This window comes from Rhipicephalus sanguineus, chromosome 11, assembly GCF_013339695.2.
Source record: "Rhipicephalus sanguineus isolate Rsan-2018 chromosome 11, BIME_Rsan_1.4, whole genome shotgun sequence".
Taxonomy (NCBI): Eukaryota; Metazoa; Arthropoda; class Arachnida; order Ixodida; family Ixodidae; genus Rhipicephalus; species Rhipicephalus sanguineus.
Genome location: NC_051186.1, coordinates 69,815,672 through 69,880,865, shown reverse-complemented (window position 1 = coordinate 69,880,865; position 65,194 = coordinate 69,815,672). Strand labels below are relative to the sequence as shown.

General features: G+C 45.2%; 2 protein-coding genes across 2 annotated transcripts; both read left to right on the top strand.

Annotated features, from left to right (window-relative positions):
* The first annotated feature begins 6,300 nt into the window (after positions 1-6,300).
* LOC119375117 (uncharacterized) lies at positions 6,301-8,343 on the top strand. The gene is made up of 4 exons (XM_049411168.1): positions 6,301-6,323; positions 7,213-7,432; positions 8,042-8,151; positions 8,222-8,343. Exons 1-4 carry the CDS (start codon positions 6,301-6,303, stop codon positions 8,277-8,279), a joined length of 411 nt encoding a protein of 136 aa, XP_049267125.1. The 3' UTR covers positions 8,280-8,343.
* Positions 8,344-25,181: 16,838 nt separating this feature from the next.
* Positions 25,182-61,401, top strand: LOC119374083 (glycogen phosphorylase). Its single transcript, XM_037644143.2, has 16 exons — positions 25,182-25,499; positions 28,241-28,342; positions 32,818-33,000; positions 35,077-35,208; positions 36,942-37,053; positions 38,187-38,269; positions 39,833-40,069; positions 42,000-42,146; positions 45,016-45,179; positions 47,062-47,176; positions 48,524-48,625; positions 50,334-50,540; positions 54,847-55,068; positions 57,492-57,619; positions 60,097-60,231; positions 61,046-61,401. Exons 1-16 carry the CDS (start codon positions 25,257-25,259, stop codon positions 61,281-61,283), a joined length of 2,550 nt encoding a protein of 849 aa, XP_037500071.2. The 5' UTR covers positions 25,182-25,256; the 3' UTR covers positions 61,284-61,401.
* The last annotated feature ends 3,793 nt before the right edge of the window (positions 61,402-65,194 follow it).

The following is a 65,194-nucleotide window of genomic DNA, read 5'->3' as shown; positions in this document are numbered from 1 at the left end:
ACACAGGCGGGTGATCTGATTGGATCTACAGGTGTCACAGGAAATATTTTTCGACATAACTGCGAACAAATGTTATTCGTGATCTTTGAAACTTTTTATAAAACCCAGTTGCTAATAAAGCGAACACAATCGCAATCCGCCTTTTTTATTTTTCTGTGCTGCCCTCTGCCGTTCTGGTAGGAAGGCGGAGCTTCGTGAGACAACCGGGCTCTCCCGAACCAAAAGCCTCCGAGATCTAAACGCGCATGGAGTTAGCACGGAGGCCCTACCACAGCGTTTGGCGACTTTCCCGCCAGGGAAAGGGTGCATGCGCTGTGGCAATCTCTGAAAAAGGCGGATTTACAACTGTATACTTCAGGACTTCTGGCGCACAGCGAACTCCTCGTCTGCATGTGATACCCAGTGCCTCCTCTATTTTTTGGCAACGCTCCGTGTTGATATAGTGACCTAGATCGTACACTCTAGTGTTGACGTGAGCTGCGCAACCAGTGTGTATCGCGAGTTTTTTGTATGACACCATGAGTCGCCCTTGCTGCGTTGTGGACTGCAAGTCCAGCGATTGGCGACAAGTGAAAGTACGACACCGTGTGCCTTTGGACGGCAGCAGGCGCGCCGAGTGGCTGCAGCGCATAGGACTCCCTGCATCGGATCGACGGCAGGACATACGCGTTTGCGGTCGCCACTTTAAGCCGGAGGACTACGAGCTCAGTTGCGTGTTTATGCAGCGATTCGGCCTCGGTCTGAAGAGGTATCCCCTCAAAGCCGACGCACTGCCGTCTTTGTTCCTTCCCGGTGGAAAAGTAAGTGCACAATCGATCCAGATGGTGCGCTGTGTGCGCGGTTCGCACGTGGGCACTCACAAAATTCCACGTAATCTCGTTAATTGTAACTGTAACGACTCCGTCTCTTCAATGTAATGTGGCCAGTTTCGCAATAATTATATATACACAGAATGCCCCTCGCCGCCTTGCGATTTCCAGCACTTATTAAAAATAATAATAATAATAATAATTTTTATTTGCACAACAATGTGAGCCCTCCGGTGGCGTGCGAAGCTAGACAGAAAGGAAAGACCCTTACGCGCGTGCGTCTGCTAGCCCGTCACCGGAAGGCAAGATAGAGAGAGAGAGAAAAAAAAGGAAAGAAAGAAGGAAGAAAAAAAAGGGGGGGGGGGAGGGTGAGGTCATCACGAATCGCGAAAAATGACAGGGTGAATTGAAAACATGCTGGACGTAACTTCAGCAACTGCAGGCGGCACAATATCTGAGAACAGTAAATTGCCAGCATTCTCGTCTGATTGGCTGTAGCGACTGCCGACACAATATACTCGGCCGGCCGCGAAAGCAAACTGCCGGTCAAACCACAACCGGACAACTGCTGGCGCCACAGCGTGCATTTTCAGACGTGGCGACGGCGTGGGTAAGTCAAACTACCGGCATATAATTGTTCCCGCACTAAATGCCGGCACTCTTCGCTTAACGGTCGCTCGCGAAATGAAACTCGGCAAATACCCGTGCCGGCAAAGTGCTTTTTGCCACAGGATGCCGGCATTAACCACGTCACTACAGCCGGCCAATGAGGAGACACTGCCGGCCAAGTTCCGCTCCCGAAATTCAGCCGGATGCCGGGCGAATATCCACTCCCTTCAAGGGAGTGTCTACGTCATAGGGCCAGCTGGAAATCCCCGTTTCAAGTGTGCGCTTGCGGTGTCGTATATAATGAGCTCAAATAAACCCCTGCAATAGTGGCAGTTCGTGTGCGGCGACGTTGATATAATACGGCCCAATTGCTTGTCTTACAATCTAGAAAATCGGCTCGCAGTGCTGGCCGTCTAAAGTGTGGTCATGCTTATGTTTCTGCGGTAGCGCACAGGCTTCTACATTTATTTATTTGGCGATGGGGGATACACTCATCATTTTACTAGTTTGGCCAAAATAAACCATATAGGTGCAAATGTATGTAGTGTGTGTGTGTGTGTAAAGACAGCGTGTCGAGTGCAGTTTTTAGTGTTATCAACAAAACAACATTAGCTGCAATACTAAGTTGTTTGATGGTTAGTTAGATTCAATGACGGTGCTGGGGGAAAATGCATTTAAGAGGATTATCGCACCTTAAGGGGGCGATTGTCAGCATGTTGCTTTTAGCATATCCTGTGGGAAATTGAACAAGCTGAGAGATGCTTACGCTGCATTGGCTCTTAGTTAATTAACAGATTGTTTAACTGCAAAACTCCATTCGTTCGTGTCATAGTTGCACGAGCAGCCCAAGCTGGCTTTGAACATTTCGCATTTCATCAGTACCATTGCCCGTATAATGACAACAAATCACAGCAGTGTAATGAGATGTTAGCTTTACATTTAACAAGGTGAACTTAGTAGTTAATCGAAGAAAAAAAAAAATGTTGATTAGCAGAACTCCACACAGAGTTAACTCGCTTGTTCCATCTGGGATATGAACAAATTGAAAACGCCAAAATAATTTGATACAATATTTCTTTGCAACATGCTTCTATTACGTAAAACAATTCACGCTAGGAATATGGAAATTATTCTGCATACAATGTGCCAATGGGAATGCAAAAGACAACACTCGAAACCATTGTCATCCATTATATTTGTGGTAAAATAAATCGCTGCTTTTTTTTTTCAGCATCACACACTGCCCCAGAAAAGTGTCACAGAGCATGGCACTGTCTTGGAACCTTCTGCCAGCCAGGTTAGTCCTGCTCTGTTTGTGTACATTGGCACTGCAAAAAAGTTAACATGAGAGTGTAAAAATATTGTATAGCATTGATACATATTATGGAAAATAATTCAGTAATATCTTTCTTACGCAGCCACACACTGTCCAACAAGCTGATCCAGGAGAAGGCACTTCAACTTCTACGGCTTTCACCTCAGATGTGAGAAAATATTTTGTGTTCTTTGAAACATAACGTGGCACCAGGAAAGTTATCATAAACACCAGAAGCTCTTTAATATCCCTAAGCAGGTAGTTGTTTAAAACAACCACGAGTTACTTTGCATGAAGTGATTTTAATACCACATGGCCAGGAAGATACAGTGTGATGTATAAAATATACAGTTCGGAGAAAATGCTGGTGTAACATGGTACTATGTTTATTCTTATCGCCTCATATCCAGAAAAGCACACAGAAAACCGTGCGCAAGGCAGGCACAAGAACAGTGGCAACTCGGACAACAGTGAAATGCCAGTCCGTTGGTAAGTTGACCAAACAATTCAAAAAGAATGTACTTATGAAGCTCAAAATGTACAGTAGTTCAATGCCAGGATTCACATGTAAGCAGTAAAAAAAAAAAAAAGGCTAGCAGGAAATAATGCATGTTATTGATGAACAATTGGGCATGACGCCAATCCAGGAAGTTTTGCTTATTTGTGTATATCATTACCATCCCAGCTACGCAGGTGGGCCTGAAGATACTGGTTTCTGCCAAGACCCAGACGGAGTGAAGTGCTGCATCGCATGAAGCACCGGTAGCAGCTGCAGATGTTGCCGCAGTGCCACGGCTCCCTGCAGATTTCAGGCCTCTTCGTGGTTCGACACCTGTCCCAACGGATGACTCCTTCACTGCTGATAAAGAGAAACCAGCTGCTGAAGTTGACGTCACCTACTAACCATCATTCAGCGAGAGTTTCTGCAGGTATTACATGCATTAGTCTATGGTGGACAAACAACAAAATTTGACTCTTTTACAATTTCAGATGCCTAGTGGTGAGTGATCTTTAACATGTAACGAGCGTGTAGATTGACAGACTACTCAGACATACTGAAACCGTCACTTGAGGTTGTTATTCTCTGGCATTTTGTCCGCACTTTTCATGTTTGTTACAAAGAAAATTGAGGCCCTTAGTTCCCTTAAACAATTTACCTCAGAGTAGTTTATGACAGCTTATGTATCTTTGCCAGAACACATAATGCTCCATTCTTCAGCGCATGCTCATTTTTTCCTACCTGTCTGTTTCCAAACAATACAATTGTGTTCCTCTGGGAAGCCTGCTGAGACACTTTCATGCATTAGAGGCAGAGCTGCAGCTTTTATAATGAAGCACATGAGAGCTTGTATAAGCAGCATTTACAGAGCCTTTTTATTGAAATTAGCTAGAGGAGAGGAGTTTCATGACAGCAGCATTGATCACTGTTAGTGCCCATTTGCAATCGTGATGCACTATGACACAGCAATGCTCTGACGTGTTGCCACAATCTCTAGCAAGATAACGAAGAGCATAGGAAGCCGCATTCCCCTACAGTGAGTACGCTTAGGCCCAGCTGCAAGACTAGCACAGCAATTATGCTAAAAGCTATGCCTGGCTGGAATTGAGCCCTAGGGAGGCTTGGCAGAAAGCAGTATGACATTGCACAAGATTTCACAGGGAGGTTCATGATGAATGCTTTCCTCTATTACAAACACATATTGCACAGGTTTTCAGATGTGGACCAAATAACAAGGGATACACTGACACATTTGTGTTCTGTGCAGCATCCACAATGCATTCTGCGCAGTGACCACAATGGGCTGCCAGCTACCAAAGCAGTTGCATAGTGGACACAAAACAAAGAGTAAAATGATTTCATGTGACACTATTTACACATTATTACTGTGCTAATATATAAAGTTATTCCATATAAGACATTGCCAATCAATTCTATACTAAGCTCATGGAGTGAGAGTTGCGATAGCATACCTCTGCAGCATTTCCTGCCAATATTAGAATGGAGTACACTGATTACTTTTTCTAAGCTGGTTGTGGAGAGATGCACTTAAAGGGTCCCTGCAATGGTTTATTAAAACTGCATTAGCATTTGTGCTATAGCATAATGTAATCATTAGCACCATGAATTAAAGTACGCACCTTGTATCAAGGCTGCTAAGGGCTACGGGCTTTCTAGCACTGCTTTTTCTCCTAAACTCATAGAGTACACAACTGTCGCTAGCGCATGGTTGGGCTGTAGCATATTGTAAACATTATAGTTGAGCCCTAGCTATGCTGCAAAGATACTACACTCAAACCTCAATATAACGAATTATAGGTTATAACGAAGTAAATGAAGAATAGTGTTGTCATAGATACAGTGTTACAAATAAACATTTATAACGAATTTTTGGATATAACGAAGTTATTTTCATGGCAGATGTGACTTTGTTATAATGAGGTTTGAGTGTACCTATATCGGCCACTCGAATTTTCTCCAGTGCACTGATAATCAGCAAACACCAAGAGGTATTCGGACAAATTTAAGGTATTCAAGACCCATAAGCAATAAAAATAGACATGGGAATTGTAGCGGTATCTCTGGAGGTCAAGTTGTGGCTGCAGATGTGTGGATCCTGGCACTTATTTGATATCCTAGTGCTCACTCTACTGATGCACTGCAGCAACTCCTCTCGCAGGTTGCCTTGCAGTAGCACTAATCACTAGATTTGTTGCAAGGTGAAATGCAGCAGGGGTGATCCATGGCGTTAAAGGACACTAAAAGAAAAACAATTTTTATCGTGTCAGTAAAAAAAGAAGCATGGCTGATCCCTCCGTCATAGGAATCGGTATAACACGAAAGTGAAATGTGTCTTCACAGAAGTAGTGCTTATTGTGTAGTGATATATGAGAGCTTGTACAATGTCTATTCGTGTTTGGCAGCTATAGCCCCGTTTGATGTGGATGCATCCATGTTGACGCCTAGTGGCACAGCTTCATCGCGACGACTAACGCCCATAATCACAATTTAGCCGTTGTGGTAGCTGAAGCTATTAACATACACCTGGACACAGCGTGTTGTGAATCCCGCACAATGATGACGTCAACAAGCACATAATAAGCACTGATACTCGATATGCACTTCTGCGAAGCATCGTCAATCAAGGAGAGAAACGGCACAATGCGCGCTCCTGAGAAATAGGAACCTACACCTGTGCTCATGCATACACTACCACACAGCTCTTCAGCAACACTGGAGGCAGAGGTTCATCGCTTGAGCCACGAACGTGCGCAGGCGGTCCATGTCTCGCTGGCTTCTGTCTCACTCCACCGAGGCAGGACATTCGCCCGTTGGCATCGCTACCTTTCTGCAGCGCTTATTGCTGCAGTTTTATCAGTCGGTGCTATCACACTGGAAGCAGTCGGCGGCGGAGAAACACCGTTGGTGCATGTGGAAGCTGCACTACTCCGACAAAGATGCGTTTTTGCTAGCCATGAAGCGAAAGGCAAAGTTTGTAACTGCGTGTAGGGCTACTCCCCGATGCTAACGCAGTCGGTGTTTTTCGCTGGTATCGAGGCGCTTTAACTATGGCCTCCGAGCGTGTGCACCGGTACGTTTCTCGGAGGCCACGCTTTAACAGCGTCGTTGCCGAATCGTTCTCTATTGGCACTAGTAAGTGTCATGCCGCAATATACTTCTCTTCACTGCTCACAGATGGCGGCACCACCGCGTCCCCGCTAACAGAGAGCACTGTGTGAGAGATATAAGGCGCGTTTGTAAAGTGTCGCGCATCTGCCTCAGTGGCTAAGTCGGTATTGCGCCGGGCGCTTATCTTTGCGGACTGAGAGGTCAGTTCAATTCCTGGTGGCAGAACTTTTTCTTATAGTAGTTTTTTCTTTCTCATTCGTGAGCGTTCATTTCATCAACGTCATATCCGTGACGGAAATACGTCACTGAACTCTTAGTGGACCCCGGCATAAAACACTTTCATGTAGAAAAAAATTAGGAGGCTTTCCCCTATTAGGGAAATAGGGGTTAAAGGAAGCTTGGCGTGTGCGTGCCTGGTCCGCTGCTTTTTGTATGTTCTTCCTTTCTGTCGCATTGTGCAATGCTCCCTCCTTAACTTTTCCTTCACCCACGTGCTTAGCAGCACAACGCTTGCAACAGACAACAAAAGCGTAATCGTTCATCAGTAAAAACCTAACCTAGCCTAACCTTACCAACCAAGCCGTGTGACGTGCGCAATCATGCATTATCCAATACTGAGTAGCCAGATGAACACACAAGCACTAACACGTTTTGTGGGGCCATTCATACGCAGTACCCATCAAGCCGAGAGCGTTGGAGTTCCAACGAGGGTGGAAGGGCCTCTTCATGCCGAACTGAAAGTTCATTGTGTTCGAGAGCTCCCTCCGAGAACTGCTTCGCCAACTGCTCAGTCTGTGGCCAAGCAGTAGGCAACTTGAACTTCAGCGTAGTGGGAACTCTGGTCGCCGTAGAGGGAGCGTGCTGAGCAACAGCACAAGCTTCAGTGGAGAAGCCAGCCACTTGTCCAAGGTAGCGGAGCTGGCAACCTTCTCCTGGCTGCTAGCATGCTCTGCTCGGGCTGTGTGGCGGCTGCAACGATCCGGTGCCTCAATTCCATTGGTGTACAGACCATCACGGAGCGCACCTTTTGACAACTACCAGAGGGCCTACTTGCTCCCTGCAGTAAAACAGGTTAACTACTTCATCAACATCTGAATATAACCGGAGCAAGATTTATGCGCATAATTGGCAGTGTAAACAGAAATGCTATACTGGTCTTGCATTAATAGCGAATGTGATCATCCAAAACAATTTTGTGGTAAATTTACTCATTGCAGAGCAAAGCGATTGGTTCCTTCTGTATATCTAATTCAGTGTTATCTAAATTCAAAGAACAAAATTATTTTGTATATAACTTGTACAAATGAGCCCGTCTGACTTTATGGTTGCAATGCGAAAGAGAAGCTTCATATTTGTGCACGGTAAAATTTAAATTTAGAAACAAGTCATCTGGGAAACCATTCTCGTTTTAAAAACAGTTTTAGCGTACTGCCTTCTTTATCTTACTGTGTAATGCAAATACTCATGACTGAATCGAGCTTGAGTTGATGAATTGCTACGATGGCAAAAAATGTAGCACTGGTGGAATACTCAGGAACATGTCGGCATGAAACATACTTGCTATTACACTGTGAAATACAAAAAGAAGCTGTGCATTACGCAACCTGTCTTTCCAGCTCTTCCTCAAGAAACAAGCTGTCAGGGTGAATGCACTTGCTGACTTGCAAGTTGACCTGGCAGGTGATGGGCGATGTGACTCTCCAGGCTACGGCGCCAAGTATCTCACGTGCAGTGTGCTTGCCATGCAGAATGGCTGCATTTTACACATTGAGCAGGTGCAAGTCGGAGAGGTAAACTTACAGCACTATTAGTATATCGTTCAAATGCTAATGAAACCACTTGCTACACTTTTGTTCACAGTCACCTGAAGTCCCCAACAGTGTCTCTATGGAGAAGCAAGGACTTTCAAAGTGCCTGACTGCTATGGAGGAACTAGGCATCAACGTATGCTCGCTAACAACAGGTACCATATGTTTATGCAAAATTTGCTGAGTAAATCTAAGAAACATGAAGTTAAAATATATATGTCTTTATGAGAAATCATTCTTAAAGATGCATGTTTGAAGAAGGAATGTTGGATGCAAGGGGAGGAGGCTGCAACATAGTTTTATCCGTCTTGTAGAAAGCACTGTGTTTGCCTATGATAGGAGGTCCAAGGGACTTACTAAACATCAATGTTTTCCCAGATCAACATCCTGGTGTCATCCAATACTTCCGCAAGCACAAGCCAAACATGCCGCATTGGTATGATGCTTGGCACGTTGGTAAAAATAAGCATGCATACTGTTTAAAGAGATCGCATGGAGCATGTACCCTAATTTGGCCTATTCTGATAAATTACCTAAGGAAGTTGATAGTAATTGTTCCCTCTAGCACGCACGATCTAATAATGAAATTGAAGACTACCAGCAATACCATACTCGCTAATAAGAAATCCTAGGGCTAGTGTCACTCTTGAGAGACTTGTACCGAACATTTGCTCAGACATGTTTTGACATTACAGGCAAGCTCATCCCCGACTGCTTTAATTACACGGTAGAAATATTGCTCCCAGAAGAACCCTTCTATGAGTCGATATCTGGAAAGCTTGTTAATTACATACATGCCAAATGCAGTCCATTGTAGAAGTAATGTGTTGCTTCTCTAACAAATGCATCCCAGCAGGTGTACTAACAAAGCTTGTGCCAGACGATCTTTACTAGAGCTGTGCGAATAGCAAAATTTTGGGTGCGAAGCGAATTCGAATATTGAAGTGTGAGTGCGAATCGAATCGAATATTTTTCGAATACTTCGAAGCGAAATTGCAGAAAAAAAGTTAGAGAGGATTCCTAAGCATATTCTTATGAGATAGCAACATGAAAGTGTTTCTTTTTGCTAGGTTGAAGAAGCACTGGTGGGGTGATGTTGCATAGTTGCCTTATCAAGAATTAGGCAATGTAGAGGCCAAATTCTATTTATGTACATGATTCGGTGCCACCAAAGTGCCACCAAATCGGCCTCGTAGACGTCGATATATAAGAACATCTGAAATTTTGGATGCTAAAAAGCTTCGGCTTCCGATTTTTCGGACTTCCTGCCCAAATTTCAGGTCCAAAACAGCATTAATTGAGCCCCCACCTCTGCCACATCTTTCATCTCCATGTTGGTACCAGCGTTTTCTTGAGTTAGTACATTTGCGACCGTAGCAGAGCTTGAAAGGCAGCTTTGCCGCAATACCGGGGTGTGATGAGGTGAAGCATATTGAAAATCTAGGGACCACTTCCAATCGGACGTTGACTGTCTCTTGGCAAAGTTCGACCGTAACGGAGCATGAAAGGCAGCTTTGCCGCAATATCGGGGTGTGATGAGGTAAAGCATATTAAAAATCTAGGGACCACTTCCCACTGGACGTGCTCCTAAGGTAATTGGGCAGCTAGGTGCAGCACCAATGAGAAAAAATAATGTCTGTCTTATGACAGATTTGAACAGCTTGCTGCAGCATGCAGTTATTCCCAATTCCTCTGTCTGGTCAGATGCGTCTTGGCAAAGTTCGACCGTAACGGAGCTTGAAAGGCAGCTTTGCCGCAATACCGGGGTGTGATGAGGTGAAGCATATTGAAAATCTAGGGACCACTTCCGACTGGACGTTGACTGCGTCTTGGCAATGTTCGACCGTAACGGAGCTTGAAAGGCAGCTTTGCCGCAATATGAGGGTGTAATGAGGTGAAGCATATTGAAAATCTGAAGGGGTCACTTTCAATCGGACGTTGACTGTATTTGTTTTTGGGAAGTTCGAATAGTTCGAATAGTAAAATTCCAGTGCGAATCGAATCGAATAGCAAACACTATTCGAAAAATATTCGAAATTTCGAATATTCGCACACCCCTAATCTTTACCAATCCGCTTGTAATATATACATGGACGGCATGTGATGTCGTATTGTTTTCTCAAAATGTAGAAAAAGAATTTTGGGGGTTCTCACAGCCGCATTGCTTGCAATGAAAATTTGTAAAAAGATTGCATATTATGGTATAGATCATGTACAATGCTTAGCACTGCTACTTGTGTGATGTTGAAGAGGAAGATCTATTGTGTTCTTCTTTGGGAAAGCTAGCCTTTGCCAAAGCCACACTAACACATATTTGTGGAGCCAGCTGTCTACATCTCTATAAAGCAACCGTTCAAGGATAATTGTAGATGATGAGGCAAGGGCAAACTTAGGTCAACGACTTTTCCTGCTTGCGAGATAACCGCTTGGTGCAAGTGTGAACAGGATACAAGACAAATTCGTGACACTGCTGCCTTGGCAGCAGCACCCATTCCCATAGAAGAAGGCAACCTGGCACGCTTCCTTAAAAACTAGAAAAGTAATTGTGGAAGAGTTGTTTTGAATATTCCAGAATAAAATATGATCTTTGTGTAAAATTTGAGAAGCACTAAATGCAAAACATGACATTGAAAGGGGTGAATGCATGGAAATCATGGCACTTAGAAAATAAACGGACGTCTCACACAATCGACCCCTTGTATTTGACACTTCTACAGAACATTTGGGATGAGATGCCCTCCACATGTACTGCAAATTAAACTTTCAATGTTGCAACTTTCTGATTGATGGTTAATTTATTAACAAATGTTATAACATTGAGAGATGTGAAATGCGATAACCCACCGACATCACGAAGAGGTTCATCACAAAAGGAAAGTTGCAAATGCAACTCATGTTTAGTATCCTAAATTTATTTTCTCTGTGGTCACTTGGATTTTCCATCATGGATCATAAGTAGATATGTTATCATAAATAAAAAAAAATTCAAACCTCCAGTTCCTCGAGGTACTCTTTTCATATGTGTATGGGGAAAGAAATCTCAAACATTCATTGAAATTGGATGAGTGACTCTTCTAAAAAAGTACACAGCAGATATTGGTCAGCTAATAGTAAGACTAGCACCTCCAGGAAGCCCTAATTTGAGTGAAAAACACAGAAGTGAGAATTGCACACAAACCTGAAATGAACTAGCCAAAGGGAGAGAACAAAATGACTTCATTTTCTGCATGTTCAGTCACAACACCAGTTTTAAAAAGCACTGCGGTTTAACAACAGCTATATCCCTAAAACTGACCAGAAAAAGGGAGAAAGAAGGAGAAACTTGGCACATGGGTTGGTAGACATTCTAAATTAAAATGCGTGCGTAATCCCTAAGTTCTTTTTCACTAACATGATATATGTGTCACCCATAACAGAAAAATTTGGTGGACTCTCGAGCTTTGCCTTCAAGAGTAGACCGCGATAGCGTAATCCGGCCCCGTTCGCATAGCCTTCTCAATAATAGCTAGCCAGGCTTCGCTTCTCGGTGGACAGCTCGGCCATGCCGCAAGAAAGGAACGTCTGTGCACGTGACGTAGGGCCTTTCAAGCTACACTCAAACCATCGTTATAACGGAGTCACACCCGCCACGAAAATAAGTTTGTTATATCCGAAAATTCGTTATAAACATTTATTTTTAACACTGTATCTGACAATACTATTTCTCATTTACTTCGTTACAACCAATAATTCGTTATATCGAGGTTAGAGCGTATCCTAGAATGCCCACTACGCGTCTGTAAGGCAATATGCGCGCCTGCGCATCTGGCCACTTTGTTGATGCTGTTACTGATGATGATGGTTAATTATGCCTGAGCGCTTTGTAATAGGTAGAACTTTAAACCATGCTCACTCATTGAGGAACTCAAGTTTTGACGCGTGGTGAAATTCTACACTTCTGTCACACAATATTACAATATGTGTTAATGATTATCCTCGCACTACTTAACATTCATATACAGTCGAACCCACTTATAACGATCCCAGATATAACGATCTATCGGTTATAACGACCATATTTCGGTGCACTTACGATTTTCCTATGCTACCCATTGAAGTTGCGTCCACATATAGCGAACATTTTTCAAAGCCTCCTACTTTTACAACGAACACTTCAGACACGGTCGCGGTAAAAATATGGCGTATACGAAGCAAAAAAAGAGTTAAAGTAGGCCTTCTAAAGCATGAGAGGCGCGCGCTCGCGCGTGCCCGGTCCAGTTTACTCGGGACGAAGATACCCGAGATCGGCGAGCACCGCACGCGCTGCTTTCGGACGCTACGAGCGAGGTTGCTCGTTTTCCAGTCGTTTCTTCAGTGGCAGAATGGCAGTGGGGAATAAAAAAAAAAAAGAAAGAAATAGTAGGCAGCATGAAGCCTTGCAGTCAGCTTTCGCATGGCAACCTTTCCTGGCGCCGTTCTCTGCAGCTATGACTGCCTACGATGAACCTATGCCTTGGAACGCAAGAAGCCATAAAATGCAATAAGCTATGACCGCGATAACTTTTCAGCGCTTAAATGTTCACTGCGTCTATGTCACAATGTACCGCAAAACGTCTTTAATCTTTTTGGTAACGGCAGGGACCGGCCGATCAATGATTACGACTTCCACGCGATTGTGGCGATTCCTTCACGGATAAGCGTCAGAAGAGAGCGAAGGCGATGTGGCGGCCGGCGATGAATGTGCCATTGTGGCTTATCGCCGACAACCTTATCACAGTCATCTGCAGCTATCGGCTCGGCTGCACGTGTGGCGTAAACTGTTCGGGGTGACGGCGGTACAAGCAGTACAAGCGCGCGATGCCATTGCCGTTCGAAAGTTTGCCGCCGCCGCGCCGTGCGAGATAAAGTGTGCGTCGCTTCGAGTAAACGAAACTAGCACGCTGGTGTTGAGTGACACGAGCACCGAGAAACGTTGATGCACTTACAGCGAGTGTATACAGCATGTTTTATTAGGCGGCAACCCAAGTGCGCCGCGCCTGTCGTGCGCGTACAAATGCAAGCGGCCCGGCAGTGATGACGTGAGCCGAGTAGGCGACGCGCTGCACGCAACTAGCCAGGGATGATCGGCTCCAAGTATAGCGGTACCGCGGTTCACTGCAAAGGCAGTTTAATTCACTCGTGCACGCAGCGGGCCTCGCTTCACGACGCGAAAAGGCCTAACTTATTACCGGAGGAGTTGTTAGCACTTTTCAATAAAAATGCGCCGAAAAAAAAAAAGCGGCTTGGTCGCTAAAATGCATGTTTTTGAGGGCGAGTCCATTTACAACGAACTACTGATATAACGACCAGTTTTCGCGGCACTTTCGAGTTCGTTATAAACGGGTTCGACTGTATTATGTTTTTCCTAAGCAACTTCGAGCACGAGCATGGCTTTGTGGTGGAACACCTGCTTTTCGCTTCTATTAATAAACTTGTGGTGGTGAAATTAACGACATTAGAGTTATTAGAGTACAGTAGACCCTCAATAAACGAAAATCTCTTAAATGAAATTGCTGCTTAAATGGAACAACTGCCTCTAACATGATTGGTTTTGTGCTTGAATTCTGCACCCCTTTTCATCTCTCAGTAAACGAAACTCCTGTTAAATGAAACATATTTTCCTGGTCCCTTCATCTTTCGTTTAACAGGAGTCTACTGTACACTTATTTATCAATATAAATCGATTCATTGTTTCACTTTAGTGTCGAAACAGGTGTGCCACACATATCTGGTTATATATATATATAAAAAAACGTTCCAACGTTCAAAAAGGTGTAAAAAAAACGTGCCAACGTTCAAAAAGAATTCGCAGCTCGGTGCATGTTGCGTTGCAAAAGGCGTGAGTACGAGCAACAACAGCACGCACGTTAAAAAATCAACGATCAAAAGTGAGCCTAATGGACTGTGATTGCAGTGGAAATGTAGCAGTCAGTTTCCACGGCGCGCTGATGGTTATCTGTGAGCCCAAAGGCGTCAATTTTACGCCAAACATAATGAGAGCTGCCCGGCAATATTAAATGCGAAGCATTTCTTAGTTAACCCTAGGCACTTTGAGCGGTTATATCTACTTGTCTATCTATCTAGCCGCCTAGCTATGTCTGGGTGCTCCCGTGATCGCCTCCTTAACTTGGTGTAGACCAAAATTGGCATGCGAGGGCAAGAGGGTTCGACGAATATGACTTTCTGGTCATGACATGAATAACGTGAAAATCCTGTCGCGTACGTCGTCAGACCCTTTCGTCCAGACACGTGACCCGTTTCCCACGGGCCGCAGCGTACGGGTGTGCGCCACAGGTGATTGACAGTTTATATCTACCCAGGAACGGCGAGAACAGACATTGGTAATTTAAATGCGAGACCGTCAAGAAAAACCGACATCGGCAGCATTGACCCGACGAATGCGAAGAATGAAAATTACGACCCCAGCAGGAATCGAACCCAAGCATTCTGCGTGGCAGTCAGTTATTCTACCACAGAGCCACGCCAGGTCTAGAAACGGCTTTGGAAAAACACCATATGCAGGCGTAATGTCGGTGCAACGTGAATGGTGGTTGTGGTGCTGACTATCTAATTTTATAACACAGCAATTAACGCTACTCCTAGGATACAGGCGCCATGTCGGGTTAACGTCTGTGGTTAAAGTGTTGGCTACGCTTTTACAGAAGTCTAATAAACATATTACATTTCTATTTCTATGAAACAGCAAGCTATATTCAAAAAACGCTAGGCCTGCGCGGAAGCGCAGCACAGTCACAGCGAAAGCTGGAAGAGCGGCATTTGATGATGATGATGATGCTCCTGGGATGATTGGCATCTACCCACTCAGAGCGGCATTTCTAGAGCCCGTTGTAAACTCTCTCGGGGCTACTAATGCAAGTACACTAGCAAGGTACCCACTACGCCAGGGGCGTAGCCAGAAATCTTTTTCGGGGGGGGGGGGGGGGGTTCAACCATAATTTATGTGTGTTCGTGCGTCCGTTTGTATGTGTGCGTCTATATATACGCAAGCAAAACTGAAAATTTTCGGGGGGGGGAGGGAGGGTTGAACCTCCCGAACACCCCCCCCCCCTCCCCTTTGGCTACGCCCCTGCACTACGCCATAAATCATAATTTTTGTGAAGTTGGGAAGCACCCACTACGCCATTATTCGTCATTCTGCGAAGAAGCGAGGCATCAGCTACATATATCTGTAAGGCATTATGTGCACTTTGTTGATGCGACGGCTGATGGCGATGAAGAATTATTGCTGAGCCCTTTGTAATGGGTTGAAAGCTTTAAGCGACCCACTAGTTACGTATTTCGCATTGTGTGACGCCCGGTCGCTATTTCATTACGTTAACGTGAGAAAGAGAGAGAGAGGGGGAAAGAACTAGCTTTATTGAGACTTTGGATCATGGAAGCCTTATGGACTTCCTTGGCAACCAATACAAGTGCACTTGCGAGGAACCCACTACGTTATAAGATCATCATATTTTTTGTGAAATAGGGAAGCAGCCACTATGCCATTCTTCGTCATTCTGTGGAGAACCGTAGTACCCGCTAAACACCAAGTCGTTGTGTGCACTTTGTTGACGCTGTGCCTGATGACGGTGAAGAATTATGGCAGAGCCCTTTGTAATGGGTTGGAAGCATTCAAAAACCCACTCGTTGCGCAGTTCGCATTGTGTGACGCCTTGTTACGGAATTCGTGTTGTGTGACGCCTGGTTGTTATTTTACTCTTCTACTACACTATATTACATATGTTATTGTGGTTCCTTCCCGACATGACGCCTGTATACGGTCTTTTTGCAAGGGAGTTTCAAGCACCGGCATAGCTCTGTGGTAGAAAACTGGGCTTCCACACAGAGGGCGCAGAGGGCCCAGGCTCGAACCCCGTTCCAACCAGGATATTTTTTCTTATTTCGCGCGATAGCGGTTACGGACACCGGCGGCGGCGGACAACTACGGCGCCAACTTGAGGCGACCGTTGTTGTGATCTCATAACAACCTTCGCTGTAAAACGAATGCAGTACTTACCCTGTTCCAGTGACACCCGGGGCACGGCCCGGTGTTACACCCAGCGCAGCCTGTCGGAATAGAGGGAAGCGCGTCTCCGTGTTCGGCGGGGAGGTTCCGTGGCGGAGGCGGGGCGTCGTTACACCTAATCTATTGTAGCGTTAGCTACACTTGCCTAGGCGGAGCCGATTTCGCGTGGATCCTCATGAGCCGTGCTGCGCATGCGCGAGGATCAGTGATGTCACACAGCTGGGTCACCGGAGCTGGCATCTCACGCTCTCTCCGACACCGCCACGCGCGGCTCGCCGCTGCTTGTCTGCGGGTTCAGGAGGAGTGGCGTCGTAGCCGCGGCAGACAAATTGGCGCCGCTGGCGCCGGCGCGCGCGCAGACTCCGCCACAGCCGCCGGTCTGCATAGGTCGGCAAAAAATGGGGAGCTCACTCAGACTCACTCACGAAATATATCTCGCCCATAGGGCTCACTCGGACTCAGACTCACCAAACGTTTCATCAACTGGACTCACTCGGACTCACACTCACTATAATTTTTCTCAACCGGACTCACTCGGACTCAGACTCACCAAAATATATTTCACTCGGGCTCACTCAGACTCAGACTCACCGCTCAATCTGAGTCTGAGTGATTCTGAGTGAGTCGACTCATGAGTCCGTTCGCCTATAATTAGCTTTTTCTACAGTAGTGTCAATGCTCTTTAAAGCCAATATCTCGCATAATCGGTGCTCTACCTTGCACATTTTGATCTCGTACCTTCAAATACGAGTTAGCAGAGGTTGTGATTCAGTAAGGACATTTTTATTAAAAGAGATGACTCACACGAGAAACTTTTATCAATAGCTTCCCGTGAAAGAATTTGTGGGGGGACGTTAAGGCACCTCCTCACCCTCTCCCCGCGCAACTCACGCCTCTGATCAATAAATAGCGAGCTGACGTATTAACGGTAGCGCGTGTAGGTATGTGTGAGTAGACGTGAGTATAAACTTAAGTCGACATAAGGCTGATAGTAATGCTGAAGTTGAGGTGATAGGACCATAGGTCGGCAAAAAATGTGGAGCTCACTCAGACTCACTCATGAAATATATCTTGCCCTTAGAGATCACTCGGACTCACACTCACAAAAATTTTCCTCAAGCGGACTCACTCGGACTCAGACTCACTATAATTTTTCCCAACCGAACTCACTCGGACTCAGACTCACAAAAACATTACTCGCTCGGACTCACTCAGACTCAGACTGACGTCTCGATGTGAGTCTGAGTGAGTCTGAGTGAGTCGACTCATGAGTGAGTTTGCCGACCTATGCCGGTCTGCGCTTTCCAGAGTGACGTCGTAGCCTTGGCAGATGTATTGGCGCCAGCGCGCGCGCAGCTATTCGCCTTCGCTGTGCAGTCGCCGTCTGACACTGTGCTGGAGCCGCTTGATAGCGCCTCTGACTGGCGTTTGCAGGTGGGTAACGCCAGGGGCGTAGCCAAGGGGGGGGGGGGGGGGTTGGGGGGGTTCAAACCCCCCCCGAAATTTTTCAATTTTGCTTGCGTATATAGGCACGCACACATACAAACGCACGCACGAACATACATAAAGTATGGTTGAACCCCCCCCCGAAAAAAATTTCTGGCTACGCCCCTGGGTAACGCCATGGATAAGGAGAGCGCAAATGCTGCTCAACGGCGCAGAAGAGCCGAGAAGCTTATCTCATCGAATCCCGAAGTAGTTGCCTGGCAATTAGCGGTTCAGCGTACGAAGAATGGAGAGAAGAAGGCTAATAATCCTAGACAATCTGGAAAGCTAAGAATAATCAGCTGAACCTTTGCTAACGCTATGTATATCCTGGCATAGCCGAGCTAAGCCACTGCAAATTTTCTAACACCGTGCTCGCGATGCTGCGAACGTGCGTTAACCGCCGCACCATCCTCTGCGTCATTGTGGTTGGCGCCGTGAAGTCTAAAAGATAGGCTATAATTGCGTGACTTGCAGCGTTTACGCGGGCGTGACGTTTAAACAGTCAAATAACGAAACTATGAAAATCCGCGGTCTGAACACCGCGGTGCGCAGAACCGGCTTGTTTACGATACACCGGAAACCGGAAGTAGTTTTCCTGCACCGGAAGTTTCCCTTGGCAACTACAGTTTTGTTGTCTGCTGTAGAGTTGCTGTATATGCTACTCTGGTCCGCTAAAGTTAAAAGTTGAAACCAGGCTGCTAACGAGCAGAAGCTGCTAGAAGCACGGTGTCCAATGAACTGATATTTCCGGCATGTGCGTGAGTTTGAACCGAAAAAAAAAATAGCATACCTGCCAAGTTTCGAGGAACGGAACCCGAGAGATCTACTCAACAGGGGGGGGGTATAAAGTATGCCGACCGCGGGGGAGGGGGTACTGCGATAGCATTTATATAACACTGTCAGCGGGGTTTTGCGGTCGCCGCTGCACATCGCTTACGCATCGTCTGTTTCACGTGCGAGTGAAAGCGCGCATAGCGCTAGGGACAAATGCAGTTGAAGCAGAGATGAAACGACCCGGCCGTCACCGTCGCGTGAAGGGCACATGCGATAACATCGCTCCGCGTGCGAGGCCTGTCGTCGCTTGCTTACCAGTTATACCGTTGAGACGGGGACGGTCGCGAGCGCTGGCGAACGCGCTATCTCGACAGACATCGGTAACGGCTACCCTTTTAAGTGCTGGACTGCGGCGCAAAGTGCACAACTACTTCATGCGCAGTGAAACTGAGTTGAACCTTTCTACCATCGTTAAAAAAAGAAGAAGAATCCTTTCTACTACGTGGCCAGATAACTTAGCTCTTGTGGCCAGACAAAGCACTGGACGCGCGGGGCAAAACTGGATTTCCAGGAGATTTACCTATGACCCGTACAACCGGGAGAAGCGTTCAAAATCCGGTAGTCTCCCGGGTAATCCGGGAGACTTGGCTGGTATGAAATAGTATTGGTCTAAGGTTTGGTACAAGGGGTCCAAAGCAGGATGTCGAACCAAAACTGGTTAGAATATGCCGCTGGGGTTCGGACAAGAAATGGCGTTACACTGTATGCGATCAGACGTATACCCTAGAGAAAAGATATAGAGCGTTCAAGCAATGGCGATCCCTAACTTTTCCCGTCCTTCTGTACCAAGTTTTGTACTCTGTGTTCGCCGATTGGTATTGTGTAGGGGAGTCCTGCAAAGGGCCGTGTAGACCAACGCTGCATATAGAAGAAATATTGTTTGCATCTGTCCTGCACCCTGGCCCAAAGTTAGCTTTACAGGGTCGTAGCCAGAAATTTTTTTTGAGGGGGGGGGGGGGGGGGGTTCAACCATACTTCATGTATGTCCGGGGGGGGGGGGAATTCAAGCACCCCCCCCCCCCCCCCCGCTACCCCCCTGTTGCTTAAACTCCACTCGCGGACGTGTTTCTTTCTCAGACAAGCTAGCGCCTGTACATTTCACAACCTGGGATGACGCAAACAAGCAGCGAAACCCGCGTGCGCGTGTGATTTGCATAGTGACGAGTCGATCATTGCACTATACAGTATATACGTTGTTACCACCAGTTAGCTATCGGCACACGCTGGTAAAGAAAAAGGAAGCCTCCGATCGGCCATGAGCTAGCCGCCTCGCGCGCCTCTTTTTCGTCGCAGCCAGGTGCCCGGCGAGCTACGTTCGAGAGGCCGTTTTCCCGGTACAAGCCAGGCGGGGTTTTTTTTGTTGCCGGAATTCCAAGAAGGAGGCAGCGCAACCATCTCCAGTCGCTGCTTCGCCATTTCAGCGCGGCGTGCTTTGGCGGGAACGGGTCACGGTACTTGAGCCTCCGTTTAGAGACCGCCTGCTGAACCATGGCTACCGACACGGTTGGAGCCCGCAGATGTACGTGATCCTGCATTTATTCACCGAATCATTTCTTACGACCGTCCGCCGCGGTGGTGTAGCGGTATACGGTGCTTGGCTGCCGACTCTGAGGTCGCGGGTTCGATTCCAGCCGCGGCGGTCGCATTTCGATGGAGGCGAAATTCTAGAGGCCCGTTTGCTGTGCGATGCGAGTGGGCGATAAAGGGACACTAAAGGCAAATATGAAGTCGACGTTGATTGTTGAAATAGCGGTCCAGAAAGCTCGTAGTGCTACTTTTGTACCAACGAGTGCTTATTTTGAAATCAAATCACGTTTTAGTGCTCCGCATCGCGTTAGCGCACTTCAAATCACCCGCCTGAAAGCGGTCTTTCTCACGTCACTGTTTCCGTGCCCAACGTTGCCCGCCTTTACTGCGCGGCGGCGTGCACCATTCGGGCATCCGGCAACATCACATGCATGCGGCATTTTGTCGAACTTTCTGTCAGAGCGACTTTCACGAGCGCGCGAAACACACTCGGCAGTACGCGATACCGAAACTACCACTGAGACGCGACCGCGTCAGCGAAGCAGGGCGCCGGGCGAAGCGCAGTTCGGCGAAAACGGAACCTTTGAACCACGCGCGCCGTTCCACATGGCAACGCCAAAGAGTGTCTTTTTTCCATGAATCAAACAGAAACGAACAAGCAGCATTTTATTACATCTCTTGATGCACATAAGGTTCTTTTTTTATTGCAGCTAGTTTGATTACGGGTGATTATTTGTAGTCGGACTCTCACGTCATCGGGATCATTTCTAAAATGTCCCGCTCGTGGCGCTCATCGTGTGATACATTTAGCTTACTTTCTCGGTAAGTAGGGCACTGCTGTTGATAATATTACCGTTTTAGACGTCCTCGTAAACTGAGCTTTCACTCTGACATAAATTGTTATTTGCCTTTAGTGTCCCTTTAAAGGGACACTAAAGAGCAAAACAATTTTTCTCGCATTAGTAAAGTAGTCTTCCACGATACCAAAAACACCACGCTTTCTGCGCGAGACGCTTAATAAGCGAGAAAACGCGCAAAAAGAAAATACAGGTGGCGACGCCACCTTGGAATTCCCGCACCATTTGCCGTGACGTCACATATTTTTGACGACGCCTGCTTGGGCCTACGTAGTTCCTAATCGGTTAAATCGAAGTACATCGTCCTCTGAGGGGGGCAGAGAGTGGCGCCAAAATACGTTAAATGCTGTTTGGAGTCTTTTACGTCACGAATTACAAAGTTCGGCGCGATATTTAAAAATGAAGCTTTGAACTTGGTTTTCTCCTCTAATAATAAACATATATGGTGGTGAAATAAACTACACAAGAGTTCTCTGAGCACACTTTATCAATCTAAACCAATTCATTGTTTCTCTTTAGTGTCCATTTAAAGAACACCAGATGGTCAAAATTTCTGGAGCCGTCCACTACGGTGTGCCTCATAATCATATCGTGGTTTTTGGCTATAAAATCCGACAACCACCCACTTTTCTGTGACAGAAAGCAACGCGGCAGTGTCGCTTGGCCATTAACGTGCTTATGCCCAGTGCGCAGAAGCGAATGACAGATGGCTTGGAGTGCACCTTATTAGAAAGCGAAACTGAAACCATAGCTTTCCGAAGTTTAGTAATGGCGGCACATTTTGTACTGGCGATATTTTCAGCCAATCACAGAGGCCGTAGCAGCCCTCTGGGCCAATTAGAGTTGACCTATGGCGGACTGTGACAATGTCCAGAATAACACCTCGGGGGTGGTGTGCTGGACATTCGGTCAATGTTATATTGCTATTGAGCACCTTGCTATTGTATTAATGTGCTAGTTGGTGCTGTTTGAGGTATGAAAAAGCGCACCGTTCGCGCGTTCTTTAGCGCTTGTCTTGTGATTGTCTTCTTGTTCCGTGAAGCGTGTGCGCTCTTTCTTTTTTAATGACTTATTAATGACCCTTTTTGAGAGCCCACCAAAGTTGAAAAGCGTACGCGTTAGCGTTTGTGAGCGTGCCGTTGGTGAAACAGCTAGAACTTTCGAAAACACTCATGAACACTGTTTGCTCTGTACGCCGTCAGTATCCGAAATGCATCATAAAAGGCAGCGTTCTTGTGAATAGAACAATCATAAACAAGTTCGCGCGCCATTTTTGTTTAGGAAAGTTAGGTAAGTGCGACATGCCTGTTTGCATAAACTGCGCTTTTTAATCATTTGATTGCGGATAGATTGCGCGCATAAAGCTGTGTGTGCGATATTTAGGTTCTAAATGTGTAACGCTGTCTGTACAGTCCAGTCTCGGTTACAAATGTCAAAGGCTTTGTAGTTTTGGGCCTAGGTACGCGTCATAGCCGCCGTATTCAAATTGATAATTGCAAGCATGATCAATAGCCAAGTCAAGCCGTAATTTCATAAATACCGGAAAAGAGCTGACGCAATCCACTGTGCGGTTACCAGCGAACGAGTACAGAGAGAGAGGGGGGGGGGGGGAGAAAGAGAGAAACATAGAGACAGAAAGATTATAAATAAAAATTCTTGCCGAAAAAATAATTCTTCACGAGGCGAGATTCGAACCCGCGATCCGAAGGCGAGCGTCCTAACCACATGGCTATGCGCTTTCACGTGACGTCACAGACAGGTTCTCTGCGCTGGTTCACAAACATGGCCGCCACCTTGACTTTTTTATCTCATTAGAGTGGGTGGGATGGCAGCCACAGTGACGTCGGTGCGAGCTATGTATAAGTGTAGCAAAGGGGTGGGAAAGGGAAGTGAGCGTGGGGAGGAGGGAGAGAGTAAAGCGTAGCACAGAAAGAATGAGAAAGAGAGAGATAGGGATACAGAAATGCAGAAAGAAAAGGAAAGCGAAGAGAGAACATCGACGAAGAGAGAAAAAAAAAGATAAAAAGAAAAAGGAAGCAAGCATACGTCGTCTAGCGAGCAGATACCGCACCACATGGCCAAGCCGCGCACGCGCGGTAGCTAAGCCACGCCCACCGACGGAGACATTGCGCGTACTCCCGAGAGCCGCGTACTTCGAGTGGCCGCGTACTCCCCATCGACGCGTCGGTGCTTCGCGTCAGGGGCGTAGCCAGAAATTCTTTCCTGGGGGTGGGGGGGGGGGGTTCAACCACACTTTATGTATGTTCGTGTGTAGTATGTATGGGTGCGTGTATATATACGCAAGCAAAATTGAAAATTTGAAAGCTTGGCACGCGAAGCAGCCTCTGCTTCGCGGGCCAAGCTTTGCGCGACTTAGTGCAAACTGCGCTCAATTTTTTATTGTTGATTTAAATTCTTCAGGCGAATCTATTTCAGAATTTTTTTTAACTTTTTTAGGGTGACAATAAAGTGACAAAATATCGTTTGTGTTGTCACATAAACCAACGCCTCCTATACTCATAAACATTGTTTATTCATGGGTAGCAGCGAGATAAATTCTTTAAAAAAATTATGCGACTGTTAACGAATTATGCGTTGCAATAAAAGTTTTGTGTAGTTCACAGACTTACAAAATAAGTGTACGAAGTGGCGTCGCGTGGAAACACGGAGGGAGAAAAGTCACTTTTGATCCAGTCAGTATCGTCTCGCCGCGTACGCTTTTGAGATGTCGTTCGCTCATCAACATCCGAGTCTTAACTCGTAACTCCTCGTATGGCAGGCTGACACTTACTGTATCAGATTCTGATTCGGCCGTCGAGCGGCGATTCTTAGGAATCGCAGCTATAGAGTCACTTGCAGCAGAAAACCCGACGGGCACTTCCATAGCGCAAGCAAACTGCGCGAGCGAGCGCACCGAAGAAAACTGTGTAGCTGTGAGCGCGTCCTAAAAAGCAATAACAAGTCCGAAACCTATCGTCTCATCGCTAACGAGACTGAAGCGGTTTTTGCGAGTCCCCGAAACGGGAAACGCAACCACAGCGGCACCGTTTGTGTCAGTCAGCGCCTGCACGGAAACAGGCGTAGTCGCATACCGGGGAGCAATAAACAAAAAGAGTAACAAATCGGTCACCCTTTGAAAGATTCTAAACGAGAAAGCCATCAGTTTGCGGGCGCAGCAACCGGGAACCGGCCGAAAGACGAAACCGAAACTATCCGGCGCACCGCCGTAGTAAAGCATGAAAAAAACACATCTCCCCCTACGGGCAACCATGGTGGGATGCGAAAGCATCGCGGGGGGTGCGCATCGAGGTTCCGTTTCTCTTACGTGACTTATGAGACGGTGGTTGTCGAGGCGTTTGAAGTACCGCTTGCTGACGCTGACGTTCGGCTTCCCGAGCCTTCCTCTGCTCCGCGGCGGTGGCGCTGCCGCTGCAACTAGCTCCGACGTTGACGTTGTTCATGGCGTTTCGCACACCGCTGCACAGAGAGAGAATGACGGAAGCACAGCGAACGCGCGCTTTCGCAGCCTCGCAGCTTCGAGATTCGCTTGCCGGCAGCTTCGCGAGCGTCCATAGCGCCGTTGCGAAGGAGAGTGCAACGGGAGCGAGCGCGCGCCGCATTATATACGAGCGCACAGCTGTGGCGGAGAGAGAGAAACGGGAAAGGAGAAAGGAAGCGGAGGCAGCGCTCACGCCACCTCCTCCCACCTCCTTGCGCTCACGCGAGGAGAGGGGGAGAGTTGACGCATGCGCAGTATGGGTGCGGACGCTGCAGAACGGACACTGTCCCGAGCATAAGATGAATCTAAAAATTTCATGTATTCCCACAACGTGGCAGCACATGCCAATCAAGAAAAATCACCAAAAGCGTGTGTTTTTAAACATCCAAGCGATGACATAGATAGTACGTCTTTGACCATCTTGAGGGTGTTAATGGATGACGTATAAACGGCTTGCACTGACGTTTCTGAGATGGCCACGTTGGAGCACGAACATGCTGGGACGCGAACTTTGTGATGTCACGTTATTGTTATCAGTGCATGCATGCTGGTTCCACCGTTATTCATTCACCGAGGCCCAATAACCATCCAGCAACGCCGTTATCACACTGAAGCATGTTAATCACTACCGGATTATACTGCCTTGACATCATCTAAGCCACCATGTCATGCGTCCATGACATCACGTCATTGACCATGAAAGGGTAAATTCGCGCTCGGAGCCGCTCGCGATCAGCTGATCTGTGCCGGTCATGTCGAAAGACACCAAAGTGCCCCCGTCCACTCAAAAGAAAACTTAATTGCAGCGTCGAGCAAGGAGAAGCTAGCGGCGAACCCAATGTCGAGCCCTACGACTGACCATGAGCGGCGAAAGCAGATCAGTGTCCGAGGCATCGCTCAGGTCGAAAACGTTGCCAACGTGAAGAAGGCATTCAACCGGCACGTCCACTACACCCTGGTCAAGGATCGCAATGTCGCTACCCCGAGGGACTACTTCTTTGCCCTGGCCTACACAGTCAAAGACCATCTGGTTGGCCGGTGGATCCGCACCCAGCAGCACTACTACGAAAAGGACCCGAAGGTATGTAAACACCGGTTCTTCATCTGCAGTTCTTTTGTTTTTCCGCATTCTGAAGTCGGTTGTTTTCGTAACCTCCATTGGCAGCGGCCATTTCTTTCCTCTCCACCTTGCACTGTAGCGTGTTTTGCTAGACTCGGTCGGGATAAACCGAAATGCGCATGTAATTAATGTGTCAAGTTGTCAGCATGCTGTGGTACTCGGAAGAAAAGGAGTGCCACGCGCGTTAGGAGCGGGTTTCTGTGTCGGGTGTTCGGGTTGTTGTTCTGTTTTCGTGGTGTGGCGCAGTGCACATATACTACGAGCGCCACCCGTCCCAATGCCATGAATATATCTGCAAAGTGGCCGATACGAGCTTGCTATGGCACAAACCGGATAGGCCGCGCCGGTACTCCAAAGCCAGCACACCGCAGTGCGCAACAAATTAAAGCCACTGCACATATATATAATCATGTGTCGTCTGCATTTGAATGCCGTGCAGCCTGCTCTCTCGTCCTTTTTGTTGCGTGGTTTACTGAGCGGAATTAGACGAAGAAACACTAGAAGGAAATGTACATGGTAGGGACTGTTTCGTTTCGTATCGGTTCCTGAATTGAAGCAAAACAAGCCACTGGCAGGATGCACGCATTGTTATTCCGTTCCGGAGGAAATCCTTGCTGCGCTCCGCACTGCGCTCGATAATTCCTAGAAAAGCTGTGCCCTTCAATGGCGTCTTTCTGCACCCTGCAGCGCTAGCCGTGTATACATGCCACCCGGTCGATGTTATGAGCTTCGTACGTGCAAGCGTGTGAACAGAATAAAAAAAAAACGCCAGGCCTGCGCGGAATGCCCAGCACAGTCGCAGCAAAAGCTGGAAGAGTGCCATTTCTAGTGCCCGTTATAAACTCTGTTGTGGCTACTAATACAAGTACACTAGCAACGTACCCACTACGCCACAGATCATAATTTTTGTGAAGGTGGGAACCACCCATGACGACATTATTCATCAGTCTGCTGAGAAGCAAGGTACCATCTGTAAGGCATTATGTGCACTTTGTTGATGCGACGGTTGATGACAATGAAGAAGTAATGGCTGAGCCCCCTGTAATGGTTTGGAAGGTTCAAACGACCCACTAGTTACGTAATTCGCATTGTGTGATGCTCGGTCGTTATTTAACTCTCCCACCACACTTAATAACATACGTTAACGTGAGAAAGAGAGAGAGGGAGAAAGGGAATTAACTTTATTGTGACCCTGAGGAAATGGATCATGGGAGCCTTATGGGCTTCCTTGGCAACCTATAGAAGTGCACTTGCGAGGAACCCACTACGCTATAAATCATCATAATTTTTGTGAAGTAGGGAAGCAGCCACTATGCAATATTTCGTCCATCTGCGGGGTATCGTGGTACCCGCTAAGCACCTGTAAGGCATTATGTGCACTTTGTTGATGCTGTGGCTGATGACGATGAAGAATTATGGCAGAGGCCTTTGTAAGGGGTTGGAAGCATTCAACAACCCACTCGTTGCGCAGTTGGCATTGTGTGACGCCCGGTTACAGAATTCGCGTTGTGTGACGCCTGGTTGTTATTTTACTCTTCTACCAGACTACATTACATATGTTAATGTGGTTCCCTCCTGACAGGAAGCCTGTATAGGGTCTTTTTGCAAAGCAGTTCCAAGCACCGGCATGGCTCTGAGGTAGAATACTGGGCTCCCACTTAGAGGGCCCAGGTTCGAACCTCGTTCCATCCCGGATATTTTTTCTTATTTCGTGCGATAGTGTTACGGACACCGGCAGCGGCGGTGGACAACTACGGCACCAAAAACGGCCCTTGTTGTGATCTCATAACAGCTTTTGCTGCAAAACTGTGCAAGACATTCATCATTGCCTGACATTAATGTGAAACTACAATGTTTCTTGCTTTAATCGACCGCTTTGAGGTTATGCAAGATCAACCTAGACCACGGGTCGGCACACTTGTTCCCAAGTTTGCATTCTCTAATTTTTCAACGATGCTCAATAAAGGATCCTACTGGGTCAAATTAAATCTGGTTTTTCTGAAAATGTGCAGATGACACACCACCACTCCTTTTACAAAGACTGCTTTGTTTGTTCCTGTTCTGTTGTGGACAGAATGCAGTTAAAGGTTGTTCTGGAAGCAATGGACAAGTGTGCTGCACTGAAAGTTATTAAACTAAGTACACCACAGAGTGGTAATACATCTGTTCAATACTTTATAAACTGTTGGTGCATTGTGATCAAGTTTAATAAGTTAAACTTGCGATCAAGTACGCTCAAACCTCATTATAACAAGGTTACATCTTACACGGAAATAACTTCGTTATATCCGAAGATTCGTTATAAAATATATTCCTAACACTATGTATTGCAAGACTATTTCTCATTTACTTTGTTATAACCAATATTTCGTTATATCTGCATTCATTATATCGAGTGTTTCAGTGTAATTAGTTAAACTCCAAAAGTGACTATCATTAAAACTCGATGGCAGTGAGCCAAGAGATTATCATGAGGTGTGATTTACTGCTGGTTGCATTTATTTAAATTACTGAATGAGTTGTTACTGAATGAGAATGTTAGTCCATCATAAGAAGTTTTTTTCACTTTCCTAGAGAAATGCACACACGAACCTGGCTGTTTCAAGTGTGTGACATTCATTAGTCTGATGTAACTGCGCAGTGCAAGTGGCACACCCACTTGGGTGCAACTCTAATGTGTTTCTCACTTGCACACCTTCTAGAGGGTGTACTACCTCTCCCTGGAATTTTACATGGGCCGTTCGCTCACCAACACCATGGTGAACCTGGGCATCCAGAACGCCTGCGATGAGGCCCTCTATCAGGTGCGTAGAGAAACGACTGGCCTCGGCTATTTTACCTAGAGTTGTCCATATCGTATTGTATTGCATCATTGGAGATTATGCATCTTTTATGCATGATTTGGGATGAAAGCATGAACTGCTTGCTTTCTACGTTCGGCTGCTGCAGTCATTAAAACCCTACCGCAAGTATTTCAGAGTTGTGTAAAAAGTATAGTTTGTGATAATGCAGGCACAGAAGCTTGTAATATGTGTGGACGCTTTAAAAGGCCATTATTATCACTAGCTAGAAATTATAACTGAGCACGTTGCGATAGCCAGTTACCCATTTGGTCTGCCAGGCATGCCAGTGAGATCGGCATGTGCACATGGTTCCAAGACACCTGTCACATCGACCGCTTAAGTGCTTTTTGAATGGCGGTAAATTATGATGGAAAACATCAAGCCCTGTAAATTTGTCCTAATCTAACTACTAATAAGTCGTACTATATGTATTTTAGGACTGTTGTATGTCAGTCATTGCACTGCTATCCTTGAAACATGTAGCAACCAGACCAAGCTTGTGTGCTGTTGTGTACACTACCCTCTTCTAAACAGTTTAGTGCATGTGAAATTGTGTTATATTTAATTGAAGGTTACAGCTGGGCTGGCCACTGTGACTATGACCACTGTGCACTGATGGCAACATTAATGACCGCACTTAATCATTTTAGGCAGGTGGGCTATCCTTTCGCGTCTCCATTCGTATTAACTTGTGGAAGAGAGTTGAGAAGTACTAAAGAAATGAAAGGCAAAGTTCACCTCTTTAAAATTCTCACCAATTTCAAAGCACTGGCACAGTTTGCAACAAGCGTGTTGCAAACGTTAAAGTGCATTTGTGTCTGGATTGTTTAGCTGGCAACATCACGATATCAGCTAGCGAGGGAACTGGAAAGATGTAGTTGCAACGTACAAACTTTTTCTGCAGAAAGTGTTGTGGATCGATTCGTGGCAAAGTGCACAAAGCGATACTTCTGTGTGCGCAGCATATGCACAGCTTTTTCAACATTGCCTGTGAAGTAATAAATGGAATGTTCATGAAAGTTCATTTATCAAAGATGACCAGCATAAGCTGATTTAGTGCTTGACTTTAGCATCTAGTTAAGTTCACATTTTCTCTCCGGTCAGCGAGGATGCACTTTAACAGCAGCAGGACAACGAAAGTCGTTCGTGTACGTGAACGCATGCTGGGCGCTTTTCTTCTGTTTTTGTTAGCACACTTCACACCTTCAAGATTGCTCCTCATCGGCCTCGTTGATAAGGGATGCGCAGGAGAGCCTCTCATACAAAAACTGATAACAAGGCAGCCCGGACCTTCGTACGCTCTCAAGGCATTAACGGGCTCTTACGTCGGCTTTTTTCGGGCTTGAGAGCATGGCACACTTTGGGAACCAGGCTGATAACATTCAGGGTCTTGCAGATTAGCTTTCCGGTAAGGGAGATCTCCACGAGGCCGTATTACGTGCTGCTTGACATGCAAAGCAGCGTCAAGATGGATGACCTCCTGCTTTCCAGGGAGGAGACAGCAGCTAACGTAATCTCAATTACCGGTACGCGCGCTGACTTGGCAGGCACCGCGGTCTCGCTAAGATGAAGCGGTAGTTTCAGTAGGTGAATGTTCTCGAGGGTTAAGGCCTGCTAGACTTGCACGAGGAATTTCGTTACGCAAGCATTTCAAGCAATGTGCATGTTTGGGCTAGTTGGTAATCCATGATTTCTTCTTTAGTGCAAAAAGCTTTCAAAACAAGGGACAAAGTATAGCAACACACAGAAGCACTAACTTCCAACTGAATTTTAATGTTTGGACACATATTTATACTGGTAACCGCACGCCTGTGTCACTCACACATGTGGCAGAAATGGCCATGGTAGATCACCAGTGTATCAGAGTGCCGCCTGTTGCCTGGTCTAAATAAGAACTGTGTTATCTAGGTGTAGCGACGGGTGCCATACTCTGTATGGGTTTTCAGTTTTGAATGTAATACTCCTGTCATACGAGAAGGTTTAATGTCATTTGCACCTGATGACATTTATGTTTAATGAGATTAGTTGGCTGCCACACAGAGAAGTTTAATGTTATTAAAAGAAATTGACTTGAGGAAACGAATGAGCTAGCTGAACTCATTCGAATGCGTTTTTGCCACGTTTTCGTCGTGAATAAGTACTCTTGCCGGAGGGTGGCCACGAAGAAATTATATAATAAAGGTTAATAAATAACAGGTATTAATATGCTCGCATTTTAACGTATTGCTTCATTTTTTTGCAAGCAATCCGCTCTAAATATGTGTCCGAACAATGGAAATTTCATTGAAAGTTAGTGCTTGTGTGTGTCGCATTCTTTTCGTCCCTTATTTTGAAAGTTTTTTTTCCGCTAATGAAGAAATCAAGCATGTCATGTAGTTCTTGAGAGCTTAAGGTTGATGGGAATGAAACACTTAAAGGCCCACATACTTAGATTTAGGTGCACTATAAAGCTCCCCAGCGGGTTGCCAATTAAAACAGAGTGCACCACTATTCATTTATTTCAATTACTCTCAATTCTTAATGGCATTACAGAGATAATTGGTTATGCATGCATTATACAATGTTATATAAAGCAGCCTAAAGGGACACTAAAGAGAAACAATGAATCGGCCTAGATCGATAAATTGTGCTCTGAGAACTCTAATGTCGTTAATTTCGCCATCATAGGTTTATTAACAGAGGAGAAAATCAAGTTCAAAGTTTCATTTTTAAATTTCGCGCCAAAATTTCCCCGCGTGACGTCACGGATTTAAAAGTGTATTTATCGTATTTTGGCGCTATTGGCTCAACAAAATTACTCCAAACTTGGCATGTTGAGTCTAAGGCCCTCTCAGAGAACAATGTACTTCATTTTTACGTATTAGGAAATACGTAGTCTTTAGCAGGCGCCGTCAAAACATGTGACGTCACAGCGATAGGTGCGGAAACTTAGAGGTGGCATCGCCACCCACATTTTGTTTTTGCGCGTGTTCTCGCTTACTAAGCGTCTTCCCGCAGCAAGGGTGGTGTTTTTGGTATCGTGAAAGAGTACTTTACTAATGTGAGAAAAATCGTTTTGCTCTTTAGTGTCCCTTTAAAGATGAATGATGAGAATTGCTGGTGACAGAGCTGGAAGGTGGTCCCGTTTGGATGCCGTCCTGAGCAGGAATGAATGGAAAAGTTTGACTGGCAACTTGGTGCTTGTATCTTGGAGTTGTGCTCGATTTGCAGTGTTATGTAAAGGGGGGTGCGAGACGGCCGTTATAAAATTCTGGGTTAGTAAAATAAATTTCATGAAAGAGATCACCGGATGAGCTTCCTTCTCGTCAAGGTCTGGAAGATCAAGGCTAGTTTTAATGGCGGATACACTTGACGTGCCTCATATGTAGTTGTATCATGGTTTTGGCTTGCAAAAATCCACCTTTTAATTTTGTGTGCAAAGTTATTGCTTCCTCTTGTTTAGACTACATTGTACCACATTTACTCGAATGTTACAAGAGCTTTTTTTCCAGATTTTCGCTACCTAAAGTCGACCCTCGCGTTGCTATCAAATACTGAAATAACTATTTCTTCTTCCTGGACGCAATGAAATGTCGCCTCTTGTTACAATTGTGGTCGCATTACAATCGAGTGAATATGGTAACTGTGCTGTCACGTAGCCCTTAGAAGCGATATGATACGAAGTGCCCTAAAGGGAAGGCCTTTTATGTTTTCATCCCACTTTTTCTGGCTCGTCTAGTGCTTTGTCATGACAAGAGCGGTGCTTTTGGTGTTGTGAAAAAACGCATTTTTGCTGTCTACTTCCATACTGCACAAAAACGATAGCTTGTCTTTCAGTTGTGTATCTTGCATACCAACGTATACTGCTATTTGTGCTATGTTATGATTTAAGCTATGGCCCCATCCTCCAATGCGGTGCCTTGTCATCTCTTAGATAATAAAAAAATAACTTAGTGCTTTTCCCAGCTGCAAGTTATGCCGCCTGCTTGTACAGTTTGCAGTAACCATAGCAGCAGCAAATGAGTACCTCTAGAGAGGTGGTGGCAAAGTTTCGATGCACACTTGAAATGCCAGCACAAAAATGATGGAGACGCACAGAAAAAGCATGAGTGCTATCTCGCAACTAACAACATTTAGTTGTTGGACAGCGTATGTCCTGTGCCCTTCTTTTTCTGTGTGTCTGCATCGTATTCGCGCTGGTTTTACAAGTATGAATACCTGATTTCATGAAACACATGCAGCAACGCATGCTGACTCAAGACACGGACGACACTTCGTGTTCACATGCCTTCCTTGTGTCTTTGTATATGCTGCAGCAATATTCCAAAGTGCAATCGGCACGCATTGCAACTCTTGTTTGTAGCACGCAATGCAGCACTGTAATAGTTGGGTTCGTGAGGCCATCTTGCGCTAAACACTTCACCACAACTTTGGTAATTCTCTGTCGACCTGCACAGATGGGTTTGGACATTGAAGAACTGGAGGAGCTCGAGCAGGATGCTGGTCTGGGTAACGGTGGCCTCGGACGTCTGGCCGCCTGTTTCCTCGATTCCATGGCCACCCTGGGTATGGCAGCTTACGGATACGGCATCCGCTACGAGTATGGCATCTTCACGCAGAAAATCGCCAATGGAGAGCAGGTGGGTGCCTCGGTGACCCCAGTTAGCCGAGCTCAGTAGTACTATATCGGCTTTAGAATGGTTTACCGGGTGTGTTGGTTCGCGCATATTTTAAAGCGCAAGGTGCGACGACGACAACGAAAAGGGGGAAATACATGCACGCACACTGGGTGTCGCTTCCGGCAATGTTCGTCCAGAAAATACCACCGCGTATATACACCACGCACTGTCACAGATCATGTGTTCTAGTAGAACAACTCTTTTGGTGAGAATAAAATAGATGCCATGCTAACACACTTTTCGCCTGCTGTGATGATTCTCTTCAATGATTAATCTCTCCCATTTATCGTGGCTTCTCGCGGAAATTCAGAATACACTGGCATTGGCAGTCTGCTAAGCTGAAGCATTTGGTATATGCTTTTAGACTGGTGCGAAAGTCGTTTCGTTGGTTCGAAGCAATGTCTAAGCGAATGATAATAATGTTGAAGGCAGTTTCGAATTGTAGCAGGATTTTAATAGTACTAGCAGGGTGCAAAGCATTAGCAGTAAAATATGCAGAGTTTTAAAATTTTGCCATACATAGCCCATATAAGCCCGTATAGTACGCATTTAGTTGTTTAAGATTATCGTTGATTAGGCTGTAGATAATGTGCGCACTTAACCATAAAGTGCGGCTTCTCGGCAGTGCAGATTTTTTTTTTGTTTCACGGTGTAGCGGTAGTTTGCTGCAGTGAAGGTGCCATTTCAGGTGGGTTACATTTCTTAAAATCACCTATTGATTCATTTAGAATACTTCGGAAACTAAATTTGCGTTGTAGTGAATTCGAATACTGTAATATTCGTTCAAATATCCACACAAGCCTACACTTAATGGTACACATGCCATTAATGGGTGCATAGAATGTGAATGGCATAGTAGCATGAAAAAGACAAATATATTCAAAACAGAGTACTTGACTTTGTTTGCTCACATGTGCATATGTGCAGAGTGTCTTAAATTCATTTGACAGAAAAGTGGAGGGAATTAAATTATATTCTCTCGATTGCTTTTTACCAAAGTGGTAACGTCTGGAAATGTCTGGAAGTAGTAATTAGACGATAAATTACAACAATTAGATTCAATAATGTTTTTTTAGCAGTGCCAGTAATATCGTACTCTTTACACTACGGTATTATCACTGTCAGCATACCGTGATCCAAAAACCTTTTAGCTGTGTGAGTTGTTCGATACGTACGGTAACATGATGAGTGGCTCGTAAAGGCTTTGCGGTAACATGATGAGAGTAACCCATAAAGCTTTTGCGGACTAATATGTAGCGAAGCACGTCATCACTGTACTTACCGTATAGTAAACTGACACTGCTAAAACACCCTATTACCTTTAAGCCCGAAGAGCCGGGCAGTTGACTACAGTGGAAGGCTAGAATTGCATCATCTGCTGTGATATTCTCATAACCGTTCACAAACATGGGATAAGTAGATGCTGCCAATGTTTGCAGCATATTGAATTCCAATTAATTTAACACCTAAGGGTGAAACTGAATTGCCATGAAGCGCAACTTTCATGCTTTTTGATAGTATTAGACGGCTGCACCGACGGAGCTATGTTGTATTTGCTCACGCATAACCCACTCAGAAATACTGAAAGTTTGGAGCTCGAGTCAAGGTTACTAGTAATATGGTTACTAGTGACTGTAGTGTTACGGTTATAGTAAAATGGGGAGGGGGCTGCATTGTTTCAGCAGCAACTGCAAACTTTAATCAAAATAATGCGGTCATGCACCCTGGCACATGCGCTGTCTCTGCGTAGATTAGTAGACGGCTCATACTTTTGTCGTGCTGTGCTATCGCCGCGTACTTCACACTGAAGCGACAGCACGAAAACCACTTTGCTCACTGGAGTGGCCGTATTTATTTACACCAGCATTTCGTAGAGTTACGGCAGATCATATTCTAAAGGAGTTAGGTGCCAGCCTTACTTCGTATAACATTCCAGTTTGTTGCTATCGCGTTCGTTTTCTCGCCCTCGTAGCAAAACTGCGGCATTTTTGGGGGGGGGGTTATGTCATAGCTGATGTGTGTGTGCATGCATTGCAGACCGAAGTGCCAGACGACTGGCTTCGCTTTGGCAACCCGTGGGAGAAAGCGCGGCCGGAGTACATGATTCCTGTCAACTTCTACGGTCGCGTTGAGAAGACTGACAAGGGCTTCAAGTGGGTTGATTCGCAGGTCAGTGGCAGCACGTGGTAGACTGGAGGACGTGGTACAAGTGATGTTACTGTATCCACAACGGTTAATTCGAACTGGGAGCCCCTGGTTTTCATTGATCCTCGCAGAATTTGGCCGAGGAATCGCAACGTGTTGCAAAACCAAACCAAATTTACTAGATTCAAAACAACGAAACAACAGCATTTCTCAGCAGATGAGAATTCGGACGCTGTGCTGAAGCTCTTGGGCAAGCTGCAAGCGATGCTCATGGAGTCGCGACCGAAGAAACGCAGGCAAATGCAAATTGATGATTACTTTTAATTTTGATTGCATTAACTCTGCCATGTATGTATATAAATGTGTTTCAGGAGCATAAATTGCGTATTATATTTCGACATTAAAGCTCACTGCTCGCATGGATGTGTGTCGGTGCTCGTTTAATCAATTAACTGATCAATTAATTGTGTTAGCTGTTAGAGCTCCATGAACTTAATTGATGAAATCACCTGCCCCAAACTTGTAGCATCACCTTACTTCGCGATGGACGAGTCCAGAGGTGGCTTCTTTGGGTTCTGCCCGCACAGTGTGGCATGACGTCCGTTCATTGTAGCGGCCACCCGCTAATTCGAATAATATTATAGTCCCCTTCGAGTTCGAATTACCGAGCTTTTACTGTACTTGAAACACTCGAGAAGTGTCTGATCTCACAAAAAGGAGTAACCGCTATTGGTTGCAGCATTTATGCGAATTCTCTGCAAGAGGGACGGCGATGGCTAGGGTTGGAGCTGGCGTTTTTTCTTAGGTAGTCACTGATTATGTATAGCTTGCATTGACGTCACCATGGCCGACATCTGGGGGTATCAGCGGGTTGAGACGCTGCGTGAACTTTTGCTCGAATGCGCCGAGCAAGAAACGGTGAGGCTTGCCATCAGATTGGTGCTGGTGCCCCCAAGCATCTTTCATATCTAAACCCTTGCATTCCTTTGTGTTCCTCCTTGGCGCTGCTGGCGAACAAAAGAACGCGGGGACTTAAACGACTGGGTGTCCTCCTCTGCACTGACACACTCTAATGAGATACAGAAGTCACGGTGGCCGCCATGTTGGGGACCCAGCGCAGAGAACCTGTGTGTGACGTCACGCACAAGCTATGTATAGCTTTTCTTAAAGGGTCCCTGCAACACATTTCCAAGTAGCCAAGGAGTGGCTTCACTAAAGGAGCTTATTGCCTCACGAATCGACCGCCGCAAAAATTTTTAGAATCTGTCATTGCTTTCTTTCTTCTCTCGTCCCGACGAACGCACTGGAAGCTAAGCGGAGAGGGCTGGCACGGGGGAAGAAGGTACGTCACGTGCGCCCCATGACCTTGAGCGTTTTTCCTTTTTTTTTTTCTTCTTTGAATGCACAACGTATTTTTAATGCGGATGCGCGCGTGCGGGCGGACAAGTGGTAGCCTCCCACAGCGGCTGCAGTAACTACCGAGCACACCATGTTCAAATCAGCCAATGGCGTGGAACTTAAGTCAATGACAGTGATTTTTGAGTAAATAGCATCATTTGTTGAGAGAAGAGGAAGCGATTTTTAGCCGACTTTGAGAATTTATTGTAAATCTTAGGCTGCGTGTTGTGCAATAATGTTTGACTCGCATATTCTCGGGAGCCTCGGCTACCGATCGGCAGCGTTTTCTGACCATGCGGAAAAAGTGTTGCTGGACCCCTTTAACTTATCGTTGCAAGTGTGCCTGACTTTTTTTTCAGCTCGTGTTCGCCATGCCCTATGACAACCCCATCCCTGGATTCCGCAACAACCGTGTCAACACCATGAGGCTCTGGTCTTGCAAGTCTCCTGTAACCTTCAACTTTCGCTTCTGTAAGTACGGCCTGTAGGATGATAAAATTATTCTTTTGTGGTTAGGGATACAGTTAAGCCTTGATGTAACAAACTTCATTGTAAAGAAATTCTCTACATAACAAAGTATAGAACACCATGTATATTGAACCTCAATATAACGAATCATGTTATTTATGATTTCAACATAACAAAGTTTCACTGGCTGCCCCAGTGGGTTTGACCGCTGCGAAGAGGTCTTCGCAAGTGCAGTATCAAGCTGTGGTTGCCAGATCTGGGTCAAGAAAATTGAATTTTTTTTGCGTTATTGTAATAGTTTTTTGCACTGCCATATTATTCACATTTTTCCGGCACTACACGTTCGAAAAGAAAAAGATGCCTTTGGCAACTATTCTTCTCTTGAAAGGTCAAATTTCAATATAACGAAGTTCCTGTGCAACGAAGTAAATTGCCAGTTTTACTGTCTTTGTTGTATCGAGGTTTAACTGTAATGGGAGTGGCCATGGTTACTTACATTGATGTTAACTGGTCTTCAATCGCTTGCATCCACAAGATACTTTAGCCTCAACAACTCGACCCACTGGAGTTATCGGTGTTACGATCCATCGATAATCTCTAATGTAGCTTTTTTTATTGAATGAGTTCCGTTATGCTGCAAATAATCTTGAAGCAATTCGTTAGCAATCGTTTAATTATTAATTCGTGCACCTTCTTAACTCTTGCTGTGAAGCACAGAGTACTCGATAAGACACCAGCATACCAGGCACTATGTCCTCAAAGTTGGATTCCAGTTGAAGGTTTAGTGTGTCAATGTTACAGGTCAATGCGAAGATACAACTTGGCAAGATCTAATGATTTGTAGCCATCTGCAACAGTCATCAGTATATGCAGTTGCAGCATAGTTGTAGTTGCTGTAATTTTCAGTTTTGCTTTTTTTTCAGGTTTGAGAGAAAAAGGGAGAGTGTCAGTCTTCTGAATAAAATACAGTTTTTGTCACTGAACTTAACACTGTTTTTCTGAAAAGTTTGTGGATGGTGGGTTGCATTGGTTTTTGATATTCTTGACGTTTTGTGTTGTCCGTTTTCTTTTTTAATACATTGTGTTGTCTGTTTTTTTTTTTATGTACAACTGGTGTTGCATCTAAATCTGCGCAGTCAACGACGGAGAGTACATTCAGGCCGTCCTCGACCGGAACCTGGCAGAGAACATTTCCAGGGTGCTCTACCCGAATGACAATGTGAGTCTAGCAAAGCTTGTTGGCTGACGCGGTGCATTAATTAAACAAAACGAAATTGAAAGGAGGCGAGCAGTAAAAGACAGCGGGGCTCTCCCTGTCATCGTTTACTGCTTTGAGGGTAGACACTGGTCTTATGCACCAAATATTTTCAAAAAAAGGCTCTTTGAAACATTTTTTTTTTGCCTTATAAGACATTTAAGAGAATCTATTGCTGCAATAAATAACACATTCTGATGAGTATGCTTATTTTTGTTATTGCGCGAAGTCAGCTTCCTGGCTGTTTTTGCTCCCAAACGTCCCCCGAAAAAGAGGAACTTTCCTCCCATGTGCAGTGCTGTTGCCCACGTCATCTTTTGATCTAGTTGCCATATTTCAATCCTTATTGTTGCAATAAAAAGCTTATGACACTGAACAAAACGAATAAATTATAATTTCTTTTATGAAACAAATTTTCATCTTGCAATACAACTGACAAAATTCATTCTAAAAGAATGAATTTCCCCCTTTCAATCAATGTTACATTGCATCTGAAAACAATAATTCTTGTATGTTTTTAATAGAAAAGACGAGCTGGTTGTAGTAGTATATATATTTTGTGCATGATTTTTTCAAACTTAATTTAAGGTACAGTAGACTCTCAGTAAGCGGAAATCTCTGAATCAGAATTGCTGCCTAATTGACTTCTTAGATATGCGCTGTTTTAAAGAATAACGACGAAGAAGGTGCAGACACAGAGGTGGACAGGACAAAGCGCATGGCCGTAATTGAAACAACTAGCTCAGATACGATCAGTTTCATGCTTGAATTCTGGACCCCCATTCGTCTCTCAGTAAACGGAACTCCTGTTAAACTGAACACGCTTTTCCTGGTTCTTCAGGTTTCGTTTCACGATAGTGTACTGTATATTTTAACGTATAACTGTTTGAAATCCATAAATTGTTCACAGGTGTGGAATGTGCCAGTGTTCATGGCATCAGTAATACGTTCTGGTGGGCTAGTTTGTCCATTGCTGTTAGAGTTTGTCAAACTGCGCGGAAAGACCAGGATACAAGCAAGAAAACACTGAGAACACCACGAGTGCAGACTGCACTCGTGGTGTTCTCTGTGTTTTCTTGCTTGTGTTCTGGTGTTTTCGCGCAGTTTAACAACTTCATGGCATCGTGCTTTTTCCTTCTTTGTTCTTCTTTTTTGTCGTGATACTGTCGATCTCGGGGATATTTTTCAGGAGTGGGATTGAAGGGTCTACAGACATTGTGGTACATGCATTCACACAAGTATACACACTGCATTATACCCTCGTCAAACGGAACATGAAGGGACCAGGAAAATGTTCGTTTACCAGGAGTTCTGTTTACTGAGAGAGGAACTGGGGTGCGGATTTCAAGTACGAAACCAATCATATTAGAGGCAGTTCCATTTAGGCAGCAGTTTCGTTTGAGAGATTTCCATTTACTGAGAGTTTACTGTAGTTCAAAAGGGTTGAATAAAAGAATGTTGGGCAGTTTGTGGGATTTTCATGGAAGTTTGCATCCTAATCCATGCGTCACCTCCTTCCTGCCGCAGATGTTCGAGGGCAAGGAGCTTCGGCTGAAGCAGGAGTACTTCATGGTGGCAGCGACACTGCAGGACATCCTCCGCCGCTACAAGTCGTCCAAGTTTGGCACGACCACACCGGTGCGCACCCACATGGACCAGTTCCCCCAGAAGGTGGCCATCCAGCTCAACGACACGCACCCGTCACTGGCCATTCCCGAGCTCATGCGCATCTTCATGGACGAGGAGGGCCTCGACTTCGACAAGGTATAACCTTTTGTTTTTTTGTTTTTTAGTGGCGGGAGTACCGAGTGACACCCTGGTGTCTTCAGACCACCCTGTCAAGCGTCGGTGCAAATTGTCCGAAAACCCTGATAAAATTTTTTAAAAATATAGAAGGGATGGAACGGGTTAAGCCAAGGGATGTATATGATAGAGTGGATGTTAAGGTATGTCATAAATTAAAATTGTAGTCGTATAATGAGTAGAAATTAGTATGACGATTCAACAAACTGGTACGACATTGATGGTTGTGGTTTAAGTGAACGAGTTATGTATTGAGGCAAAAGCCCTTAGATGCCTCATCAAACAAAAGGGACCGTCAGCATGAACGATTGCAAAAAGTCATGCGATCAGATATTACAGTGCGACGTCACAGATCGGCAAATTTTGCAATCTCATTATGATGTCGTCATCATGACGTCGCGATGAAATCGCATAAGATGACGCCCAATAAAAGGTAGAAAATCAGGGGAAGATGAAAGGGATTAAAATTTCTTTGCGAGCACAGGGTGCCGCTGCAGCGGTATCGACAGGCGGACTTGTCTTCAAGGCTTGCAGTTGCAGCCTTGTGGACAAGTCCGCATGTCGAAACGTCCGCACCAGTGAGACCTCGTGTTTGCGAATTTTTCATCTCTATGAGATGACGTCGTCGCGTGAAATCCTCGCATAGTCAACGTGTGCCGATCCTGGAGGCAGTACGAAACAACGTTAGGTGCAGAAAGCTATCGGGGAGGTGGGGAGCAAGGATCCAATACACTCAAACCTCAGTATAACGAACACGGATATAACGAATTATCGATTATAACAAAGTAAATGAAGAATAGTCTTGTCATAGCTACAGTGTTAGAAATAAACGTTTATAACGAATTTTCGGATATAACGAAGTTATTTTCGTGGCAGATGTGACTTGTTATAACGAGGTTTGAGTGTACATTGAGTGAGTGGATAAAGATAAATTGCAGTTATTCACAAGTTTACCAACAAGTTTACCAACACAGTCCGTGTGAGTGCCACTTTCAGTCCTCTAAGTCTGGTATTTGAGTCGCTTTTTGCTTGCATGCTTTTTTTTAGTTCTTGCTTTTGGAGTGTCGCAGTGTTATTAGAGGGGAGTAGGCACGGTAAAGTACAATATCAAAAGCACAGTAGCAAATAAAGTAAAGAATATATACCAGGTTTTACAAAAACGAGCTGAGCCAAGAAATACGTGCACCATGTGGCGTGAAACAAGAACATCAGTCACTGGTTGCTGAGGTAATCTAGCAAAGTAACGCGAAAATGGGAGGGGTCAGCTATTTAAAGGGACACTAAAGGGACATTAAAGGGACACTAAAGTAAAAACAATTTTTCTCGTATTAGTAAGTTGCTCTTTCACAATTCCAAAATCGTCGCGCTTTCCGTGAGAAGAAGACTCTGCGTATGCGAGAAAACGCGCAAAAGGAAAACGTGGGTGGTGACGCCACCTTGAAATTTCCGCACCAAATGTCGTGACTTCGTAGATTTTGACGGCATCTACTAGGTCCTTTGCAGTTCCTGATCAGTAAAAATAAAGTATATAATCCTTTGAGGGAGCTGTAGACTTAACATACCAAGTTTCAGGAAATTTCGTTGAGCCACTGTCGCCAAATACGAAAAACAGTTTGAGATCCGTGACGTCACGCCTGGCAATTTTAGCGCGAGATTTAAAAATGACACTTTGACCTTGATTTTCTCTACCGTTAATAAACCTGCGATGGTGGAATGAATGACATGAGTTCTCAGAGTACAATTTATGAATCTAAACCGATTCATTGATGCACTTTAGTGTCTCTTTAAAGTGCATATGGTTCCAATCAGTAAAATTTTTTGGCAGAAAACACTCCGAATGTAGTTAATGCTGTCGGCCTTGCTTCGTCGTCTCCTTTTTTTAATCCGTCAGGCTCTCGACCTGACGATCAAGACGTGTGGCTACACAAACCACACAGTGTTGCCGGAGGCCTTGGAGCGCTGGACTTGCTCCATGCTACAGAACATGCTTCCGCGTCACCTGCAGATCATCTACGAGATCAACGCCCGTTTCCTCGCCGTAAGTGTCGCAGGTGCCGAACCTCGATGGGCCAGAGTTGTGTACTTGTTACTAGACCTGTGCGGCATGCTGCCATCTCCGCTCTGCACCACTGCCAAAATCTCAAGAATGACCACGCCGCCGCTGACGCCGCGCAATAATTCTGGCGCGCCGCCGTTTGTCTTTTCTTTTAATCCAAACGGGGAATCTGAACATAAAATACATCACTTCACCAGAAGTTGTCATATCCTTCTCTCCACCAGAAGTCTAATGAGTATATTGCATGACCTCAGCGCTAGGGCATCCTCCAGCATTAAAGGGCTACATCACAACTCACTAGCTAGTGTATTCTTGGAGTCTTGGACTTACTACACTATGCACAGATAAAAAAATAAATATATCAATGTGTTTGTACACTTTGTTCCTTTCATTTTTACTCATGTAAATAGATAAAGAAATATAGAAGTAAAGACAATGAACAAGGCTCCGGGTTATTTGATTCTTCCAACGGACGAACTCCTCACAGTGGAGACATATGCAGCTCCCCAGAAATAAAGTTAGGCAGATCTCGCGCATTGTAGAAATCTGATGTCCAGCACTTAGCGAGTAACTGTCTATACTGCTTTTCTTTTCTCTCCTGAGACGAGCATTACGAGGTACATAGACGTGTTTTTGTAAATGTGTGCACATCATGGGCTTACCAGGCACGTTGACTACACTGGCGATTAAAGGGCAATTTATGGTCTGACGCAATGTCAGCACTTGCATGAGAGCACAGACATCCGTTTTATCGAAAGGAAGTGCACGTTGCAGTGCAGTTATGTGATTATCATTCGTTAGCGTATACATCCGTGGTCGAGCATCACTTGAATATAGCTTGCCGAGTGATAAGAGGCATATATATAGTGTTTATCTTAGTGTTATAAGGGCAGAACCAACACTGGAGCCACAATTGGCGTTAACCCAACATGGCTCCTGTCTGTATCATGGGAGTACATATGCAATGTTTATTACCTTGTTATTATTTATATAGTTCGCACTTCAACCATAATTGACCTTTCACCGACATGAGTCCCGCTGAGGATCTTTTCAAAAACAGCTTCAAGACCTGGCGTGACTCTGTGGTAGAATACGCAACTGCCATGCAGAATACCGTGGTTCAATACCTGCTGGGATCCTGTGTTTTATTCTTTACATTTGTCGGATAAACACTGCCAATGCCGAAATTTCTTACCAGTTTTGCGTTTAAATTAACGGCATCTGTTGTCGCCTTTCCTGGGTATATATATATTAGCTATGGCTCATACCCGCACAATGTGGCCCGTGGTGTACGGATATGTGTCATGCGTGACTAGTGAAAAGGGTTCCGCGATTTACACGAAAGGATTTTCACGTCGTTCATGTCATGGCCAGACAGTCATGTTTGTCCTACCATCATGCCCTCCTATGCCATTTTCGGTATATAATAAGTTAAGTGGCGACCATGAGAGCACCCAGACATAGGCGATAGATAGATAGAGAGAGAGATGGAGAGATGGAAACACAGAAAGCACCTTTGCTTCGCATTTAAAAGGCCAGCCCACTTACAGTTTTTGATCACTGTTTCGTATAAAGTCCGAATCGATAACACCGCTCCACGCATCATATGCTCTGCCCGCGAGTAAAAGCTCGTGATCGCTGGCGACGAATGCGGCTGAAGCAGTGATGAAACAAGCTGGCCATCTCCGTCACACGAAGAGTGCATACGATAACATCACCCCGTGTGCGAGGCGTGCCGTCGCTTGCTCCTCAAGTGGAAAGGAAACGCCCTGCCTGAATGAGGATGAAGGGACGCAGGGGCGGGAGGGAAGGGCTGCACCTGCCCAAGGAGCAACTGCGAACTTTGACCATAAGGGTGCAGTCACGAGTGCTGGGGCACGCGCTACTTTGGCAGACATCAGCGAATGGCTTGTATAGCCTTCTACGTGCGGTGATATCAATGCTCGCGTTGAGACGACAGACTGTATGAAAACCGCTTCCCTCCCGGGAATGACTGCGTTCCCACACACCAATGTTTCGTAGAGTCAAGCGAGATCAACTCAAAAAGAGTAAACTGCTAGCCATAGGCGGGCGCACGGGGGGGGTGGGGCAGCTGCCTCCCCTCCTAGTCACCTAAGAGGGGGGCGCAAAATCTGCCTCATACATTGACCCCCTAGTAACCTAAGAGAAGGGGGGGGGGGTGCAAAATGTGCATCGTACATTGACTTAGTAAGGGAGGGGAGGCGCTGTAATGAACCTTTGCCCCCACTGATGGGGAACCCTGCACACGCCTATGCTGCTAGCCTTATTTCTTACTACATTACGATTTGTTGCTATCGCATTCATTTCTTCGCCTTTCAGCGAAACCGATTTTTTTTTTTCTAAATTCAAGGGACTACTCTCCCCCCCTGCCCCTCTTCCATGGCACACCTCCGCCGATCCGTTAAGCCCCGTGCCATTCATGTGCCGCCGCTGGAGGTGCAAATGCCGGCACGCTGCCGCCGGCGATTTCTCATCAGCGCACAGGTCTACTTGTAACACGAAACTTTGTTGAGTTGTGAAATTTAATTCATGTTCTCAAGACAGTTGCATTTTTGGGGAGCGTAGTATTCCTGTCAAGCAACAGTAATCCTACTTGTAATCTTTATGCTGTGACATAATAGTTGCAGTAGCAGACACCTCAACTGAGTGCGCCCGTTAAACGTACAAACTTCTATTGCGCAACAGTCGCTCGCCAGAGGGTTCTGCCCGTACCAGATGGCATGCGCTCCAGCGTTCGCTGTCGTAAAGTGTGTGACTTTTACCGTTCTAAATGTCATTACAAACTGGGTGCAAAGAACTGCGACCAACTTGCAATCATGGCCGTTTCCAGGAAGTGTCCAAGAAGTTCCCAGGGGACCAAGACCGGCTCCGGAGGATGTCGCTGGTCGAGGAAGAAGGCGAGAAGCGAATCAACATGGCCCACTTGGCCATTGTGGGCTCCCACAAGGTCAACGGCGTGGCGCGCATCCACTCCGAGATTCTCAAGAAGCGCTTGTGAGTAGATGCGCCATTATATACTCGGTTACAACCCGAGAAGAAATGTCAGCTCCTCCCACAGCCATCGCTTTCCGTCCCACAGAGAAATTGCGCAAGTGCTCCATCCAATAGCACTTACTAATTTTCGTGACATCAAGCGCTTCTCCACAATGTGCCATACTTTTCCCATACAGACACACGTTTGTATTGCTGGTTTTAGATCAGAAACTTGAACATCCTGTAAGTTTCGTAGGGAATTTTGGCATGTCTTCTCAGCCAAACATAATTTTTTAGGCAGTGACGATGAACGTCAACTCTTGATAGCATACCATAAAATGCCGAGCACCCCCCCCCCGCCCCCCTATGGTGAAAGATAATCAGACAAGATTTGGAGGGGGGGGGGGCCTTTGCTCGGTCACGGACCAAAATTCAAGATGGCAGTGGAAAAACCTCCAAGAGGAATGCACACCTGTGCTTCTAGTGAAATTTTATTGAATATGCATATGCATTCACCGATTTTACTTAGCTGGAGGGAACATTTGTGTGAATTTTCATGTGTAAAAGACCAGGGGGGGAAAGACTTTCTTCAAAAATTCCGGCAACTTGTGGCAACTCTGAGGCACCACACTGTATAAAAGTACTAAAAAATCGTGAACATATCTAAAGACTGTAGGAACTTGGGTTCCTGGGAACCACTGCTGCAGGATTCTGTAGTGGACAACATGTTGAAAAAGAAATGGTGGGAGGGAAAGGGGGCGGGGGCTTGCTCGCGGTTCATCGGCGCGTACTTCAAGTCTCCCAAAAAGGAGATGGGGGCGCTTGCTTGGGTAGGGGCACTTGCTCGGGTTTTTACAGTAGTATTTACATTATCCAAGAAAAAGTACTTGCAGTTCAAATGGAAATCGGATAGCACGGCTGCTTTTCACAAGGGCAGGCGTGCCACGGTTGTGTAGGTGGAGCTTACATTCTTTCTTTGGTTGTAACTGAGTGTAACTGCTGCTGACGTTCGCACCTTAGCACAGGGATCTTGTGTCCTCTCTCTTACTGTTCTTCAGTTTATGACAATGATTCAATTTTGTTATACTTTTTTAGCTGAGGATCCCGTTTTCGGTATTAATGCTCGGAGACCCTCATCTGTAAGGTGGCATAATGCGATTTATGTGTGCTTGAAGAAACTGAAAGCATTCTGCTTCCGTGCACGTGGCCTTCATTCGGGGATGGGTAATTGCAGCCTTTCTTTAACGACTGCCCCCACCCCAGAGCTTTCTGCACGTGGTTTTTTGTCAGATTGACCCACCCTTCACCAAGTGACGATGTCATGCGGTGACGTAGCAACGTTGCAAGTTTTGGCGATCTGTGACGTCATGATGATGTTGCCTGTGACCACTTGATATGTTTTGAATGCTGATGGTCACTTGTCATGTTTTAAGAGGCACCTCGGCGTTAACAACCAAGAAATAAACGTGTTTTGAAGAATGTAGTGTCAAGCATTTTGGAGACGCCCAGGGTGCAGTGCTTCATGCTTGCGTGTTTGTGATGAAATGCTCTTGGCAGAGTCCATCTGTGATGCTTACCATCTTTACAGCAAAGGTGCTATCGTGTGAAGCATGGGGCGTGGGAGGCAGCAGGCACAAAACATAGCCCCTGTGGCATAGGGGAATCGTTCTTGCAATGCTTGCATTTGATGAAACACATCTTGGAGACTTGCAATTACTGTTTTTTTTAAAGCCCATTCACTTCTTGCGATCTCGCATCAAGTGGCTGATAGCAGCAACATTGAAGGTGTGATGTTTGTGTAGCCATTGAAGAAAAGTGAAAGGGATGGAACAAAAATATTGATAGGTTTGTCATGAAAAGTGCTACTCGTGATTAGTTTGTGCGCTGCCGCTTGAACGTGCAGGTTCAAGGACTTCTACGACATGTACCCCGAGCGTTTCTCGAACAAGACCAACGGCATCACGCCGCGCCGATGGCTGCTGCTCTGCAACCCGAGCCTGGCCGATCTCATCGCCGATGTGAGCCTCGTGCTTGTCAGCCAATCGGTGGCAGTCGTTTCAGTGTTTTAGCATTAGGAGTGTGAAGGCAAAAAAAAGCTGGGTGATTGCACTGTAAACGGTTCGAGCTAGGTACAAAGTGGGGTTACGTTATCATCATCGGCTTGACCACGCCCACTGCAGGGCAAAGGCCTCTCCCATGTTCTGCCAATCAATTTGGGCCTGTGCTTGCTGCTGCCACGTTATACCCACAAACTTCTCAATTTCATCTGCCCCCCCCCCTAACTCTCTGTCTCCCCTTCACGCGTTTGCCTTCTCTTGGAATCCAGACTGTTACTCTTAATGACTAGCAGTTATCTTGCCTACGCTCCACATGCCCTGCCCATGTCCATTTCTTCTTCTTGTTTTCGACGAAGATGTCCTTAACACCAGTTTGTTCCCTGACCCATTCTGCTCTCTTCTTGTCCCTTAGGGTTATATCTGTCACTTTCCTTTCCATTGCTCGCTGCATCATCCTCAGTTTAATTGAACCCTCTTTGTAAGCCTCAGGTTTCTACTCCTGTAGGTACGTACCGGTCATATAGGGCTGCACAGAAGTGCATTAACTATAGACCTGAACTGGGATGTGATTTAGTGCCATATTCACAAACCAACCTTATCCTTATCTTATGTTTTCTTCAGTTAAGTCTCTGTACACTCTACGTGTGTTATAAGGGCACAAAAATGGTAACAGAGTGAAATATAACTACAAGATTTATTTGGGAATACTGATCTACTTTGTTTATCAAAACTATGAAAAGCAGAAAACGGATAAGGAAATTGCGAGGTAAGGATAAGATCTTTTACGAATACGGGCCTAAGACTGGAATTGATGTTAAGATCAAAAGTAGGAATGGGAAGTGAAATTAAGACCGGAATTGGGCACCCAGAAGTCGTAAGACTGATGATCAGTATTATGACAGTCGTTAGGAATGACGCGAAAGTCATGTGACAGAAGGGGGAAGTGAGGTCAAGAGGAATAGGGAAGTTTGAAGCAATGCAACTAAAATATGGAAAGTAAGAGTAGATGTGAAAGCTAAAGAGGTGCAATGTGATGTTCATGCGCTTCTCGCATCTACCGCTAAATTACGGCGGAATCCTTGTGCCGATTGTCTGTTGCGTGCGATACTTCATATGGCATAACTTAGCAAAAACTGTGTGTAGGGTTTCTGAAGTTTGACAATCTTGGTATAGTGAAGGTACAAATTCCCCCAAGTTGTCATTTGAGAATGCACCCATGATTACGAAACAGTCCAAACGTCTGGGACCTGCAGTTGATGTGTGTCGATCGGCTCTGGGTTCGAATTCGTCGTCTTCGATTATTTCCAGAAAATCGGCGAGGACTGGATCGTTCATCTGGAGCAGCTGCAGAAGCTGAAGACGCTGGTCAACGACAAGGCATTCCTGCACGACCTGCAAAAAGTGAAGCAGGTCAGTGCTACTTGAAAAAAAAAAAGCGTGCGCTAGAAAAAAGTGCAAGTGTGACTTTTAGCACGTGTTAGTGAAGATGCAGCAAAAGCTTGGTTTCATGAAGCAATGCAGGCGTGCATGTCATGGCTGCCATGACATTAAAGGCCACCTTTGAATAGATTTTGAATTCCGTGAAAATGCTTGTTTCGTACATTGTATGCAGGCAAACTTTGTTATAGTGAACTTGCAACTGACCTGAAAATGGTTTTGCTACACATGCGAACATCACAGAAGCAACACAATTACCGATAAGACAGCATTGTGCGCTTTGGCAATTTGTTATCACCATGTTAGTTATATCGAAGTGGCACTGTACCTGGAGCAGCCTGTGTGTAAAGATTTAACTTTTGTTTAAAGACATGTGTGACTGCACTACGATAAGCTCATACGCGAAAAAAGCTCAGCGCGAAATGCGAAGCTGTTTAAAAAAGGACCCGTTATCAATGCTGAAGCGTCATTTGGAATCCAGTGAGGCATCTATTGGCAAATGAACCAATATGATCCTGTCCAATCAAGTGAAGTTTTACTTGCGACATGCACAAAGTACAATGTTGAAGGTTACCCTGGCAAGAAAGCTGTAAACACACGGCCTGACAAGCCCAGGAGGCCACAACCAGGCAACAGCAGCGCACAAATGCACAATACCATCAGAGCTTTTCATTATGATATTATCATTACAACACGAGGTTCTCTGGGCATAAATAGAGCTAAATACATGTGTGCACACTACAAGCAAATTGAAATACACGTAAATAACATAACTGCCAGGAAAATATGTACTGTTACTCTGTCAAAATGAACATAGTATTTTATAATATAAAGCAGTACCTGTTCTAAAATAACTTGTTATGAGCAAAAAAAAGATAAAACTCCATCCTACACCCTAGCGACGTGCCTTGTGTTTAGATGCACCGAGTGTCGAAGCACTGGTACAAGAAGAATGAAAACTTTAATTAGCAGAGGAACAATGGTACCTTCCGTGTACCAGATGGCGTGTAACATCTGAAATCACAAATATTTGGTTTCAGTGTTGGCATTTACACCGTCTACCGAGTATTCTCTATATTGAAGCACTACTTTGGAGGGGCCGGCACACTTAGGCGCGGCAAAGCATTATATTGTGAGTGTGTTGCTACAATTTTCCCGTTTGACAGCCTGAAAATGACTCAACTTTGTTACGCAATCAGTCTTTGCAAGTGAACTCTCTGTGAAAACATTTTCTGCGCATTTTGCCTCACGGTACCAGCCCAAACAAAAATTTCCCAAAAATATTTCATTTTGTTGCAACGACACCAACGGCAAATTAAACAAATCGCACCTCTGCAGCCTGGTGCACTGTTTTGTCCAATCACCGTGGCGCCTGGATGCCCCAGTGCGATTTTTCGAAAATGCCACAAGTATGCCCATCTACGATAGGAAGGAAAGAAGGGGAACTTTAAGGGCTCGTTTTTCTTTGTTAGACACAATATTAATGAGAACTAACAGACAATAATGCCAAAAAATGTATAGGGGATGTTATTTGCAGTAATTATGATATACATGCGAAGAAAGTAAAGTGGATGAAAAGGTAACTTGCCTGCTGGCAGGGACCGAACCTGCAATTTTCGAATTACTCGAATTACGATAGGGTGGCACATTCACGAACCTGTTCTCGTTTATGCGGTTGCAGGAGAACAAGATGCGGCTGTGCGAATACCTGCACAAGACGATGGGTGTCAAGCTCAACCCGGCTTCCATGTTCGACATGCAAGTGAAGCGGATTCACGAGTACAAGCGGCAACTGCTCAACTGTCTGCACGTCATCTGCCTGTACAACCGCATCAAGGCCAACCCGTCAGCACCGTTCGTGCCTCGCGTCGTCATGATCGGTGGAAAGGTGCGTAGCTGAGGAGAAAAAAAACGCCAGGCCTGCATGGAAAGCGCAGCACAGTCACAGCGAAAGCTGGAAGAGCGGCATTTCTAGATCCCGTTGTAAACGTTCTTGGGGCTAGTAATACAAGTACGCTAGCAACGTACCCACTACGATACATATCATAATTTTTGTGATGTTGAGAAGCACCCACTACGCCAATATTGTCATTCTGCGGAGAAGCAAGGTGCCATATGTAATGCTGATGATGATGAAGAATTATGACTGAACCCTTTGTAATGGGTTGGACACCCGGACGTTATTTCACTCTCCCGGCATGCTATATAACATAAGTTAACGTGAGAAAGAGAGAGAAAAATAACTGTATTGAGATTCTGAGGAAATTAATCATGGTGGCCTTATGGGCTTCCTTGGCAACCAATACAAGTGCTCTTGTGAGGGACCCATTACGCTATAAATCATCATAATTTTTGTGAAGTGTGAAGCAGCCACTATGTCTTTTTCCGTCATTCTGCGGAGAACCGCGGTACCGTAAACACCTGGTTCGCTTGGTTACACAATTCGCGTTGTGTGATGCCTGGTTGTTATTTTACTCTTCTACCACGCTACATTGCACATATTAATGCGGTTCGTTCCCGACATGAAGCCTGTATAGGGTCTTTTTGCAAAGCAGTTTCGAGCACCGGCATGGCTCTGAGGTAGAATACTGGGCTCCCACGCAGAGGGCCCAGGTTCGAACCCAGTTCCAACCTGGAAATTTTTTCTTATTTCGTTTTTTTTTTTATTACTTCGCGCGATAGACTTTACGGACACCGGTGGACACTGGCTGGCGGTGGCAGACAACTACGGTGCCAAAAACGGCCCTTGTTGTGATCTCATAACAGCTTTCACTGTAAGAAAAAATTTAGGGCACCTTAATGTTCCATTTAAATGTCTAATGGCACTTGCCCCAAGCGTTTGATTCACTTCACTGGCTCACATACGATTTCTTTCTTGCTCTCTTTCTTTCTACGTGTAGCTCATACCCACATATCCAATGCGGTTATTATCATGGTGACATAACCGACGAGCATGACACGTTATTGAAATCACGAATGTCATTGCATACATTCATACTCTTCCATGTCATTCTTGGTATTTTTTTAGTCTTTCTTTTTATGTGTGGCTCATACCCGCATATCTATGGCTCATACCTGCATATCCATTGTGGTTATTATTGTTAATCATGACGTAACTGACAAGCATGTCACGTTATTGATGTCAAGATCTGTCAGGTCACGTCAGTCATGCATTCGTATTCTTTTTATGCCAATTTTGGCATCTTTTGCATCTTTCTATGTGTGGCTCATACCCGCACATACTTGGCTCATACCACATATCCAATGTGAATACTATTATCATTGTGACGTATTAAAGGGGGGATATGACACTTGAAAAAACGTTTTTAATTTCTTGATCAGTTTTGATGAAATTTGTTGAGTTTATCCATATTCGTGTGCTAATTTCTAATATGCAATTTTTTTTCTATTATAATGTGTTGTTTTAAGATATGAAATATTTCATGTACCCTTTGGGGAGCAAGATTTTTTTCTAAACTGAGTGAGTCACAAAGTAAATCACCATATCACGATAATCTGGAATCAGAACTGTGTGCAGTGCAACAAAATGGATGTTCTAATCCCATAAGAATAAAAGTTATGTTATGTTAAACATTCACGAGTGAAATTCTAGCTTGAAATTGACTCACTCGCAAATGTTGAAGATACCATAACTTTTGTTCGAATGGGTTTAGAAGATCCATTTTTGTTAAACTGCACACAGTTCTGATTGCAGATTATCGTGATATGCTGATTTACTTTGCGACTCACTCAGTTTAGAAAGAAGTCTTGCTCCCCAAAAGGTACATCAAATGTTTTGCATCTTAAAACTACACATTACACTAGAAAAATAATTGTGTACACTCAAACCTCATTATAACAAAGTTGCATCTGCCAAGAAAATAACTTCGTTATATCCGAAAATTCGTTATAAACGTTTATTTGTAACACTGTAGCTATGACAAGACTATTCTTCATTTACTTCGTTATAACCGATAATTCGTTATATCCGTGTTCGTTATAACGAGGTTTGAGTGTATTTGAAATCAGCATGCAAATATACATAAAGTCACGAAGTTTCATCAAAATCAATCCAGAAGTAAATTTTTTTAAGGACAGTGTCACCCCTGAACGAGCATGTCATGTTATTGACGTCACGACCTATCAGTCATGTTATTCACGCATTCGTACCCTTCCATGGCGGTTTTGATATTTTAGATGCGAAGCATCTCTTGCTCGGTGGTATGTAAGGTGGCGTGGTAATCCACACGCAGCGTTGTCCGCACTCACACTTCGCATGCGCAACTCTCCTCCTTCCCTCTCTCCAACAGCTGCGCGTTACTCTCTCCACTTCTCTCCCAGCACCTGCTTGCGCTTCTCCTGCGTTCTCGCTTCTGCTCTCACGGCGCATACGCTACTCTCCTCCTCTAGTCTCCTCTCCTTCAAGTGGTAGAGTGCTGCGCGCGTCCAGTCCAGCGCTTGCTTCGGTTGACTCCTCTGAAATGCGGGTTCGACATGCCGAAATTCTGTCCTCCGCAGCGCCGCGATGAGCACCAGCGCATGCACGTCCCCTCCCCCTCTCTCTCCTCTTCTACGCTGCTCCCCTCTCGTGCGCCTGTATACCGCGTTCCCCGCTCGCCCTGTGAGAATTACCGGCCAGGCTAGATGGAAGACACGACACGCGTAGCATTCCTCTTCGCGTTCCACGACACAAGGTCGGTAGCATGCCCAACGAACGCCAACAGAACGCTATCGTGCAAGTGCTCCGGCTTTGCATCGCCTCAAGGTCCCCTTTAGCGGGAGATGGTGTAATTTTTTTTTGCATCTTTCTTTTCTCACCTTTTTTTTTGCACTGCCAGGAATGAGCTATACTCAAGTCGCAGATAACTTTTCTTGGCAATGAAGTGAAGGCTACAGAGCCAATATTCCACAATTGCGTCCATATTTTTTACATGGGATATAAAAACTACTCCTTTATTTTCTACATGTAGCTCTTTGAGACAGGACGCAACACATACCAGTGAGATACTTGTATTTGTTGCACTTTATATGTTGTCACATTGCGTTTTTGCACGCGTGAAAGAGTCCTGCCTTTTACACGTACCTCAAACGCTAAGCAGCGTCGGCATCGTTATGCAACACCGATTGCGCGCAGCCATCACTTACCCACAGCGGTACGAGACGAGTGCCAAGTACAAGTGAAGAAGCCCCGCCCCCGTAGCTTTCCCTTCATTGTCAAGAAGAGCTCTCTGCGAGCGTAGCTTCATCTCTGGGCTGTGCTGTGCTCTGGTGTACAGCAGCACCCCCCCCCCCCTCCATTGAGCAACGAAAGCAGGAGCGGATTAGTTTATGTGTAGCAATCAAAACATGTTCGTAAGTGGTCCACAATAAAAAAGAAAGAAATCATCCATCTTTAGTGAGAATTCAGGATGACAGTGGTACTGAAGGTATCCCACACTACAAGAAAAAAGTGTTACTATTGCCATGTACAGAATAACCTCATTATAACAAAGTCCGATCTGACACGAAAATAACTTCGTTATATTCAAAAATTCGTTATAAACGTGCGTTCATAACACTGTATTCATGGCAAGACTATTTTTTGCTTACTTCGTTATTACCGATAATTCGTTATATCCGTGTTCGTTATATAGAGGTTTGAGTATGACTCTCTTTAAAGAGACACGTGAACTCTCTTAGGAGTCCATTATACTCTTATCGGAGAGGCATGGGGTTCAGTCCTTAGTCGTATACATGGCAAGTCGCAACAAAGAGTCAAAAGACTGTGTTAGAGGGCAGGTGGTAAAAAGTCTTTTCCGGATGTGGCAGTGCACAGTTTGGTTTGATTTTTTTTCACGAGGCCTTTTGTATTACGAAAGAAAATGAGAACTGTGTAAGCACTGCCTCTGTCGTGCTGTCGCAAAAAAGAAGCTGTGTATCTTTTTCAAACTTGTGTATGTGAATTGCTGTTGAGCGGCAACATGAATGCGTCACATTCCTTATTGTGGCATCTTTCTGCTCATATTGACTGTATAAAAACCCGTTCCTTCTGTGCAATAAGTTTAGTTGAATAGCGGTGTTCTCACTGTCCCCGTTTCTGTCGGTGTTCGCATGTTTTTTTCCTGTTTCGCCTGAGCACTGGAGATGCTTCGAAAGTTCAGTATTCCAACTAGCCCAGCAAGCTGCTTTAAGTTAGTTTGATTTGGTGACTGCAGGCAGCTCCAGGCTACCACATAGCGAAGCAGATCATCAAGCTGATCATTGCGGTGGGCAATGTGGTGAATAACGACCCCGTGATCGGGGACAAGCTGAAGCTCCTCTTCCTGGAGAACTACCGCATCACCCTGGCCGAGAAGATCATCCCGGCCGCCGACCTCAGCCAACAGATCTCCACGGCTGGCACGGAGGCCTCGGGAACCGGAAACATGAAGTTCATGGTCGGTCTCTCACTCTCTCTCGCCTGTTGCTTCTAATGCGGTAGCATTGCCGTATTTTCTCCCATATAACTGTTGTGAAAAATACAGAAAACTTGGAGCTAAAGACGGCGTGCGCGTTGTAAGAAAATTTCGGTGTGCAAAGGCAAAGGTGCTAAAGGCCCCATGGACTCAGATTTCATTGCACATCAAAGAACACCTAGTGGTCAAAATTAATCTAGCACCCCCCATTATAGTCAAATCGTGGCCAATTCATAGCCAAATCGTGGCCCTGGTGCGTAAACCCTAGCCTTGTGCGAATATTTGAGCAGTTCAAATATTCAAACGAATATTACAGGATTCGAATTCGCTTCGAAATGATTTTAAATTATTCAAAATTTTGAACTATTCAAAATGAACGAATAGACATAAAAACCGCATGTAACCCCCTGCAATTGTGGTTTTACTGCAGTGCATGGGTGCTGTACCATGAATACATCTTTCCAGGGAAAATCTGCTCTGCTGCGAAGCTCTAAATGAACAAATTACCCTCACATCGATTCATCATTTCTTAAGTTTAAAAGCTCGTTATACTGGCTTATATGCTCGAAGTAAAGTAAATTTTAAAACTTAACATATTTTACAGGCTATCACTTGCATTCTACCGAAAGTCAAATCCTGCTGCTATTCAAAGTTGCTTCCACTTCCCTTTGAACCAAAAAGAGTGACATTTGCACATGCCTTGTTTGAATTTTTAAAAATATTGTGCAGTTTAGTTGGGTCATGACAAATATGCTCATTTTTCTTTATAATATGCGATATGTACTAGTGTTCAAATACGATTCGAAATTATTCAACCAAATTGCTATTCGCTTGGAACCTAAAATGTACTATTCGCACAAGCCTAGTAAGACCCCATCAAGCTCGAACTTGGCCGTGGCGGTCGCATTTCGGTGGAGGCGAAATGCCAGAGGCCCATGTACTGTGCGGTGTCAGCGCACGTTACAGAACCCCAGGGGGTCGAAACTGTCCGGAGCCCTAGGGTACAGCGTCCGATAGCCCGAGTAGCTTTCAAATGTTAAACGAACCATTTATTCAACGGTGTGTTTAGTTTATTGCCACTGCTTTATCGTGCAGGGGCCAGGAACATAAGAGAACTTGTTGCTAGGCTAGTTGGTTCATAATTCTAAACTGCAGAGTGCAAATTCGATAGAGGGCTTAGAACAGCACACACAGCACAGGACAAGCGCTATCTTGCAACTATCTTTATTGTGAAAATTATGGAAGCGTACCATATCAGAAAGAAAGGAAGTGATTAAGTTCGTGATACTTCTGTGGTGTTGCGCAAAAAAGCAAAGGAATTTTTAGGGTTGATGTTCTCATCTGCATTCTGGTGATACACTCAAAACGCATAATAACAAAGTCACATCTGCCACGAAAATAACTTCGTTATATCCCAAAATTCGTTATAAACGTTTATTTGTAATACTGTATCTATGACGACACTATTCTTCATTTACTTCGTTATAACCAATAATTCGTTATATCGAGGTTTGAGTGTGTGTCTTTTTTGTGGTTTTAATGGGCAGTGCACATGTGCATGCTGGCTGTACAGTATATACTGTGCACTTTCAGTAAACGGAAACTTGTTCAACAGAAATGCTGCTTAAATGGCACAACTGCCTCGGATATGATTGGTTTTGTACCTGAATTCTGCACACCCATTAGTCTCTCGGCAAATGGGACTCCTGTAAAATGGAACATTTTTCTGACCCCTTCAGGTTCTGTTTAACGAGAGTCCACTGTATATGTTGGAAAGTTTTTCCACTATATTGTCACGTGATCATGACGGCGAAAAAGACAGAACTCGGGCTGTTAAAGACGTAACTCTTTATTTGGGCGAACATGTGCCCGGGAAACGAAAAGTCGAGCTACGAGGTGTGCACTGATAGCGGCAAACGGAGCATCGGCTGTCAGTAATCTGATCTGTGGTAAAACGCATCGGTATTTATACAGGCATCGAACGTTCGAGCCTTATCGCTGGTGGCCACGTTAGTTCCAGAACGAACTCCACTGTTCGTGTTTGTGCATTCAAGCCTATCGGAAGATTCTAAAATAATCTGGAAGGTTCCGAGACATTCGGGCGCGGTTCACACTAGGCAGTGGTTATACGTGTAACGGACCGGGTACATAAAAATAGTGAAAAAAGCGCACGTGGCAATATATTTGCGAGTTAGTGCTGGTCCAATGCTGTGTGTGCTCTTCTGCATCCCGTACCGAATTTGCGTTCTGCAGTTTGGTCAAAAACCTTAGTCGGGTTAATAGTCGCTTTTTGTACTTGCCTCCTCCATCAAGAAGCGTCGATTGAAGTTAGGATTGTCATTGTTTAAAGTTTGTTCTTTTCCTTGCGAACGGATGTTTCATGTACTCGAAAATTGTTTCCACAGCTGAATGGCGCACTGACCATTGGCACCCTTGATGGAGCCAACATCGAGATGCGAGAGGAGATGGGACCCGAGAACATGTTCGTCTTTGGAATGAACGTGGAGCAAGTCGAAGAGCTCCAGAGGAAGGGGTGAGTACCGTGCGAATCTCGGCAATTCTCATGAGCCACTTGCATGCTGGTTGCCAAACTGGTTACCAACGAAAAATCGTCTGCTTACTGCATTCATACCAGTGATAATGCGAAACTGTATCGAGAAAACATTTCACATTACACTACATAAACGCAAGCTCCGAATGCCATATGTTGAAACAAGGGTTAGTTTTGACAGGTGTTAAGCATAAGCAACTGCAGTGTTTGCGGTTGGGCTCTGTGGATGGTAACACAAGTTGGGAAATGTGGATCTGCCAGGGTGTGCAAAAATGTGAAAGGGTGTGAAGTGGCGTGATTTGCTACTATAAATGTGCGTAGGAGGGTGGTCTTGCGTGAGCTTTATGTGCTCAGCTGCTGACCCAATGGTTGCGGGTTCAAACCCTGCCACGACGGTTGCATTTCGATGGAGGTGAAATGCTAGAGGCTCGTGTACATAAATTTAGGTGCATGTTTAAGAAACCCCAGGGGTTTGAAATTCCACTACAACATGCCTCATAATCATATTGGGGTTTCTGGACGTAAGTACTTGGATATTATTATTATTATTGCATGCACTTTATGTACTGCGACGACTTGTCGGAGAAGGAATGACACCGGAGTGGATGTTTCGACAGGATTAAGTCCCCTTGTCAGAACATAAGCTTCAGCGACGTTTCATGTACTACCACTGTTCACCTCTTCAAGCCTCTTTCTTCACTACAACAGTTAAACGCAGAGTTAACGGTTTCTGCCTTAGGGGAGGAGGGAGACTATTTTCTGCCTTTAGTACTTCATTTTTTTTTAATGGTTGTGCGATTCATCACAGTGGGTTTGCCTTGACCCACGCTTCACCATGCTCTTTTACAGTCTTTTTAATTCGGTCGTCTTTGGTTTAGTTATAGCAAGCCTACTCACTTACTGTAACAGTGCCCTCATGAACGGGAAGAGCGGTATAGAAGGTGTGGTAGAGTTTGAAGGTTCCAAGCTACGTCTTTTTTGGGACTCGCTTGTGCTTGTAAGAGCAGATCCTACTCTTGAGTGTTGTGAGGCTGGGCAAATATTTGTCCCTAGGAGGCTCAGGCGGGCCTGAACTTTTTAAAATTAAAATTCTCGACAGTCCCACAAAATCTGGGACACTTGAAAATCACGTATTCCGTCGCACATTGGGAGTTTTGGTTGTGTGTATGTTTGTGTGATACAATTTTTTAAAAATTTTGCAATTAGCAGAGTGACCTTTTACATTATGTGCACATCATCGTAATGTTTGTGCAAATGTGGCACATTTTTTCGACTGCAGATGTCTCGGGATTTCAGTCGTTCCTAAGTACAGGCTTTGGGAACCCACTTGGTATTTGAGAACGTTACATTTTAAGCGTTTAGTCTTGTACCAACACTGTCCACACACTATTTTTTAGAGCTGTGCGAATAGCAAAATTTTGGGTGCAAAGCGAATTCGAATTGAATATTTTTCGAATATTTCTCGAATATTTCTAGAATATTTTTCGAATACTTCGAAGTGAAATTGCAGAAAAAAAAGTTAGAGAGGATTCCTAAGCATATTCTTATGAGATAGCAACATGAAAGTGTTTCTTTTCGCTAGGTTGATGAAGCACTGGCGGGTTGGTGTTTCATAGTTGTCTTATCAAGAATGAGGCAATGTAGAGGCCGAATTGTATTTATGTACATGATTTGGTGCAACCAGTGTTGCCGACAACACTTTACACGTGATAGGCAAAGATGCCATCTCCTCAGCCTCTCCTCCTCTCTCAAAGTCCGGAGTTCTAAATCTGCCTCGTAGACGTTGATATATAATATCTGAAATTTTCGATGCTAAAAAGCTTCGGCTTCCGATTTTTCGGACTTCCTGCTCAAATTTCAGGTCCAAAACAGCAATAATTGAGCCCCCACCTATGCCACATCTTTCATCTCCATGTTAGAACCAGCGTTTTCTTGAGTTAGTAAATTTGCGACCGTAGCAGCGCTTGAAAGGCAGCTTTGCCGCAATACCGGGCTGTAATGAGGTGAAGCATATTGAAAAATCTAGGGACCACTTCCAATCAGACGTTGACTGTCTCTTGGCAAAATGCGACCGTAACGGAGCTTGAAAGGCAGCTTTGCTGCAATACCGGGGTGTGATGAGGTGAAGCATATTGAAAATCTAGGGACCACTTTTAATCGGACGTTGTCTCTTGGCAAAGTTCGACCGTAACGGAACTTGAAAAGCAGCTTTGCCGCAATACGGGAGTGTAATGAGGTGAAGCATATTGAAAATTTGAAGGGGTGACTTTCAATCGGACATTGACTGTATTTGTTTTTGGGAAGTTCGAATAGTTCGAATAGTAAAATTCCAGTGCGAATCGAATCGAATAGCAAACACTATTCGAAAAATATTCGAAATTTCGAATATTTGCACACCCCTACTATTTTTGCCTGTCCCGACGACACCTGCATCTTGTTACGTGAACTCCCTCTTGCAGATACAATGCCTGGGACTACTACAACAAGCTGCCAGAGGCGAAGAAGGCCATTGACCAGATCAACAGTGGTTTCTTCAGCCCATCCAACCCTAATCTCTTCCACGACCTCACTGATGTGGTGCTCAAGTACGACAGGTAACCACATGGCTCACACCTACATGCTGATGTAGCATCGCACATGTGCAAAACGGGAACCTTAGTGGCAGTCAAAGGCAAAGCAACAAAGCAGTGTCATAATTTGCGATTCAAGGGATAAGGTGGTTGTCTCATGCTTTTGCCAGGCACTAACATGATCCAACAAGTGATCCTTGCGGAATCAAGCACGTCAATGGCACAGACAGAACCTGGTGTATGCCAGAGGTCCACGTACTGTGCGGTGTCGGCGCACGTTACAGAACCTTCCATTCAAAAGGCGAAACCCGCATCATTGCAGACAGTTTGAAGTCGAACGCAACATAATACATTAAGACAGCCCAGAGATATTAAGGCTCAAACTTGTATGTGGCATGGCCGTACAGAGTATTCGACCGCGCCTATTTGAGAAGGTCATTTTGTCGGGCTCAGTAAAATTAGTGCTAAGTAATGTGAGACAAGGCAAAGGAGGCCACAGGACAAGCGCATAACACTGAACATTGACAGCAAGCAACTAGTAATGTAACTTAAAGTAGTCTGTTGGCCAAGTTCGTGGTTCATGATGATTAAGATGAGTGCGAAATAACGTGATACGAGACGAGGTGCTTGTCCAGTGGCCTTCTTAGTCCCGTCTCTTATTATCTTGTGCTCATTTTAATCATCTGAACAACTTGCCGAACGATCTAGTTTCTAAGAACATAAAACAGGCTGAGAATGAGGATTGTCATTGTTGCAAAAGGACATATATCGTAGATAGTCGTTCGTGTTAAAGCTTTCCTCTTTCTTGCTCTTTTCTTTTGCACCCCGTCTCCGTCAGGTTCCTCCTGCTGGCCGACTTCGAGTCGTACATGAAGTGCCAGGAGAAGGTGTCGGCCATGTACATGAAACCGGAGGAGTGGGCCAAGATGTCGCTGCTCAACATCGCCTCGTCGGGCAAGTTCTCTAGCGACCGAACCATCTGCGAGTACGCCCGCGATATCTGGGGCGTCGAACCCACCTGGGAGAAGCTGCCTGCCCCGCATGAGACCCGAGGCGATGAGGACGAGAAGAAGTAGAGAAAGAAAAAAAAAGATGGCGGCCAGACGATGGGACATGGCGATGAAGGGGAGAGAAGACTGCCTGCCGACTGCAAGCACACACTGCTGCTACTTCTTGAAACCAACAAACCCAACCCACCGACGTTCAGCGCTAGCATGTCCCATCCAACCACCGCTGTTTTCGAAGTCCGTAGGCTTCAGGATTCTATTCCTTAGAGCTAAGGAAAAGAAACATTAACTAAATGCCGCCCTCGGAAAGCAGCAGCCTCTACCAAGAGATTTTTTGTCGTTCACTTTTAAATGTTCATACCCCTTGATGCGTGTCTTCTCGAAGTAACCATCATCGCGTCTCTCTCGTGTTTCCTTTCTCAAAAGCTCTGCAACTGCTACGTTCCTGGTGAGAATATGCTGATAACGTGCACGACATTTTCAATCTGGAAATACAGTGGTCCTGCAGTGTTAAAGGAGAGGTGTATTGTTAGGTGAAGAGGTACTCCTCGAAGGGCATACACTTTTTTGTAGCATCATATTCCTAGCATGATTTGAATGAGATGGTTTCACCGAACGGTGGACACTCGTATCAATGGAGCTTGAAACTATCGACATTTTTCAGAGCCAACGTTACTTCGTCGGGGCTTGATCAGCATTGAATACTTAAGACCTTGCGTTAAAATGTTGGCTACGGAGATGCCCCTTGTCTAAACTCCATTGATAACTTTTGTGTCGAAGAGATTGCGAAACCGGCTCTTGAGAGATTTGCGTGCTATGCGCAGTTCTTGCGGGAACACAATAGGCGTGGGATTTTCAAGCGTAGTCGGTCGGTGTGAGTGAGGATTTGACGGTGCAAGTCAAGAAAGTAGTTGAATTGGTGGGTGTAGTGACATTGCATATGAAAAGAGCATTGTCTCGTCTGTAACTGTTTGTTTGCAATTACAAGTTCTTTTTACGAGGATTTTGGGAAAGAGAGTGAGTGTGAAGAGGGCTCGGACCGCTTTTGGCGCGTGACAACAGTTCCGATAGTACATTGCCTTGGTTGTTTAAAGGAATTTCGGGGCCGGTAAAATGTTCAGAAACGATGATCTCTAGTCTTAGCGTACCACAAACACTTGATAGCTCAGCAGTATGGTGCAGAGCCCAAGAAGGGCTTGAGGCTGAGAAGTCAAGTGCCATCGGCAGACTAGTACTGTCCACTGGCATAGCCAGGGAGGGAGGGGTTGGTTGGTTGGTTGGTTGGTTCCTCAGTACTTTGGCTCAACCCACTGCGGGGGATAGGCCATGAAGGCGGACGGTGCTTTGCTTAGGAAACTAATTCACTTAGTGAAGGAAAACGCTGAAATGAAATGTTTAGCCTTTACACATAACTCGCAAGATTTAAAGAAGAGAAAAAAAGAAGAAAAAAAAAACCTATATGGAACAACAGAACAATAAAAAAATATATATATATTATTATATATACAGTTGCATATAGACAACTGAGGCTACACTCAACATTCAATTCTTTTGGATTCTCGTAAAAAATTAGAGACAGCGTTGAAAACGCTCCTGTGGCTAAAACCAATATGGTTGCCTCCCAAATGAAGAATCACCGGAAGTGACAAATTCAAGCCCAACTTCCGCAGGGGTTCTCCTAGTAATCTTTTCTTTGTGTTTTAAATCTTCGGCACGTCAAAAAGAAGTGCTCCAGAGATTCCCATCTCATTACAGTGGAGGCATAACGGTGACTGAGCCAGACCCGACCTGTGAAGGTAAAAGTTCAGTGGTGGGACTCGACAGCGTAGCCTTGAAATTAGTATTTCTTCCTTCCTAGATGAACACCATCTGCTCTTCCAAGGAAACTTTAGCTGTGGAAATCTGATGAAAACAAAGGAGATTTATCGACGTTATTGGCCGTGGTACGCTTTTCAAATCTCGGCTGCTGTGACATACGCTGACGTGGCAATACAGACAAAATAGGGCCATCATGGGATGATATTGCCAGTGCATCCGCATATTCATTGAGTGCTAGCCCTCTATGGCCTGGTACCCACACTAATCGAACCAGCCGTACATGCCTGGGAATCATCGAATAGAACGTCTGTATGGTACTCGATAAATTAGGTGCACTTAACGCAGAAACAGACAGAGAGGCAGTCTGTTAGTACAACCACCTGCTGATAGACACTGGGGCAATTTACTCAATGCTAGGACTATTGCCAGCAATTCAGGGAGGGGGCCACATCGGGCCCATGCCCCCCCCCCCCAATTTCTTTTTGCTATGGCATGCAGAGCCCAAAATGACACTTGACCACATCTGCCTGCCCGGCCCCCACTTGAAATCAAGAAGGTGCCCCCCCCCCCTGAAAATTTCTGCCTACGCCCCTGGTACCGTCTCAACGTAGAACGGTCCAGTTTTCTAGACAAGGCCCTGCTTAAACATGGCAGACTAGAAATTCAGTGGCCATAATCTTTTCTTGTATTTAGTATGTAGCGTAGCTAAGCTTGTTTGTGCAAGCTCTTGTTCAATGCACGACTAACATCGAGCCCGCATTAGTCAAGACAATCAGTTAATTTAATGGTTACCAGTTACAGGGAACATTCCATTTGAAAAATGCACATTGAACACATGAGAATGAGTTTGGTTGGATCATCGAGAGGAGTGTAAAGTACGGCGCCAAGCCAAATACACGTGTGAGGTTATTGAAAGGTTGCTCACTGCCGCCTACAGTAATATCCGAAGTCGTCACTCACGCCGGCTGAAACCCACAATTCACACCCCAAGAAAACAATTCTCAATTCTTTTTCTCAAGAATTCTTGAGAAAAGCTTACTGCTTGAGAGTGGAGATAAATTGGCCATAACCAGTAGCGGAAGGGCATCATAAAACATTGGCGGGAGGCATCTTATGCATGGGCGTCGGCATGGGGGTGCAAAAGGGGCACTTGCCCCCCTCAAGCCGCACCAGCACTTGCCACCACCCAATCTACACCAGCGCTCTCCCCCTCCCCCAGCCGCCATGCAACACGGGTTTGCACCCCCCAAAACAAAATCCTGCCGACGCTCATGATCTTGTGGCTTTTCACCACTACAAAAAGAGATGTTTCAAACCCCCTCAACATTTTGGAAACTGTTTGCGGGAAATTTGGACAAGTGACCAATAGGGTGTCCAGTTGATGTGGGCGTCGGTCACTGGTTTCGCTTCCGTTTGATTGTATGTGTGGCTTTGCAAGAGGTGCCCTGAAGAAAAACAAAAACAAGCATTTTGGGAAGTGGGCAGTTTCAACGCGACAACTTGGGATATATTGGTAGGCTACATTGTTTTTTTCTTGCACAGTGTGCCTACACTGCCACATTGTGGCTACCACATTCTGCTTGTAATAGTGATCGTTGCCCCTTAAGCACAAGTCTGTCATCACATTGATCAAATTGTGTTCCTCTTGGCAGATTGATGACTGGGAAGGGCTGGAGTGGCTGTTATGGGAATATGCAGCATCTATTAAATACCAGTCCTGTCAAGTTAAACCTATGCTCTATACACTCAAACCGCGATGTAACAAACACGGATATAACGAAATGTCGGTTATAACGAAGGAATTGAAGAATGAATAGTGTTAGGAATGTACGTTTATAACGAATTTTCGGACACAACGAAGCTATTTTCGTGTAAGATGTAACGTCGTTATAACGAGGTTTGAGTGTAGTCCTTCTTTTGTTTCTATATGCAATATGCAAAGTGCAGCATGAGAAATTGATGCCGAAAGTTAATCGGAGATAGCCTCTAAAACCAAGCCCCCACAATTAGATGCAGATTGCATAACTTCACTTTTCTTTCTGCATTTGGAAAAAAAAAATTCACAGCATATCCACGGGTGAACGATGAAGAGCTTGGGCGAAGCTTCTGAAGCAATCATGGTTACATCAAGAAATCTTCAGTGGTTTCGCCCCCAGCAGTAA

What these genes read in the sequence shown, in the direction of transcription:
- LOC119374083 (XM_037644143.2), top strand. Translation starts at nt 25,257, where the DNA reads ATGTCGAGCCCTACGACTGACCATGAGCGGCGAAAGCAGATCAGTGTC. An exon ending in GAGATTCTCAAGAAGCGCTT is followed by an intron (nt 45,180 to 47,061) that starts GTGAGTAGATGC and finishes TTGAACGTGCAG; the next exon opens with GTTCAAGGACTTCTACGACA. An exon ending in TCGTCATGATCGGTGGAAAG is followed by an intron (nt 50,541 to 54,846) that starts GTGCGTAGCTGA and finishes TGGTGACTGCAG; the next exon opens with GCAGCTCCAGGCTACCACAT.
- LOC119375117 (XM_049411168.1), top strand. Translation starts at nt 6,301, where the DNA reads ATGGCCTCCGAGCGTGTGCACCG. An exon ending in GCCTCCGAGCGTGTGCACCG is followed by an intron (nt 6,324 to 7,212) that starts GTACGTTTCTCG and finishes TGGTCGCCGTAG; the next exon opens with AGGGAGCGTGCTGAGCAACA. An exon ending in TGCTCCCTGCAGTAAAACAG is followed by an intron (nt 7,433 to 8,041) that starts GTTAACTACTTC and finishes TTGACCTGGCAG; the next exon opens with GTGATGGGCGATGTGACTCT.